The sequence below is a fragment of the Lolium rigidum genome, chromosome 3, assembly GCF_022539505.1.
Source record: "Lolium rigidum isolate FL_2022 chromosome 3, APGP_CSIRO_Lrig_0.1, whole genome shotgun sequence".
Lineage (NCBI taxonomy): Eukaryota > Viridiplantae > Streptophyta > Magnoliopsida > Poales > Poaceae > Lolium > Lolium rigidum.
Genome location: NC_061510.1, coordinates 196164432 through 196236520, shown reverse-complemented (window position 1 = coordinate 196236520; position 72089 = coordinate 196164432). Strand labels below are relative to the sequence as shown.

At 45.3% G+C, this 72089-nt stretch overlaps 1 long non-coding RNA gene and 2 other non-coding genes across 6 annotated transcripts; 2 read left to right on the top strand and 1 right to left on the bottom strand.

The window, feature by feature from the left end:
* Positions 1–32911: 32911 nt before the first annotated feature.
* LOC124702868 lies at positions 32912–37034 on the top strand. 4 transcript variants are annotated; one of them, XR_007002741.1, is made up of 8 exons: positions 32912–33053; positions 33130–33197; positions 33279–33350; positions 33568–33955; positions 34075–34250; positions 34344–34468; positions 34630–35287; positions 36804–37034. It is a non-coding gene; the product is annotated as an uncharacterized LOC124702868 (long non-coding RNA). The 4 variants fall into 4 exon arrangements; XR_007002742.1 differs by having other exon boundaries at positions 35842–37034; XR_007002740.1 differs by having other exon boundaries at positions 34630–35965.
* A 17469-nt stretch (positions 37035–54503) lies between these two features.
* Positions 54504–54598, top strand: LOC124704938. Its single transcript, XR_007003798.1, has one exon. It is a non-coding gene; the product is annotated as a small nucleolar RNA Z221/R21b (small nucleolar RNA).
* An 8017-nt stretch (positions 54599–62615) lies between these two features.
* On the bottom strand, positions 62616–62688 carry TRNAR-ACG. Its single transcript has one exon. It is a non-coding gene; the product is annotated as a tRNA-Arg (tRNA).
* Positions 62689–72089: the final 9401 nt, after the last annotated feature.

Sequence of the window (72089 nt, the reverse complement as noted above, 5' to 3'; positions counted from 1 at the left end):
GTGTAGAGCACAATAAGGATAGCATGCACAACAGCATAGCAAGAACAGCAGCACAACAGCATAGCAAGCAAGGCAGCACGGTAGCACAACAGCAGCATACACAGCAGGGCCGTAGGCACATATTAAGATGGAGTAGAGGGTGTAGAGGTAGAAGAAGAGGAAGAGGAGGAGTACATGGTGAACAACGAGGTGGCAGCAATAGCGGCACGGTGGCACGGCCAACCACGGCGGCGCCAGACCGCGGCCAAGTCGTGCCAGGCCACGCACACCACCAAAGAGGGCGGCAAACACCCAGGGTTGGCGGGGAACCGCAGATCGACGGAGATCGCCATGGATCTGTCGGCGACTACGGGCGTCACGCACGCGCACGCACAGTCGAGGACGAAATCGATAGATCTACGCGGATGAGCAGATGCGTCGTTGCGCGCTGATTCGTCTGAGCACCAAGGCGAGCCCTAGCTCGGTCGGAGTTTTCTGGAGCAAGGCGGCGGCCATGGTGGCGGCGACGTCGCCACCGAATCGCCACGGGAGTTAGGGTTTCGCGAGAGAGAGGTGATCGAGAGAGAGTGAGGTGGGCCGAAGGGGTTCGGTTCCACCGAACCGTTTTGGGCAGGCCTTAGTGGGCTGTCCAAATGGGCCACGTTGGTGGGCTGGCCCAATTGGGCCAGGGGTATTTTTGTTTTTTCATTTTATAAATAACTTATGAAATCTACCAAATAATAATAAATGAAAAATACCTCTAAAAATCCAAGAAAAATAGGTTTAATGAATAAGAAATTATTCTTAACAAGAATAAAATAAGAAATGGAATTTACTACAAAATTTCAAATTTTGAAATTTTTGAATTTGAATATGAAATTTAAATTTTAAATTACAATTTTCCTTGGATTTAAAAAATCAAGGAAAATTCGTAATGGATTCAAATAATTGTTGTTCAAATATTTTCAAAAGGAATTCTATTATTCCAAGTCATTTCTTTTAAAGATTAAGATTTTCCAAAAGGGGAAATATCTTAATAATTCAAAATTCATTAATATTTCCAAAATGAGGAAAACCCTATTTTTCAAATTGTTTGTCTGAAACCAATATTTTCCAAAGGAAAATATCAACTACTTTTCAATTCTTTTCTTGTTGGAAAAGAAACAATGTTAAAGTACTTAATTTTTTTTATAAATTACCGCCAAAGGCACAAATACTTAACTCAACCCTAAAATCTTAATAATCATGTCGGGGTAATTTAAAATCTTATAAATTACCTCGCTGCTCACTGCTTCTCTGATAATCATCTCTATTGTTTTCTCCTGTGTTTGCCCGAAATCCTGCCGAAATTTGCCCTGGGGCGTCATAGTTCGGGTACTCCCGAGGGAATCGTCGCCTCGGTTGGTAATTTCGACCACGGTCCTCCTCTGGCGACCTGTGCCGTTTGTTGTGGACAGCATCTTCTCCATCCGCCCATCTATTTGCTATCTCCATTAATGCGGATACTGTCTTTGGATTGGTCCTTCCCAAGTCCTCGACAAAATCTCCACGCCCGATTCCTGCGACAAACGCATCTATTGCTCTCTCGTCAGATATATTTTCTGCCGAGTTTTTGATGATGTTCCACCTTTGGATGTACTTTCTCATTGACTCATCTGGCTTTTGTCGACATGCTCTCAACTCTTCTAACGACGCAGGTTTTTTGCACGTGGATCCGAAGTTCTTGACGAATACGTCCTCGAAACTTTCCCGACTGTCGATAGATCCCGGAGGAAGCTTCTTGATCAAAGATCGTGCAGCTCCACTTAAGTGCACCTGAATACTTTGCATGGCTGTTGCCCTGGTCCCTCCAGTTAACTTCACCGTCTCGAGGTAATCAACTAGCCAATCCTCTGGATCTTGCAGGCCGTCGAATTTTTTGAAGTGATCAGGCAACTTAAATCCCGAAGGGACTCGAGTTTTTCGTACTCTCCTTGTGAAGCACGGCAAACCGCACATATCCTCGTCGTTTAGTTCGGGGATTTTCGATGTTCCCTTCGCCTTGCCGTGCTCTCGTCTACCCTTGCTTGTGCTGCCGTATCTCTTGCTCCACTTGTTCCTTCAACATTTGCTCGCTGCCGCCGCAGTAGGTCGTGGACTATTTTGCCTTGCAGCTCCTTCTGGGGGTTTTGATACAAACGCCGTTCCCATGACTTCTTGTCCTGCTATCGCCATATTGTACAAAGCCTCCCTTGGATCTCCTGGAGGTGGCTTGGATGCAGGATAAAGGCTTGTGTCGCCATATACCCAGCTTCTGGTGTTTTGGGGATAATATTCCCTCTTGTGTCTATCGACATAAAAGACATGTCGAGATTTTGAACCAAGTACTCTCTTTCTCCTTCAGGTATGTGTTGCAATCTGGACCTTGCTCTGTTCCGAGCTTCTCTATGACTATCTCCCGAGGTTCCAGATTGTCGACTTAGATCTGCCCTTCGTCTGCTTGACGCGGAAGCTGCCTCCTTTCTTTTATTTAAAGCTTCTGTCTGTTTTTCCAGTTCTCTTCCAGCTCTGGCGAGTCTATATTGATAAGCTTGCAGTTCTTGGACTGTAGCAGTTGTCGTCATTGGCTCCGAACCATCTAAAGCTTTTGCAGCTCTATCCCAGGCTGTTTGTGGAAGTTGAACTCTGACGCGTGGTGTGGGCCCGACATATTTAGTGCCCATACCTCTCCGTAAATCTGAGGGATCGACATAGGGATTGCCCAAATCGTCGAAAGCCTCTGATGTTTCCTCTTGATTTTCAATGGCATAAATCTGATGATATTTTGTACTCAGATCTATGTTGGGTTTGGTGACATCATTGTTGAGATTGATGAAGACCTTGCCCACTGTGATAGATTTGTCGATGAAGTCGTAACTGTCGACATCGCTTGAATCATCGCTTATATATGAGTCCGCGGATGACTCGAACGATATGTCGCCGAAGATCTTGGCGAGTTTCTCTCTTGCTCTAGTGCCGACGTAACGTGTTTCCGAAGTTTCTTCTTCTCCGACTCGGTTGACGATGTATAGCTTGAAAAATCGGAATCGACCGCCGACGATCCCGACGAAATCGGAATTTCGACACGATACGATCCTTCCTTCTCGACGCGAAAGTGAAACCTTCCGAACGTCATCTCCATGGGCTCCGCCGGATACGCATATGCATCCAAACGGGAGGGTGGGTGAGGAACAAAATCGACAAGACCAGCAGCGATCTGTTTACCTCGATCCATTGTGTTGCTTGCGGTTGACGATGTCGAAGATCTTGAACGTGCCATCGAGATCAGATCCTTACGCCTCTAATTCCCACAGACGGCGCCAATTGACAAGGTATCAACTTGTCAATGCCTATGGATTATAGGCTAGGGTTTAGTTAGAAGTAGAGGGCAAGTAGATCTCGAAGGTTTCAGCCGAAAATTACTCGACGATTATGAAAACTAGGGTTCGTGAACAATGATTCGATGATCTCTTCGTCCCTCGACTCCCCCTTTATATAGGAGGTGGAGCCGAGGGTTTCGTTTCGTACAAGTTACAAAGTCCGGGACGGTTTCTAACTCATCCCGCCAAATTACAAATAGCACTTCTTATTACAACTCTAACTTTCCTTAATATATCTTGGGCTCCCGAATCTTCTTATTCTTCGGATAATGGGCCTTCAGTAAACCCCGGGTACTATCTTCGGCAGGCCCATTTGGGATGCCTATGTCAAAGGGGTTCAACATGAAATAGTGCAACCATACATGCATCATTTGGATCTTATAACATTGTCTTTACCGGACAATTATGCTTCTTTACAGAACCCGAGGTCCAGGTTCCATCCAACACATCAAACTGCATTACCTCGCAGTTACCAGGCAAGTTCACCCTTGCTCATGTCACCTTGATTATTATATATCAATTTACTCGCAAAAGTACTATACTTATCATTCCTGCATTGAAAAAACAACTATTACTTTTCAAATTATGAATATGACTGTGTGGTGGGCAATGGAACCATGATATGTGTTGATATGGTGGAGGTTCCATTGCAAGGGTTCTATTAATCCAGGACTAATCACCAATGTCGTCTAGTGATTCTAGCGCCATACAATTCACATTAGTCATAAGATCTATAATGGCTCTGGGGAAGTCAGCTGTATCTTTTCCCTCTTGCATATCAACATACTTGATAGGGCCTGGCTGGGTGTTGGGGATAACACTGCAGTAGGTTGGGAAATCCTTTAAAATCCTCATCCGTGTGGATGAGAGGCTCTATCGTCTATGAGGGATTGTCCATAGTACACCGGGGGTAAAGCCGTATGATCGGGAGATATCTACCGGGGGTGTACGGATGGACAAAAGGGTGGGTATTCAAGGTCGCGGAGAAGGCAATGATTGACTTGGATCTTACACCTGGCCCCACACCAAGGAAGTGTGGACGAAAAACGCGTCTCGGTTGGTATCAAGGATAAGTTCTCTTATGGGAAAAGTAATGCACCTCTGCAGAGTGTATAAAATATGTGGCAGTCAATCCCTGTTCCGGGAAGGGAACTACGAACGCGGCAGAAAAGGAACTCCATGAAGTTCTGTTCAACCTGTGAAGACTGGCGGGCATAGTTTTCAGAATAAAATCAATCTTTTGAAGAAATGTTTTTGAAACATGCATTGAACTGAGATTTTCTGATCAATGGTCGTAGCTAGTGCATCAAACACATTTTCTCTTTTGAGCTTGCTGAGTACATCTGTACTCACTTTCTTTCGACACCCTTGCTAGACTGTGACAATGAAGTGGAGGCCACCGACGGAGCACCAGAAGGAGACTACGAGCTGGTCTACGAGGAACCTGATCTGTCCAGAGGAGTGGAAGGCGTGGACTATGGGATAGTCTACGGGACCGACAACAATGAGGCAGAGGAGTAGCGTCTTACCTTAGCTATCATAGAGCCGAGCAGCGTAGTAGCCTACCTAAATAAGTTGTTGAGCTCAGTTTACTATTTATGTTGGTTTGTAATAAAACTTCAGTAGTATCTTAGGGTGTTCTCATCGGACCTGTGAGAATACCAACTTGTTAAGACTGTGATTGTAATATAATCTCGAGCGTTATGACCTGCAATGTTTCTGTTGTACCACTCTGAGGGATGTGATATTTGTGAAGAAGTCCCTTCATGAAGATCATATCACCGACTTGTATACTACAACATGCAGTGGTATGCTGGGTCACCGCACTATGGCAGGGCCCGGGGTGCAGGATCGCCACCGCATGAAAGCTCCGCATAGTCGGATTGCTTCCACGCCGAGTCCTTCGTCCACATCAACGAGGATCCTTTCGGTTCAAAAAGGCTCCTAGAGAAGTTTCGCAATATCTCGCCAGCTGGGAGCCGACCGACGTGCACTTGCGGGAAACTAGCCATGGCTTTTGCCGGTGGCATGTCGAGGTGATGTTCGATGGGGAAGGCCACATGTTCCTCCACACTGGCTAGGACAAGTTCGCCCGCACCCACAACTTGGAGGTCGGCCGCTTGGTGAACTTAAAGTGGGAAGGTGACGATGAGCTCAGGGTTGAGTTGTTTGACGACATATCTTTCCTTAGGCACTACCACAGCGATAGCAACGGCGATGAGAAGAAGCCTATAATTTAGGTTTTCGAATGTTCTTTCGTTGCGGCGAAGATGGTGAGGGCCATTAGAAGCCTCTAGTGTAGGTTTCTGGATGTTCTTCCTTTGCAGCAACGAAGGCGAGGACCATAACCCTCTAATCTGGGTAACTGGGTGTTCTTTCTTCGCAACAAAGAAGGCGAGGGCCAGGAAAAGCCTCTAGTTTAGGTTTCATCGATATTTCACTTTTTGTAACTATGTAATGATGCCTATGTAATATTTCTATCTCAATTAAAATTTGTTTTCTTGTTTACAATATTTTTAGGATTTTTTATCGTGGTCACTGGTGTGTGCAACCTCTCCCCAAATTGAGGAGTAGGTGTCGACGCCCCCCTCCCCAAAGCGCACTGGCGGCGCACCTGTCCCCATATTGAGGAGCAGGTGCCGACGCCCTCCCCCCCCCCGTCCCCCCATGACAACATGTCATAGATCACGTTCAAATTAGGAGACCAATTTTTGTACTACCTGTGGCCCCATTTATTTGTCGTAGACGTAGCCACATTTGCATCTAGCTTGCTTGTGCATTCGCGAAAGTAATTTGGGCCGAAGGTTGTACCAACTTTTACATAGATGCTACTTTAGCAAGGAATCCAATTTTATCGGTTTAGTAAATAAAATGCATCATATTGAACAAAAAAGTGACAAAAGATCCATGATAAAACTAAAAGTTACATAAAAGCTCTTTGAAATCAACATCACAAGTTTCTTCTTTGCGCCTTGATGTTCCACCCTGAATCGAGTAAAAGAATGTATCTCCGCCTCATTCCTAATGGAGAAGGAACCAAACGGAAAGAAGTGTTTCTTTGTTGCCATAATGCTAGCGTAGAAGTATGAGTCACCCGGTTTTCAAATAACCTGGGAGATCGCCTTTGAGCCTACATAATTTTTCCGCAGTAGTTGTTGCCACACACCATCCTCCGTTAATAACCTGGCCAGCCATTTTTCTAGCAAGACCCTGTTTTTTTACTTCTAGATCGTGAACACCAAATCCACCTTGATCTTTTGAACGGCATACAACACTCCATTTTGTTAACCGATATTTTTTTCTTCTCACTATCTCCTTGCCAAAAGAATCTTGATCGGAAATAATCCAATCGATGCAGACTCCTTTGGGTAATTGGAAGCTAGAACGAAATCATATACAACACCATGTTTGTGAGTACTGAATTTATGAGAACTATCTTCCCCCTAGGTATATGAGCTTTCCTTTTCAATTACTAAGACGTTTCTGAAGTCGTTCTTCGACTGTTCTCCATTTAGCCAGAGTTAGTCTCCGGTGATGAATCGGAATACCAAGATAGCTGACTGGAAAACAACCAAGCCCACATCCGAATAACTCGGCATAAAGGTTGGCATCGTCTATGGCTTCGCCAAAACAAAACAACTCGTTTTTATGGAAGTTAATCTTAAGACCTGACAGTTGCTCGAATGCTAAAAGAATTAACTTTAGATTACGTGCCTTTGCCAAATCATGATCCATAAATAGAATTGTATCGTCAGCATACTGAAGAATTGATAAGCCCCCGTCAACTAAGTGGGGAATCACACGTTCAATTTGGCCATCGAACTTAGCGTGCTCAATTATAATTGCAAGCATATTCGCCACAATGCTAAAAAGCATTGGGGGTAATGGATCGCCTTGCCACAATCCTTTTATTGTCTGGAAGTATTTATGTTGACACCGATTTTGTCTTAAAATATAAATCATATAGAAAAAATGTTGCTTGTCATACAATATAGAGAAAGTAAAATTTTCAATGCCTAAACTATTGACGGAGCGTTCCTGAATTCTCAGCGTCATGGGTCATCCCATATTTCAAAAGAAATCGACCGTGGGATAAATTCAACCACGAGACTAATGTAGGATAGGTGTACTAATATTTGCCTGAATTCTCGTCGCGCGTGGCGGCATCGAAATACTCAACTGTGGGATATGTGTCGACATCATCCCCGCAACTCTATATATAAATACGGTCCAAAGATATAACAACAGAATATCGTCGGACATAAAAAAGATGTATAGTGGCTATTAAAGATAAATTATTAGTCCACTAAATTATCTAGCTAACATACAATGGTAAAATAATCAGCCATTATAGTATTATAGGCAGGCTAAGTCTACACTACGCTTGCATGAAAGGCAAGGAGCCTACGGTGTTGACTAGAAGAAACGATGCCAAGCACAAAGAAAGAAAGTCTACATGAAGCTGCTAATCACGTGCAATTAGCCGGCGCAATTACATAACTAATTACATGAAAATAATAATGGTATGGTCCACATGACAGCAGTCCATAGAAGAGAAAAGCCAAATCAGTGTGGCCGAAGCCCTGGCCGGCTCTCATCGTTTCACAAACTTGCCAGTATACCGAGTCCACGCCAATCGCTAGGAAACTTGACGCCCAAATACCCAATCAGCCACGATGCCCACTTCTGGGCCCACGATGTCTCCAGGAGCGCGCCGTCGAGAGACTCTCCGATTGCTGCCTATATAAACAACAACGAGCCAAACGAGCCAGGCGAATCACGAACCGAAAACAGAAATTCATCCGCCGAAAATCCATCGCTTCAGTCCATCGCTGCTGCCCATAATGATCGATCGGTGATCACCGATCAATTGCTAATAGCTGCCCAGATCATCGCCTCGCTAGCTATTAGCCAAGCCAAACGCTGCTAAAAAATCAGCTCGCCCAAGCTCATCCTGCTGCCGATATACGCGTACATACGCGTTGCCGGCCGATCGTCGCTGACGCTGCTGTACGGACACGCCCAGGGGTGGGCGTTCGGTTCCACCGAACCGAACAGATCGGTGCTTCGGTCATCTAGCATTTTCGGTTTCTAGAAAACGTGGACCGATCGGTGTCTACAGTTTAACGGAACCGACGCTTCGGTGCAATAATATTTCGGCTCGGTACTCGGTTCTGGACCGAACATACCGAAGTGAGCCTCTATGGAGTTGTCGCGCTGGGCTGAACTGCTGGTAGAGCTACTGCAGCTTTGAGTTTATATGGGCCAGCAAATACACGTGAGAGAGATGGGCTCCACTCAATAAAAAATTCATGGAGACAAGTCACCTGGGCAAATCTCGGGCCGGGCTTCGGGCCAAGCCCGAAAAAGCCCGAACGTAAAATGCCAAGCCCGAGCCCGGCCCGGCCCGACCGTCGGGCCTATAAATTAAGCCTGAACCTGGCCTGAACAGGCAAAAAGCCCGGCCCGGCCCGAACCTGCCTAAAGTGCGAAAACTGCAAGCCCGAGCCCGGCCCGGCCCGAACCCGGCCCGAACAGGCAAAGGAAGTCATAGTTGGCAACAGAATGCTTGCTTCAGAATTTTCATGAAGTGGAGTTTGCCGGGATGCATGTAAGACATGAGAAACATGACAGAAGTAGATTCTTTGAGAAAGTTCTTATGGTAGAAGTAACCTTATTGGACTGCACAACATGTTTCCCACGATCTGGAGTTATTTTATGGCAAATGGAAAGAAATTTGTTGATTGGATTGTATCTGATTATAAAAGTGTATATTCACTGGTCAGCATTGTATCACGTGCTTACATAATTTGCATCTAGTCCTGACTTGCTTAAAGAGTCATATGGAATAAAAAGTAAGAACTGAAGTTACCAGAAAAAGTAAAATATTGATGTATATTGATGTTCCAGGACTCCTGCTAGAGTAACAGAACTGTTACTCTAGCAGTCAATACAATTCTACTCTATTGTGAGAAATGTAATATTTATGTCACAATTCGAGATATACACCTCACATAAAATATATAATTTGGAGCAAAACAAATTCACTTCAACAACTACGACCTGTGCTAGAAGAGGTCTGCTATAGAGGCGAAGAAAAACATACACATATGCTTTTCTAGTTTGATATAACTTTTATTACATATTCTTATGATTTTGACACAGAAAAACCCCGATGACATCTGTAGTGCAGAATAAAGGAAACCTTAAAGTATGCATCTGGTATAAATGCTTCCAGAAGATCAAAACGATAAAATGCAAACAATGGGAAATTATCAGGCTGAGGAGTAACTTCCTGAATCATTGTGCATTGATCAAATTTGATTATGTATGGATGGATTGTCATTCTACACTTTTTCTGTGCTCCCGCAACAATGAACATATCAAGTGTAGATCAAGCATTCCTTCAATTAGTCTCTGAATTGATCGACGCATTTGGCTGGTACACAGCCCCCTCTACAGTGTTTCACTGAAATGGTCACCTGACTTTAATATTATTTGTACACAAAAACAATTAAGTTTGCTACCAAAACATTGCAGGGAGAAATGTCTATGAGCTTTAATGAGGGAAATTACAACTTTAATCGCATATAGTTTTTTTCCTTGTATAAGTAATTGGAACTGTTATATCAATAACGTGGCATCTTTGCTCTATATAAGTACCTCACATATACTGAGAAGCATAAGCCTTGAACAGTATGCTCTATACATAACTGAAATTCAGATGGGTCTGCATTTCGTATTATCTTGCGGTGACCAAACCATTTTTTTCCTTCTTCCTTTACCAAATTATTATCAAGCCAACTTTTCAGTAGCTTAGAAAGATAGTAAATAAATGTTGACCTATTCATAGCTGAATGAATAATAGGGTTAAGTAATTATAGATAAGTAGCATTATAATGGTTAAAATAACACTGTCATATGTCAAATTTAATTACAACAAATAGAGATAATCAGATAATAATATATTTGTTGGGAGAAGGGGGCAACATATTGGTTCCAACAGTTCAAGTGGTTTATACAGAGGGCGAGTAAACAAAGTGTTTGAAGTTTCGAGAGTATACCTCATGGTTGATGGCAATAAAATCCATCAACTATAAGTGACGCCGTGTGTCCTAATCTCTATATTCCCAGGTGCGCGCAGCACGCACCATTTCCATTTGTAGCGTCGGCATGGTACATCTTCCAGCAAGAAATGCATCCTTACTTTCCCAATATGCCTACAATTATAGGTTATTAGTACAGGTAAAATTAATGCAATTAGACAATGGTAGTTGCATAATACAGTGAATAGAACGGAAAGAAAAAGTGAAGGAAATGATATAGAGGAAGAAAGAAATAAACAAAATGAGCGAGCAAGAATTCACCTTATCGATCCAGTGGTTTTTGAAACTACGGAAGGACTTCTTGCCTGGCAATTGCAAGATTTCCTGCCTCCAAGCTTTGACGTCAGACAAAGCACAAAGTACTACCAGAGAAATAGCCACTAAATTGAGAGAATAACCAAAAATAGCACGATTAGAAGATGGCAACAATTGATTGATCTCAGAGCCGCACCGCACCTTGAAGCATGGCAGTTGTGCCTGGAACGGGAGGAACGGCAAGCGGAATAGGCCGGACACGGCCCCATGGAATACTTGTAGGCCTACCATGCCTTGAGCGCGCGTCCTCGGGCGGGTACGAATGACGACGCAGAGGCGGAGAAGGAGACCCATAAGGGGGCCGACATCGCCGCGTGCGCCGCGCCACACGGTGACCATGGTCGCACGAAGCCTTGAGCGCGCATCCCTGGGTGGGCATGAACGGCGACGCAGAGGCGGAGAGGGCGACGAAGAAGGGGGGCGACCTCGTTGCGTGGGCCGCGATGCCGGTTGACGATGGTCGAACGGAGACAGAGCGGCCGCAGCAGCGCCTGATGGAGCAAAGAGCGGCCTGCCTGCCGTAGGGCCTTCCTCGGCCGCAGCGTGGTTGAATGGAGGCGGAGCGGTGCCGGCTCCCGAATGAGGAAAAGGCCAACGCTGTGGCCATGAAATTAGATGCACATGAGCATATATGCGAGGAAAGAACAAAGGGAGAAATCAAAAACTAAATTGGGGATCTGTCTTGATAATCAAGGAACATACCTCTATCCAAATGTGCAGCTTTCCAGGAGATGAAGAACAGTGGCAGCCGGAGGTGGAGACGCATAAGAGCAGCGCCGTTGGCAAGCCTTCATGGACTCGGGTGACGCTGCTGGCTTTGATGGTGGCTGGCCGCCGAATCGAGCGGCGGCGGGCATCCCGTGCAGCCCAGCTTCATCTCAATCGGCGGCCGGCGTGACTGCTTCGGCCATGGCAGGAAGTGCGGTCCAGCGGCAGCAGCACAACAGCCGAGTCCAGCAATGGAAGGGGGGCGGCTCTATGGCGGGGAATAACGGCGCGACGGGCTCCGATCGTCCGGGAATCGTGTGGGCTCGGGGGAGGCAAACCGGACTGCTGGCGCCGGCGCGCAAAGGGAAGTGGCGTGGCTGGCCGGAGCGAGTCTCCTACCGCGGCGGCACCACAGAGAAGACCGAAAACCATATTAAAATCAGAAAACCAAGACCCCTCCCGCAGCTTCCTTCCAAGCAGGAGAGCTCTAGGCATGGAGAAATCGAGGCAGGACCGCATGAGCGAGCTCGGGAGGAGCTCCGGTAGGGGAGGGATAGGAACTGAGAGATAGAAAGAAGAGAGAAAAAATAGGATGGAAAGAGAGTCCAGAGGGGACAGAAACGAGCGATTTTTTTAAAATAATACAAATTATTTATTTAATTTCAGAAATATTGGGCCCACTTTTAGTGGCCCAAATTAGATTTCAGTTTTTCCTATAAATCTCAAAGCCCACATAGTGGCAGCCTTGTGAGTTTGAGCCCAAGTTGGTGGCAGCTCACTAGGGAGTGGCAAGAGGTGGGAAGTTTAGTCCCACATGGAAAGTTGGGAGGAAGTTAGACCACCTTATAAGGTGGGTTGTTTCACCACTAGTAAGTGAGTGAGAAAAGGAGTGCTACACGCGCGCGCTCCTCCTCCTCCTCGCTCGTCTCGTCTCGTCTCGTCTCGTCTCGTCTCGACACGACACGACACGTCACGACGCGCGCCGCGCTCGTGGTGAGTGGATTGAGCCTCGAGCCGAGACTTTCCTTACTTTTTGCAGCTCAGGAAAACGAACAGAGTCCTAGACGGACGCGTCGCAGTTAGTCGGTTCGGGTCGCTCCCGGATCGTGGGCTATCTGTAACCGACTCGAAACGTTCGTGCGACGTGGGTGTGGCCCACGTTGCCTAGGGTTTCCCGAGCCTATATAATCTCCTGCCCGGCTACCGCAGAAATATATCTAATACACGAGTTAGGGTTTCCACCTCTCTCTGCTTGCGCCGCCATCGTAGCCTACTCCATCCCGCGCGCCGACGTGCATCGGCGAACGGGAGAGCAGGTCTCCGGAACCGCTCGTCCTTGCGATCCTGTACGGGAGAGGGCGAATTAGGTTTTTGGGAAGCGCTCTGCGCGACTGCTCAAGCTCTTCATCACGGGTCGCCTTCCGTCCAAATCGGGCGGTGCTGCCTACCGTCGTCTTCAACGCCGTCTACTTCGACCCGTCGTCCCTGTCGTCAACAACGTTGTCATCAACAACGTTACTGCTACGACATCATCTGCTACACCTCCACCGCCACCTCCACCAGATCGGTACGTGCGACATAACTCGATCTGTTTAGCGATGGATGCTTTACTCGTTTGTGCTGTCGCTACTCATGTTGATTAGTGCATCTAGTATGTTCGAGTTTCACATGTTAGTAGTTGTTGTCATCATGTTTTATATTCTGAAATTAATCATGGAAATTGTGCCTAATTATCCAACAATCCAAAAACCTAATTGTAGGCAATTTCCTGAGTTAACAATGGCTGGTTTTTCCGATGCACTGAGGTCGGATAAGTTTACCGGTGTGCACTTTAAGAGGTGGCGATATAAGGCCATGCTCTGGCTTACTCATCTGAAAGTGTTCGAAGTTACTGATGGTTTACCTGAAGGAACTATATCTGACCAAGATCGGAACAAGTTCAAGGAAAACAATACTCTCTTTGTCGGATGCGTTCTAAGTATTCTTGCTGATCGTCTGTGTGATGTGTACATGCACTTAACGGATGGTAAAGAGCTCGGGATGCACTCGAATGCTAAGTTCGGTGCAACCGATGCGGACGATGAACTGTACATCATGGAGAGCTTCCATGACATCGGGATGGTTAACAACCGTTCTGTAGTCGAACAAGCTCATGAGATACGAGTGCATTGCGAAAGAGCTTGAACTCCTTAAGTGTGCCTTACCTGACAAGTTTGTGGCTGGATGCATCATCGCTAAGTTGCCCCCTTCATGGAGGAACTTTGCCACAACTCTCAAACACAAGAGACAGGAGATATCAGTTGAAAATCTGATAGCATCTCTTGATGTTGAGGAGAAAGCTCGGGCTAAGGATAATACTGAGAAAGGAGAGGGTCGATCTAGCGCCAACATGGTGCGGAAGAAACCCTACAAGCAAGAACAAAGGGAATAACAAGCCCTCCTTCAATAAGCCTATGAAGACTACAACCTTCAAGAAGAAGAAGATGATAAACAAAGCAGATCTGAGCTGCTTTACGTGTGGAGAGACTGGCCACTTTTCTAAGGACTGTCCAGAGAGGGCAGACCGCAAGAAAAAGGCGAGGCAAGTCAACACAGTGACCGCTAGCAATGCTGATGGCTACGGTAATCTCTTTACTGTTCTTTCGGTATTTCAATCTCCATGTTGGTGGATTGATACAGGTGCTAATGTTCATGTGTGTGCTGATATATCCATGTTCACTTCTTACCAGGTCGCCCGGGATTCTTCCGTCTTGATGGGGAATGGGTCACATGCTTCGTTCGTGGTGTTGGCACGGTAGATCCGAAGTTCACTTCGGGAAGATCGTGCAGCTGAGGAACGTGCAGCATGTCCCTACTATGAACAAGAATCTCGTTAGCGGCTCCCTTCTATGCAGAGATGGGTTTAAGGTTGTTTTAGAGTCAAATAAAGTAGTTGTTTCCAAGTTTGGACAATTTATTGGTAAAGGCTATGAGTGCGGAGGCTTGTTCCGCTTTTCGCTTTCTGATTTCAGTAATAAGTCTGTGAACCATATTTGTGGCAATGTTAGTGATGATACCAGTGTTTGGCATTCTCGTTTATGTCACATTAATTTTGGTTTAATGTCTCGGCTATCCAGTTTAAGTTTAATTCTGAATTTCACCATTGCCAAAGGTTCTAAGTGCCATAGTTGTGTGCAATCAAAGCAACCTCGGAAGCCTCACAAGGCGGCCGAGGAGAGAAACTTGGCACCTCTAGAACTCATACATTCCGATCTATGCGAGATGAATGGTGTGTTGACAAAAGGTGGAAAGAGATATTTCATGACATTGATTGATGATGCGACTAGATTTTGCTATGTTTATTTGTTGCGAACTAAAGATGAAGCTTTAGACTACTTTAAAATTTATAAGGCCGAAGTTGAAAATCAACTAGAGAGAAAGATCAAGCGTCTTAGGTTGGATCGTGGTGGCGAATATTTTCCTAAAATCTTTGATGAATTCTGTGAGGAACATGGCATTATTCATGAGAGGACGCCTCCCTATTCACCCCAATCAAACGGGGTTGCCGAGAGGAAAACCGCACGCCGACCGACTTGGTGAATTCCATGTTAGCCACTCGCTGGTTTATCTAAGGCATGGTGGGGGAGGCTTTATTGACTTCATGTCATGTCCTGAATAGAGTTCCTAACAAGAATAAAGATAAAACCCCTTACGAGGAGTGGGCTGGGAGAAAACCATCACTTTCGTATTTGCGCACATGGGGATGTTTGGCGAAAGTCAATATTCCAATTACTAATAAGCGCAAACTTGGACCAAAGACAGTGGATTGTATTTTTCTAGGTTATGCTCCGCGGAGTGTAGGCTATAGATTTTTAGTAGTTCAATCTGAAGTACCTGATATGCATGTTGATACTATTATGGAATCTCGTGATGCAACATTCTTTGAGAATATGTTTCCTATGAAAGATATGCATAGCATTGCTAGAATTTCTACTGAGATAGTTCCTGAATTTAGTACATCTAATGAGTATCTTGAACAATCACATGAGATTGTTATTGAGAAGGATGACAATGAAGCTCCTAAACGGAGCAAGAGACGGAGGATTGAAAAATCCTTTGGTGATGATTTCATTGTGTACCTTGTGGATGATACTCCCACGTCCATTGCAGAGGCATATGCATCTCCAGATGCAGATGACTCGGAAAGAAGCTGTCCATAATGAGATGGACTCGATTCTTTCTAATGGAACTTGGGAGCTATCGAATGACCCCATGGATGCAAGCCTGTGGGCTGCAAATGGGTGTTCAAGAAGAAGCTAAGACCTGATGGTACTATTGAGAAGTACAAGGCGCGGCTTGTAGCTAAAGGCTACACACAGAGAGAAGGCGAAGATTACTTCGACACCTATTCACCTGTCGCTAGACTTACCACCATTCGAGTACTACTGTCCATGGCTGCCTCCTATGGTCTTATCGTTCATCAAATGGACGTAAAGACAGCTTTTCTTAATGGAGAGTTGGAAGAGGAAATCTATATGGATCAGCCTGATGGGTTTGTAGTAAAAGGTGAAGAAAGAAAGGTGTGCAAGTTGCTGAAATCTTTATATGGCCCGAAACAAGCACCTAAGCAATGGCATGAGAAGTTTGACGTAACTTTGACTTCGTAGGCTTTGTTGTCAATGAGGCTGACAAGTGCGTTTACTATCGCCATGGTGGGGGCGAAGGTGTTATACTGTGTTTGTATGTGGATGATATTCTGATATTTGGTACAAACATGAAAGTAATACACGAAGTCAAGTCTTTCTTGTCAAAGTGCTTTGATATGAAAGATCTGGGAGAAGCTGATGTGATTCTGAACATCAAGCTTATTAAGAACGAGAGTGGGATTACTCTAACACAATCCCATTATGTTGAGAAGATCTTGAGCCGGTTCGGCTATATTGATAGCAAGTCTTCTCCAACACCTTATGATCCCAAGGTGACATTACGCAAGAACCGGAGGATTGCCGTAGATCAACCGAGATACTCTCGCATTGTTGGCTCACTCATGTACTTAGCGAGCGCGACTAGACCGGACATCTCTTTTGTCGTTAGCAAGTTGAGTAGGTTCATGTCAAACCCGGGTATCGATCATTGGCATGCACTTGATAGGGTCATGCGCTACCTATGTGGTACAATGAGTTATGGGATTCACTATTCAGGGCATCCAGCTGTGCTTGAAGGATATAGTGATTTGAATTGGATCTCTGATGTAGCTGATCTCTACGCCACTAGCGGGTATGTATTTACCTTTGGAGGTGGCGCAGTGTCATGGAGATCTTGCAAGCAAACCATATTGACGAGGTCAACTATGGAAGCAGAACTTCATCGCTTTGGATACAACCACCGTTGAATCGAATGGTTGCGTGAGCTCTTGATGGACTTGCCCGTGGTTGAAAAACCTGTTCCGGCAATCCTTTTGAATTGTGACAATCAAACTGTAATTGTCAAAGTGAACAATTCTAAGGATAACGCGAAGTCATCAAGACACGTCAAGAGACGTTTGAAGTCCGTCGAGAAATTGCGAAACTCCGGAGTAATAACCGTTACATATATTCAAACGGACAAAAACCTGGCAGATCCCTTTACAAAGGGACTATCACGTAATGTGATAGAGAGTGCATCGAGGGAGATGGGTTTGAGACCCGTTGATGTTACACCATAGTGGTAACCCAACCTTTGTGATCGGAGATCCCGTGAATTAGGACCTCGGGAAGAACAAACTAGTGGTTTAATTGAGGAGAGTATTATGTAACCCTCTCTATGTGAAGATGCACAACTCTCAATTGCTGTAAGGCAGGTTGGCAACAAGCCTTAATGTGTTTATGTTGGCTATATTAGCAAAGATGTCTGTCCTACGAGCATTCTTGAAATAACACACCTATATGAGTCCGATTGTTAAACGTCGCAATCTATGAGATTTGGGTGATCTCTAGTAAACTCATGAAGAGACCACGAAGTATGACGCATATGCTTCACCCGCGGGGTAGGCTACCGGCAGCCATGTACCGGTCATGACTTTGAGTGAAACCCCGTTCACGCAAAACTTGCAATTCAAGGCTTAGTCCATTGTTCAAGTGTGAATGGATGTAGCTTAAGGTTCTAGGCGGAAGTTCAACTTAACAGCCTCCGCTGAAACACCGGTATATAAACAAGCAGCGAGTATTGGTAAATCTCTAAATGGGGATTTGAGATCCGGTAGGGGATTGTTGAAATATTGGGCCCACTTTTAGTGGCCCAAATTAGATTTCAGTTTTTCCTATAAATCTCAAAGCCCACATAGTGGCAGCCTTGTGAGTTTGAGCCCAAGTTGGTGGCAGCTCACTAGGGAGTGGCAAGAGGTGGGAAGTTTAGTCCCACATGGAAAGTTGGGAGGAAGTTAGACCACCTTATAAGGTGGGTTGTTTCACCACTAGTAAGTGAGTGAGAAAAGGAGTGCTACACGCGCGCACTCCTCCTCCTCCTCGCTCGTCTCGTCTCGACTCGACTTGACACGACACGACACATCACGACGCGCGCGCCGCGCTCGTGGTGAGTGGATTGAGCCTCGAGCCGAGACTTTCCTTACTTTTTGCAGCTCAGGAAAACGAACAGAGTCCTAGACGGACGCGTCGCAGTTAGTCGGTTCGGGTCGCTCCCGGATCGTGGGCTATCCGTAACCGACTCGAAACGTTCGTGCGACGTGGGTGTGGCCCACGTTGCCTAGGGTTTCCCGAGCCTATATAATCTCCCTGCCCGGCTACCGCAGAAATATATCTAATACACGAGTTAGGGTTTCCACCTCTCTCTGCTTGCGCCGCCATCGTAGCCTACTCCATCCCGCGCGCCGACGTGCATCGGCGAACGGGAGAGCAGGTCCCGGAACCGCTCGTCCTTGCGATCCTGTACGGGAGAGGGCGAATTAGGTTTTTGGGAAGCGCTCGCACGATCGCTCAAGCTCTTCATCACGGGTCGCCTTCCGTCCAAATCGGGCGGTGCTGCCTACCGTCGTCTTCAACGCCGTCTACTTCGACCCGTCGTCCCCGTCGTCAACAACGTTGTCATCAACAACGTTACCGCTGCGACATCATCCGCTACACCTCCACCGCCACCTCCACCGGATCGGTACGTGCGACATAACTCGATCCGTTTAGCGATGGATGCTTTACTCGTTTGTGCTGCTGCTACTCATGTTGATTAGTGCATCTAGTATGTTCGAGTTTCACATGTTAGTAGTTGTTGTCATCATGTTTTATATTCTGGAATTAATCATGGAAATTGTGCCTAATTATCCAACAGAAATTAGATGCACATGAGCATATATGCGAGGAAAGAACAAAGGGAGAAATCAAAAACTAAATTGGGGATCTGTCTTGATAATCAAGGAACATACCTCTATCCAAATGTGCAGCTTTCCAGGAGATGAAGAACAAGTGGCAGCCGGAGGTGGAGACGCATAAGAGTAGCGCCGTTGGCAAGCCTTCATGGACTCGGGTGACGCTGCTGGCTTTGATGGTGGCTGGCCGCCGAATCGAGCGGCGGCGGGCATCCCGTGCAGCCCAGCTTCATCTCAATCGGCGGCCGGCGTGACTGCTTCGTCCATGGCAGGAAGTGCGGTCCAGCGGCAGCAAGACAACAGCCGAGTCCAAGCAATGGAAGGGGGCGGCTCTATGGCGGGGAATAACGGCGCGACGGGCTCCGATCGTCCGGGAATCCTGTGGGCTCGGGGGAGGCAAACCGGACTGCTGGCGCCGGCGCGCAAAGGGAAGTGGCGTGGCTGGCCGGAGCGAGTCTCCTACCGCGGCGGCACCACAGAGAAGACCGAAAACCATATTAAAATCAGAAAACCAAGACCCCTCCCGCAGCTTCCTTCCAAGCAGGAGAGCTCTAGGCATGGAGAAATCGAGGCAGGACCGCATGAGCGAGCTCGGGAGGAGCTCCGGTAGGGAAGGGATAGGAACTGAGAGATAGAAAGAAGAGAGAAAAAATAGGATGGAAAGAGAGTCCAGAGGGGACAGAAACGAGCGATTTTTTTTAAAATAATACAAATTATTTATTTAATTTCAGAAATAGCGTGCGATTTCAAATTTTTAGTGTGACCCGGTCGGTCATTAGCTGACCGATCACTAGCTGACCGATCGGTCACTAGTAGTCCGTCTGTGAGTCGGCTGTTGAAGAAGTAGTTGGTCGATAGCTGACCAATTGGTCAGCTACCGACCGATAGGGGACCTGTTGGCCGGCAGTACACCGACCACTCCTCACGTTAATTAGCATGTACCTGATGTCTTGATAGCATACATGCATGCTCGCCACTATCTTCAAAGCAAGAAAATCAGCGAACTACGCGGGCCCAAAGCAACAACAGTGTCTCTCTTAGGGCATCTCCAACGGGATGACGCATTTTGGACGGTCAAAATGTTCGCGCGCGTCTGTTTGCGTCGGTCCAAATGGTCGAAATCGACCGCGCGTCCGTTTGCGTCGGGTGGCTCCAGCGGCACGACACATTTTTTCAATTTTGCATTTTTTGAACATAAAAACATATTACATAGTAAAGAAAGGAAAATAAAAATATAAAACCTAATAATGCATGCGCCTACTCGTCGTACGTCGTCGTCGATCACGACGAACTCCGGTACCGGCCATGGCCAGTTGGGAACCGGCGGAACATACGCCGGTGCCGACGGCGGTGGTGGACGTGGAAGGAACCCACGTCGGTGGTGGAGGTTGAGCAGCCCACACCGGTTGTGGAGGTGGAGGACACCACGCCGGTGGTGGAGGTGGAGCCGCCCACGGGTTGTACAGCGGAGGTGGAGGCGAGCCGCCCACGGGTTGTACAGCGGAGGTGGAGGCGGCAGTTGCACCGGTTGCGGGGCCGAGTCCTCGAGCGCCTGTCGTAGGGCCTCTTCCTCCGTGAGGCCCGGCGGCATGATTCCGATGGCGTACCGGGGCACCGGCGGCTGCACCGGTCGGTACACCTCGTCGTCCATCATCGTCGTCGGGTACTCGAATTCCGAGCCCTCCGCCATGGCCAATTGACATTCCTGGAAAATGCAGGCATGTCGTCGTTGTCGTCCTTGGCCTCCCCGTTGTGGTAGGCCAGCACGTCGCTGTAGTCGTCGTCGTCCTGTGGAGGCGTCGGTGGCTGCCGTATTCGATGACGAGGCGGCGGTGGATCCTTCTCGGTCTGTCTGGCTCACGCGGAGGCACGGGCGGGATAGGCAACCGGAGGCGGCTGAGCCGCCGCCGCCGCGTGTGTGCACGCCCGCCAGCCCGCGCACGGCGTCCAGCTCTCGTGCATGAGCCGCGCCACATCGACGGGCAGCGGCACACTGTGTGTCCCCTCCGCGATATTGATGGCGAAGTCTGCGGCGTAGACGCAGAAGCGATGACCGTCGAAGCGATGCGCTCGATACAGCCCTATGGCTCGCTACCAGGCGGGCCCGGTGGAAAAGCGAGCGGTCACTTGGGGCGTCCGTCGCGACACATCCCAGACGTAAATATGCACCACGTTTGCGTCGCCGCGGACTGCCCTGTTAGTATACGTCGGGCCACTGGACCTGATTCTAGACATATTTTTGGCCCGCGTGGATGCAAACGGTCGCTCAACGGCTGTTTGCGTCGCCTCGCGTTTGGGTCGGCTGAAGATACCCTTATGTGAAACTGAGTCAGATGGGATCAATTCAATTATGTTCACCAAAACAAGTCGCATCAGGTTAGAATTTAATTACTTACTCTGCTTACACTAGCACTATAAGCCACTACTTGTGTGTGTGAATGAGGCAGGCTAGCAACTGGTGGCCGATCGGTGCACAGGCGGCCGACCAGCCGTCGTACTGTACGGGTTGTTCAGATACGTGGCTAATCGGCCACCAGTCTACCGATCGGCAGCTAGTCAACCGACAGAGGCATAGATTCGATAAATTTTGAAATCGTGTATTAGTAGTAAAATTATTAGAAAAAAACGTATTATTAAAAAAAATCACCAGAAACGAAGCAGCGCCGCTTTGTCCGACCCAAAATCCCAAGCCAATCCATCGCTAGAAGCACACGGAATGATGGAACCTGAAAGAAAACAAATAAAACTGCCACACAAAGTGTGAACCCTGAGTGACATAGGCATCCCTAATGGGCCTGCCGAAGATAGTACCCGGGGTTTATTGAAGGCCCACTACTCGAAGAATAAGGAGATTCGGAAGCCCAAGATGTTATTAAGAAAAGTTAGAGTTGTAATAGAAAGTCTTATTTGTAATCTTACGGGATGAGTTTGAAACCTTCCCGGACTTTGTAACTTGTACCACACGAATCCCTCGGCTCCGCCTCCTATATAAGGGGGAGTCGAGGGACGCAGAGATCATCGAATCATTGTCTACAAACCCTAATTTTCATAACCGTCGAGTACCTTTCGGCTGAAACCTTCGAGATCTACTTGCCCTCTACTTCCAACTAAACCCTAGCCTACAATCCATAGGCATTGACAAGTTAATACCTTGTCAATTGGCGCCGTCTGTGGGAATTAGAGGCGACAAGGAGCTGATCTCGATGGCACGTTCAAGATCGTCGACTTCATAGTAGCAAGCAACATCATGGACAGAGGTAAACAGATCGAAACTGGTCTTGTTGATTTTGTTCCTCACCCGCCCTCCCGTTTGGATGCATATGCGTATCTGGAGGAGCCAATGAAGATGATGTTTGGAAAATTCGATTTCCGCGTCGAGAAAGAAGGAGTGTATCGTCTCGAAGTTCCGATCTCGTCGGGATTTTCGTCGGGTGGTTCTGATCTCTCAAACTCAGTATCATCTGTCGAGTCCAGCGATAAGGAGATTTCGTCGCCACGCTTCATCGACAGCAGAGCAAGTGAAAAACTCGCCCGAATCTTCAGCGACATGTCCTTCGAATCATCGGCGGACTCTTATATAAGCGATGATTCAAGCGACACTGACAGCTTTGACTTCATCGACAAATCCACCTCTATTGGGAAGGTCTTCACCAAACTCTATGATGGTGTCACCGAACCAAGCAAAGTGAAAACTCCAAAATATCATCAAGTTTTCGCCATAGGAGATGCAAGCCGCGATCAAGAGGAAACATCGGAGGCTTTCGACGATTTGGGCAATCCCTATGTCGATCCCTCAGATCTAAGGAGAGGTATGGGCACTAAATATGTCGGGCCCACACCACGCGTCAGAGTTCAACTTCCACAAACAGCCTGGGATAGAGCTGCAAAAGCTTTAGATGGTTCGGAGCCAATGACGACAACTGCTATAGTCCAAGAATGCAAGCTTATCAATATAGACTCGCAAGAGCTGGAAGAGAACTGGAAAAACAGACAGAAGCTTTAAACAGAAGAAAGGAGGCAGCTTCCGCGTCAAGCAGACGAAGGGCAGAGCTAAGTCGACAATCTGGAACCTCGGGAGATAGCCATAGAGAAGCACGCAACGTAGCAAGGTCCAGATTGCAACACATACCCGAAGGAGAAAGAGAGTACCTGGTTCAAAATCTCGACATGTCTTTTATGTCGATAGACACAAGAGGGAATATTATCCCTAAGACACCGTGAAGCTGGGTATATGGCGACACAAGCCTTTATCCTCGCATCCAGTGCCACCTCCGGGAGATCCAAGGGAGGCTTTGTACAACATGGCAGTGGCAGGAGCCGAAGCCATGGGAACGGCGTTTGTATCAACACCGCCGTAAGGAGCTACAAGGCAAAATAGTCCACGACCTACGGCAGCAGCAGCAGCGAAATGTCGAAGGAACAAGTGGAGCAAGAGATACGGCAAGCACAAGCAAGGGTAGACAGAGCACGGCAAGGCGTAAGGGAACATCGGCATTCCCCAGAATTAAACGACGAGGATATGTGCGGTTTGCCGTGCTTCACAAGGAGAGTACGAAAACTCGAGTCCCTTCGGGATTTAAGTTGCCTCGATCATTTCAAAAATTCGACGGCCTGCAAGATCCAGAGGATTGGCTAGTTGATTACCTCGAGACGGTGAAGTTAACTGGAGGGACTAGGGCAACAGCCATGCAAAGTATTCAGGTGCACTTAAGTGGAGCTGCACGATCTTGGATCAAAAAGCTTCCGCCAGGATCTATCGACAGCTGGGATAGCTTTGAGGACATATTCGTCAAGAATTTCCGATCCACCTGCAAGAAGCCCGCGTCTCTAGAGGAGTTACGGGCGTGTCGACAGAAGCCAGACGAGCCAATGAGAAAGTATATCCAAAGGTGGAACATCATAAAAAACTCGGCAGAAAATATATCTGATGAGAGGGCAATAGATGCATTTGTCGCAGGGATCGAGCGTGGAGATTTTGTCGAAGATTTGGGAAGAACCAATCCAAAGACGAGATTCGCATTAATGGAAATAGCAAATAGATGGGCAGATGGAGAAGATGATGTCCACAACAAACGGCATAGGTCGCCAGAGGAGGACCGCGGTCGAAACTATCAATCAAGGCGACGATTTCCTCGGCAGTACTCGAATTATGATGCTCCAGGTCAAATTTCGGCTGGTTTCCGAGCCAGTGCAGGAGGAAATAATCGAGATGACTACCAGAGAAGTAATGAGCAACGAAGTGACAACAGAGACGAATTTCGACAAAATAGGCAAAACAGCGGGCCAAGGTTCCAGAGGCCTTTTGTGTCTCCCGAAGAAATGATGAACGGGCCGTGTCAAATGCACTTTTTCCTCGACGAAGAACGGAAAAAGACAGTCAGGACATCTGCAGAAGGATTGTCGAAATTTCCAGGCAATGCTGAGATATGCAGGGCATGCTAATGCTCAGGCAGCGCAAAGAAACCCTCGAGAACCCAGAAGTGAGGTTCACCTACCACCCCCTCCCGCGATAACAGATGACAATCGACATCAGCTAAGAATAGCGGCGGCGCCTGCACCACCGCCTTATGTTGACCCCAATTCTAATGGAGCGGTCTCGATGATTCAGAAGGGAAGGTCGTCCAATAGAACTCAAAAAGTAATCTCGCGACAGGTGATCATGGCAGAGAAAATGCCTCCACCAACAGTTGAGTACCTCAATTGGTCAGGGCAAGACATCGGCTTCACCATAGCAGATCATCCACAGCAAGTTCCTCGACCAGGGCAGTCAGCACTCATACTACGAGCGGTCATCGCAAGATTTGACGTGTCTCGCGTGTTTATAGATGGTGGCAGCAGCTTGAACCTCATGTACGCAGATACATTAAGGAAGATGAACATCTCCCTAGCAAACCTGAAACCAACAGACACGAGATTCAACGACATCACACCAGAAAAGCCAAGCTATCCGTTGGGGAAGATAAATCTCGACGTTCAGTTTGGGACCCGAGAAAATTACAGAATCGAGAAATTGGAGTTTGAAGTCGTAGATTTCCCGTCACAATACCACGCTCTGTTGGGACGACCAGCATATGCTAGATTTATGGCAGTACCACACTACACGTACCTACTGTGGAGGATGCCCGGACCTAAGGGACCAATTACAATCAAAGGAAGCTTTGCCCTAGCCGATAAATGTGACAAGGATTTTCATCGACTATCAGAAACTTTCGGGATGCAAGCTGAGTATTTGGCATCAAGGCTCATGACCGACTACGACGTACCGCCGTACGTCGCAAGGCCAAATAAAGAATCAACTTTCAACACCGAGAAAAATTCTAAGGAGGTGCGGATTCACCCGACGGATCCAAAAAAGACGACATCCATTGCAAAGGACATGGACCTCGCATAGGAAAGCGCGCTCGTCAAGTTCCTCCGTGAGAACTGGAAAATCTTCGCATGGTGTCCAGCTGACATGCCAGGAGTACCCAGGGAACTTGCCGAGCACCACCTTAACTTGGATCCACTAGCGAAACCAATCAAACAACCTTTGCGACGTTTTTCGGAACCAAACCGCAAAGCTATGCTATCAGAAATTAATCGACTCAGAGAAGCTGGTTTCATCAAAGAGATATCCACCGAGGCCACTTGGGTAGCTAACCCAGTGATGGTGCCAAAGAAAAACACTAAAGTCCTTCGCATGTGTGTCGACTTTACGTGTCTCAATAAACATTGTCGAAAGGATAACTTTCCCCTCCCAAGGATCGATCAGATTATCGACTCCACGGCAGGATGTGAACGTCTTTCCTTTCTGGATGCATACTCTGGTTATAACCAGATCAGATTAAAGGAAGACGACGAAGCAAAAACAGCGTTCATCACACCGTACGGCGTATTTTGTTATAAAACAATGCCCTTCGGGTTGAAAAACGCGGGAGCAACGTATCAGAGGATGATGCAGAAGTGTTTGGCAACACAGATTGGCAAAAATGTACAAGTATACATTGATGACGTATTCATAACGTCGAGAAAGGGGACAACGTTGATCGAAGATCTCAAGGAAACTTTTGATAACCTCGACAAATTCTGCATTAAGCTAAACCCGACGAAATGCTCTTTTGGCGTCCCAGCAGGAGAACTTCTTGGGTTCTTAGTTTCAGCAAGAGGGATTGAAGCAAACCCCGACAAAATACAAGCCATCGTAACGATGAGGAAGCCAACCAAGTTAAAATAAATACAACAATTAACTGGCGAGTCGCAGCTTTAAGTAGACTCGTCGCCAGGCTGGGAGAAAAAGCACTACCGTTCTACGCTTTGATAAAGCAAGGAGAGAAATTCCAGTGGAACGAAGAAGCAGATAGAGCTTTCGAGGATCTGAAACGCAAAATCTCGACACCACCAGTCTTGGTGGCGCCGAAGGAAAAGGAACCTCTCCTGTTATATATCGCAGCCACACCCCAAGTGGTTAGCACAATGCTAGTTGTCGAAAGAGAAGAAGAAGGAAAACTCCATGGAGTGCAGAGGCCGGTATATTTCATTAGCGAAGTTTTATCGCCGTCCAAACAGCGGTACCCGCAGCACCAGAAACTAGCATATGGAGTAATTACAACAGCAAGAAAGTTGCGCCACTATTTTTCGGCACACCCGATAATAGTAGTCAATGAAGCACCTCTTTCAAATATATTAAACAATCCAGAAGCTACAGGGCGTGTCTCCCTTTGGGGAATAGAACTTTCCCCTCGGGACATCACGTATGAAAAAAGAAAGGCAATCAAGTCGCAAGTTTTGCCAGATTTCATCGCAGAGTGGATGGAGCTGCAAAACACGGGACCCCAGATTTGTCGAGAACTTGGACAATGAACTTCGACGGGTCCAAGAGAGTAGAAGGAGCTGGCGCAGGAGTGATACTCATATCACCTGAAGGCGACAAGTTAAAGTATGTCCTACGGATGACGTTCCCAAACGCATCCAACAATGAAGCAGAATATGAAGCCCTTATACACGGGATGAAGATGGCGAAAGCTTGCGGTGCAACTCGATTAAAAATCTTTGGCGACTCACAATTGGTGGCTCAGCAAGTTATGAACCAATGTGATGCAGTCAATGATAGCATGATAGCATACAAGGAGGTATACAATGAGCTGGAGAAGCTGTTTGATGGATGCGAGGTAAATCATATCGATGGACTGAGCAATGATGAAGCCGACGTCCTCGCAAACATCGGGTCACAGTGCCTCCCAATCCCGCCAGGCGTGTTTTGGGAAGAAATAGCGGAAAGATCAACGAAGCCGAAGAAGGTGCAGAAAAAAGCAAAAGAAGGAAAAACTTCGGCGTCTCCCAACAAAACCATGGAGGACGAAGAAGACCAAGAACTTGTGATGATGATAGAAGTTCCTTGGATGCAAGCGTACGTATCATATATCCTCAGGAAGGAAATACCCGACGATCCAATTGAAACAAGGCAAGTTATTCGACGATCCAAAGCTTTCACAGTGATCAAAGGGGAGTTATATAAGCGAAGTATTTCAGGCGTCTTGCAAAGGTGTGTCACACCAGAAGAAGGAAGAATAATCCTAAAAGATGTGCACGAAGGAATATGTGGTCACCACGCAAGCGGTCGAGCTATTGCAGCCAAAGTCTTTCGAGCGGGATTTTACTCGGTTGACAAGCAATTGAGGACGCAAAAGAGATAGTACGAACTTGCGACGCGTGCCGAGATTCGCCGCAAAACCACACTCTCCGGCGGCAGAACTTATGCCAATACCATTGTCATGGCCCTTTGCTCGGTGGGGACTCGACATGGTAGGCAAGTTGCACAAAGCTTCGCCGAGGAGGATACGAGTACCGTTGGTTGTCGTCGACAAATTCACCAAGTGGGTAGAAGCGAAGCCAATAAATTCACCGGACGCACAATCAGCAATCAAGTTCGTGAAGGGCATCGTTTTTCGATTTGGAGTACCTCACGAAGCATCGTCACGGACAATGGCAGCAACTTCACGTCGAAGGAGTTCAAGGCATACCGTGCGGAAGTGGGCATCAAATTGTACTTCGCGTCGCTTGCACACCCCCAAACTAATGGTCAAGTCGAGAAAGCCAATGGCATCATCTCGCAATGGCATTAAAAAACGTCCGCTAGGACCGCTTGAAAAGGCTCGACACACCCGGCCAGAAGAACTGCCAAGTGTTTTGTGGAGCATCCGAACAACACCAAATACGGCGACACAAGAAACCCCGTTCTTTCTCGTCCACGGAGCTGAAGCCGTACTACCAATTGAAATAGAGCACGATTCTCCAAGAGTAACAGGGTACGACGAAGAAACATCACAAAAAGTTCGGGAAGATGATATGGACGCACTTGATGAAGCTCGAGATGAGGTACTGTCACGGGTTACCAAGTACCAACAAGACTTGAAGAACTACCACAGTCGACGATTGCGGCCAAGATCTTTTCAGGTCGGTGATTTGGTCCTGCGACTTAACCAAGCAAAGTACAGAGAAGCTCGAGTCACCATGGTTGGGACCTTACATCGTCACGGAAGTCATCGACGGAGGAGCATACAGGATCAAGGACAAGAAGACAGGGGTTCCCGAGAAAAACCCCTGGAACGTGGCGCAGCTCAGGCGGTTCTACACCTAGAGCCGAAATATAGTCCTTCTCTGTAAAAATACAATGTACTGAAACGCCCGCGAGTTTTCAGACGCACTCTTTTCCTTTTCGGGGCACCGAGTGGGGCCGGAAAGGTTTTTAATGAGGCGGGCTCGCGGTGCTGCAATATAATAAAGATAGTGGAGATATACTTCTTATTTTTCGACACGCTCGGGGCTCAACGCCTAAGTCTCAAAATACATACAATATAGATTCACTGAAATATTTCGCCTTGGTACACTAATACCTCGCCAAATATAAAAATCGGAAGCCAACAATTATAAATATAGTGTACACGTCAAAAATCTTAAGCGCTTTGGTCCAAAAACCTCGCAATAAAAATATAGAACTTCGATATCAAAGATACTCGAAGATTGGCAATCCATCAATGAAAAAACAAGGATGCCCTATTACAACAGAAAGAAAAATATTCAAGGTGGAAAAAATAGTACAACCTTTACCCAGAAGGCTCGGGGGCTCCAACAATATAGAGAACTTTTGCAATATACAACAAATTTCTTCGGAAATAAAAAAAGAAATCAAAAAAGTTTGAGATACAAGGTTTCCAATATAGTACAAATCAGTTAAATCCCAAGATACTATCTACGGACAAGCCTCTGGTTGTTTTATGTTCAGCATAAGAACCCTTGATAAAGAACTCTGAGTCCATCCGAAGAAGCTCATCTATCATCGACTCGGCCACGGGAGCTACCATATCATCGATTGTGTCAATATCATTTTTCCGCCGCGTTTTCTTGGCCAGGCAATCCGAAACAATCTTCGTCAGGTCTAACTTTGGATGACAAATATTGATCATAATCATGGCGAACCTTGCTCCAGCAGTGAGTTGAGCTCGCACAAAATTATGAATACGGGGAGCATCTCTGAATACCTCCAGTAATTCAGGAAGAGTTTTGGGAACCTCATTTCGAGGAAATAAGGTCCTATAAACAAGGGTTAATGTTGTCGTGCAAAAACTGAGAAATTCGGCAAGCACGATCTTGGAACCTAACAATTTGGTGGGTTCGTTCAGGAGTGGCCCAGAACAAACAGCCATGGTTAAGGGAAAGATTGACAAGAAGATTCGTTCTCTCGTTCACTCTTTGATCTTCGGCAGCAGCATCAAGAACCGAGCCTATTAAGCGACATGGTAAGAAATTTGAAGGAAGGCACAGCAAAATAAAGAGAAGGCATTATGAGATCGCAAAAACGTACCTAACATATCTGTGCTAGCTTCCAGCATCAGCTCGAGCATACTATTTTCTCGGGTCGTGGCTCCCTTCGCTTCCAATACAGCAGCATCCTTGGCAGCCGTAGCTTCTTTGGCTTGTTGGAGAGCAAGTTTTTCTTGCTCGGATGCTTTCCGAGATTGTTCCATCATTGCCAGAGTTTGTTTCTTCATGGATTGAAGTTGTTGTCGAAGTTCTTGCAAATCTTCCGAAAAATGTTTGCTTGAAGAACCTTCGAGGGGATTATCATCGACTAGTACTTTCTTCGAGAAGGAAGATGCAGGTGAAGCAGCGGCAGAACAAGGGTTGGTCGAGTAATTATCAAATATTAACTGGAAAAGAAAGTCCCAGGATCAATGATAAGCACGAAGAGGAATTTCATTAATTTCTAGGAAATTTACACGGACATTACAAAAGAAGTTCTCCAGAGGGACTAACAGGATAATTGTCGCCAAGGCTAAAATGGCGACAACGGCAAAAGGAATAGAGAAAACAAAGAAAAGAAAAAGCGAAGGCATTCAACTAGACCTCCGGCCTTGATGAGCTAGGAGTCGAAGATGGCTTGATCCCGAGATAGGCCAGGATTTTCTTCGTGTTGGGCTTGGCTGCCTTGATCAATGACCTCCATCTTTGTCAACACCCGGATTTTTAAGTCCAGATGCCTGTTATGCCATACATCGCAATCCCAGGAATATTGTTGTTGCGAGACATAACAGTTGAATATCATAAGTCATCATTCATTACATACCATAGACGTCTTACAAATAGATCACATGATCCAATATTACAATAATAGTTGAACTATTGTTTCAACACCCATCACAAATACATAGCGGAAGCGTAGATAGAAGGGGACTCTATAGTCCACAGGCCAACGCTTGACGTCAGGAGTAGTCCTAGTTGTCGTAGACGTTCTGCTGTCCATCATCTTCATACTGTTGTTCCTCTTCATAGTCTGGCCATTTGAATAGCCAGGGACAAAGCCATGAGTACTTTAAAGTACTCGCAAACTAATACTAATGTAAGTACTAACAATTGGAGTAAAGGGGGGTGCTAAGCTCTAGTTTCTTTTGCATAAAGCCAATTTTAGTTCACAAGTATTTGAAATAAAAACTCTTCAAGTGCTAACTAACTCAAGTAGGGACATTAGTGTCATCCCCACAACTCAGTTGTGTTTTCAAGTCAAAGTCACCATTTCAAGTTCAAATCACAAGTCACCCTTCCCATGTCACATTTTTGAAAATGGTCTGATGACGGAACAGTATGGCCTTTCCAACCGTCCATAACCGTGGACGCGGCTATTCGAATAGTTCTACACTCTGCAGAGGTCGTACACTTGTGCCACAACATTTGCAATAATCCGTCAGGGTTAACTGGCCCTGATTTATCACACTCCGTGTGCGGACTACCAACCATAACCTTTCACTTACATAACCTAGTATAGGCATCTCTCCCCATGAGCTTGGCCTCCCAGTGAAGACAAACTGTCAGCCTGGGAACTGCACAGGGCTTGGGCCGGACATTCACCTCATATTCACGTCATATCACATCATTTCATATCTCTTTGGAGGCAGCCCTTGGCATAACCCCGATGACGCTTGTTTAGAGGGAACCCATACTAAGATATATAAACTTCTAGTTAAGCCCTACCCATATCAGGTATTGTGGGGGTACTTGTAAAATTGGAATGGTATCGCATCCGAACCCAACCATCAGATTTTTGTAAAGTTCACCATATCATTCACCATTTCATTCACCAGTCATATTCACCCTCAAAATCTTTCAATAGAATGACTCATCATTCCAAGTTTTTTCAAAGTCATGTTATTTCACATGTTCCCATCTAAAGTAGTCAATTTTATTTATTAACACTAGCAACTAGTCATGAGGGGTGCTAACTAGCTTTCATTGCTCTAGGCTAAATTTGATGATCTTGTTCTACTCTAGACCAAGTGAATCATGAATCAAAAAGTAAACTTTGATAAACCATAAATTACAAAAGCTTGTAAAGTAAAACTTGGGATGGGCTCATTAAGCATAAAGTAAAAATGTGGTGGTGCCTTGCTCTTGTAGAGCTTTGCACTTAGCAAGAATATTAGCTTGCAACAATATAACTTGCAATGGTGTTAGCTTGCAAGAGTATAGCTTGCCTTGGTGGTTGAGGTGGTCAAAGTGGTCCTCTTCTCCTTGAAAGTAGACTTCCTCCTCCTCTTGATACTCCTCGGTACTAGCGTCTAAAATACGAATACAGGGTACAATCACCAAGCAATTCATTGGCTATTCTTAAAATCACATGTATTCACACAAACTATTCTATTCACACAATTAATACAATTTGGTGCATTGGTGGTCTTGCTTGAGGAAAAATAATTTCCTCTTATTTCATATGTAAATGATAGTTTCCATATAGTTCTTGAGGAATAATTTCCTCTCATTGAATCTTCTTTAAGATTTAATTTCTCAAACAATTACTCATGAATTCAGGTTGTCCTAAGTCAACCATTCATCATCATCATTTGAGAAAATGATTTAAATGAGGCAGAGATACCCCATACTATTTAACACTTCTACAAATGATTTAAAATCTCCAAGTATTTCATATGAGAGCATTTGACCAGGGGTCCAAGCTTCATATGAAAGTACATGGGACAAGATTTAAATGAAGTGAAACACCTCATATACTTTACACAAATTAAACTAGCATCACACATTGAGAACAAGCAATTGCGTGACCCTTTGCCCTACCTAGAAGCGCTCCACGATAGTTGCATTGTTGATTAGCTTCTCTTATTTGGTTCGCTTGTTTTGCCGCAGAAATCACTGCTAGAGCCTGATGGTTCGATCGTTCCTGCATCTGCCGAGTAACATCCGTCCTCTGCCCCTAGACACTGCGCGTGGGACTGATTCATGGCATCGCCTACTTGTCATTCTCGTTCTGGGTTTCTTTTTGGTCCCTGTGGTTGGCGTTCGGCGTGCTGCGCGCCGCAGCTAGCGCTGCTAGTGGATGGATGAGCCTGGCACCGTCCTTTTCACGGTTCATTGTGCAAACGCGGCAATTACCTTCTCTTAGCTTCTGCATGTAGGCCTAATTAGTTCTCGGTCCCGCATGTCTGTGTCGTTTTTGTTTGCAAAAAAAGTCGACTGGGCATTTCTTTTCCTGCGCGTCTGCAGGGCCTTAATGCTTTCTCTGCCTCACTTCTGAGCAGGCCCAGCACTCGTCCTCTCCAACTTTCGTCTTCCTCGAGCTGAGACGCCGAGGTACCGCCGCCGCCTTGCAGCACAATATCCTGCCCGCCGCTGCATCGCACCGCCGTCTCCTGGCCGCCGCCGTTTCGTGCACCATGGAAGGATTGGGTTGAGGTGTTCCTGATTTCTTTTAAGGGATTCCCGTGTTCATCTCCTTTCCTTGTGTACTAATTCTGTGGCTCCTTCACAGGCAGCTCCGTCCAAGTTCCAACCGATCTGGATTGCCGCTCACTGCTTCGTTCACCCGTCGTTCCTCAGGTATGAGACTCACCTTTCTTTGCTCGGCTCATCTTGCAAACACTCCCAATGGATAACCTCCCCCCGCCTCCCCCCTTTCAGATTAGTTCCAGCCGTGTATTCCTCTGTCCGGCCGACGTGTGTGCCTTCCACGCTCTCACTCTTTCTGCCGAGGTATGTCAGCTCTTCCCCTAGATCTTTTGCCTGGTTGTCCACATGGGCTGATTGAGGGTGTTTGTTGCAGTTTATGTGTTTGTTAATATGCCTGTGAGGTGACGATCCTGTTATAGACGCTTAGTCTGTATTGTGCATGATTCTTTGTAGGGATTTCTTGCCCAGTTTTTTGTTTCTTGATTTTCTGCCTCACCCTTCTCCATTTCTTCCCCTTCAGATTGGTCCGTAGAAGAAGGGGCGCAAGGCTGCAGATGCCAAGGGCGTGAGAGCCGCTGTTGCCGCCGCCGGTGGCAAGGAGGAGCATGCGATGGGAACGGGCACACCAACGCCGACCGAGCTTCACCCCATCCAGCCCACCCCTTCTTCGTCGTGCATGGCGGAACGAGGCCACTTCATTGATGGTCTCCAACCCCGGCGAGGCGAGATCCAGCGGTTGCGACGTCATCATCCTGCACCCTCCTAATGCTGGTCTACGGCGAAGGGGTGCCATGGCAGCCGACGAGGATGTATTACCGAGGTACTTGGCCCGATGTCCTTATCCCGTCCGCCTTGGAGAACGGCACCATCTCCTTCTCCTCGCTTCTAGCTGCACCTCTCCATATGAGGTAACTCCTAATTCTCTGAATAATTTAATCCCATAGGCCTGTTCGTTTCAAATCTTGGTGATAAATCACTCCTGCAATGCATTCTGATGGTTTCATTGCTTATCTGTTTTCTTTTTCAGTTTCATTGGTCTTTCTTATGGTTATGTATTTCAAAGGCTTCCATGTTGTGCTTCCAGTGAGATCAAAGAATGCTCTTGGGAAGAGAAGCTAATATCCAGTAAAGTTGTTCTACACTTCGACCATACCCACCATTCTCCACTCTGCACTGATTACAAACATGTATTTCATTTCCCAGGTACAAGCGCGATTCCAGAGTTGTAGTAACTATACTAGAGTAAGCACTTACATGTATGTGTAGGTGCTGATACACATTAATTGTTTCTGGCAGCTTCTACACAGGAAGTACAGTGGAAATTTTATGGTTAACCTTCTCGGCATATGGAAATAATAGGACTGTTCTGGTCATTCTGTTACTACTGGTGGTCTTATTTACGATGTGACTGCACCATCCAGGTGAATAATTGATTACTTGCATTGCTAGCTTTCCATTTTGTCGTCTAGGTTTTGGTTACCCTAGAAAATACTGTTATACTTACTATGTTATTTCAGTTTAGCTGATAGTTTGGCGAATCCATTCAATTAATTATTGATTTTATAAACCTAAATTTGTATAGGTTCTTCACCAGTTACAGATTATTGCAGTGAGTATATTCACTAATTGGCAACATATAGAGAAAAGCATCTGCACGTGGCAGGGTGTCGACTTGTTGCAGATAACCACCTGGAGTTCATCACTAAGAATGTATCGCCTCTACCTGGAGTTCAGCATTCAAAACCGGGTTGCCTAAAATTTAGTACAACCTCATGCCCAAGTTTAATATGCACATATGTTTTTATACTTTGCTCTAATATGTTATACCCTTTCAAAGAATTATTATTATTCCTGCTTTGTCTGCTAAACAAGTATGATGGCGGCATGATGCTTTACTTGGCTTGATGATTTATTTTTTGCTGACTGTTTTGTCTGCACTGACTTCTGTATACGGCTCATACATTACATGCTAATCTACACAGCAACTTGCTTTAGAGAGTTTTTAATGAATGATGGAAGAGGTACCAAATGAATTCTAAAGCATTGCTTAAAGGATCCATATAGTTAAGCTTTGGGTTAGTTTTTTTATTAGGATCACTCTAGGAACTTTTCCCTCTGTACCGTGTTGTTGCCGCTACAGGTCAGCAAGACGGTCGGTGTCGATGATGAAGAGCGCTTGTTTTGGCTGATTATGGAATCATTTGGACACATATAGAGTATTACCGCCTTTAGCTTGCAAGGTATGTTACCATCGCATGCCCCATCCGCTTAGCTAACTTTTTGTGTTGAACTAGGAATTTGGGATAGATAGCCAAGAAGGACATGAACCTCTTACAAGACCTCTGATTGGTGGATTCTATTGTTGTCCCTGTCTTGCATCATTCAAAGAAAAGTCCATCCATTTTTACCGTTGTTTGCATGGAAATGTTAATATATAACATGGCAATATGTAAAGTGGAACAATTTATCAGTCCTCGGAATGCCAGATTTGACTCCAACTCCATTAACTATGTAGGCTGCAGAAGCTTTTCAAGCTTCGATTATTAGGAGAACAGTACGTTAGGTGTCAATCATACAAAATACTGGTCTAACCTCATTAACGATACTTTGGAAAATACAATTTCTTGCATTTATCAGTACAAAGCTCAGATAATATTGTCTAATATTCTAATCCCTCTGTTCAGATAACTAGCAATCAAAGTAACACTATTGTTGTATTTACTCCCTTGCTTACACATAAGAGCCATATTCTAACTGTATGCCATGTGATACTTTGATTACCTGCGCCCAAAAGCAAGGCCAGTGCCCAATATGGCTCGATGTGTGGACCAATGAATAGCACAGAAGCAAGGCTAGCGCCCAGCCTTTGTGCGCCACCTGAGCCTCTCAAGATTAACCTTACTCTAAGCACACTTACTGTAAGCACTTCATTTAATATACCAAAATGCACACTTATTGTTAGCCAGATCATTTTAGCATCTATAAATTTAATCAATATTAACTCCCAAAATTTTAGTGTGATGCTTGTATGTTCATAGAGAGCCATCGACATATGGTTTAGTGTCAGTATTAAATACGACATTACTGTTGGTAGATGAAAAAATTATGCGTGGTTTCCAGTTTATAATGATCTTTATTGTTATATTCATTAACTGCTAGCATTTTGGTATATTTGCTATGCTGGCATCTACTTACGGGAAAGACATTGTCTTAATGTTTTGAGGAAGCCATATCTAACTTATAGCATTATGGCTGGCTGGTTGCTTTTTAATACCTATTTTGACCTACTAATTATCGAATTGTTGATAAAGAAATCTTTCATTTATACAGCTATACTTATCTCTTCATGCTACAAAAACGAAAGAAATATGGCTTTTCCTTATCTGAGTATATATGGATTAACTGGGAATCTTGTTTTTCTTTGCATAGACTTATGTGTAGCAGCAATGTGTTATTTCTATACATAATGATTGTTGCCTTTGGACACAATCACACAAGTGACTCTCCTCTTTTTATCTCATTTTTTTGTATTCAGATGTATTAAAAAAATTACTCCCATTTCGATGTTCTTTGTTAAATATTTGATAGAAAAGAGTTCCAGTAGTCAACTGGATGGACATGCATATTTTTTGATTGTTGAAGAACATGCATCTATCTTTACAGAGCTGTATAGATTTCATTACTTGTCAGAAGATCCCTCTGATCATGTTGTTGATTTCTTTTCTTAGGGAATCATGTTGTTGATTTATGTTGCAGGTATCAGTCTCATTTTCATACAACGAGGATAATCTGCAAGCCAGCTTAATTCAGAGTTCAGGCTGATCCTGATTTCTTTTTCATATGTGCATCTTTGGTCTATGTAAACTTGTAAACCATGAGTGGTAGCTTAGTTTAGGTTTGGTCCACCTTTCTATAGGTTTTTTTTTTCATGTAAGTAAACAATTAGGTCGCCATTTGGTATTTCATTGGATGCAAACCTGAATGCAAGTGTGTGCGGAGTTGCAGAGGAGAGCTTGATTAACATGTATATTGATAGCTTTTTTATTGGGCTGTGATTGGCTTGCCACTGACTGGCGAGGAGGCGCCCCAAGGGGCGCCCCAACCACTAGTTACTATTAAGTGGGTAGATGTGTTGTTTTCTTATTTAAGAAAAATAATTTCCTCTCATACTAATTAAGGTGTTACTTTTAATTATTTAGAGAAATAATTTCCTCTCATTATCTTATTAAGATTTAATTTCTCTTATGGATAATATATGACCTAGGTTGACTAAGTCAACCTCTTCATACTCATCATTTAAGAAAAAGATTTAAATGAGGTGAAGCACCTCATACAATTTAATCCTAATATGGTAAAGATTTAATATCATTAAACAATTCATATGAGACCTAAATGACCAGAGTCTCTTCCCCCTTTTGAATTGTTCATGACAAGATTTAAATGAGAGAAACACTCCCATAGAATTTAGTAATAGTTTTGGACAATAGCTTTGACTAGAAATAGCCACATAGTCCTTTAATTAAGCTAGGCCATGATTATTCAAAGTAACCATACCATATTTTTGCGTAAACAAATAGTGTAAGTCAAATGTGAATTATAGCAATTGGATTTACTTCAAAATTCAAAGTGGTTGATTTTTAAGATTTATTTGAATACTGAAAAGTCTCTGACTTGTTATTTTTGTCACATTAATTCTACACAAGATTTTGAAGTGGGACCAGTGGGGTTTTGTAGATCTTTTCAGTAGCTTTCCAACCATATAAAGTTTGCTAAATTTGACCAAGCCAAACAAATTCTATTGAATTTCAAACACAGGCCAGTTTGTATTTTACAGATTTGAAAATAAATCCAATTCAAATGGTTGGGCTTGCGCGGGAAAGGAAATGGGCCAAAACGAGGGAAACTAACTCGGCTGGCCCGGTAACGTTTCAGCGCGCCACGGGCCAACCGACAAAGGGCCCGCACGTCGTTGACTTACTCTTACCGAAATGGTACCGGTGATCGTGAGCGGTTGGATTAGATGTCGATCCGACGGTCGCACGTCGTCGTCTCCTCCGACGAGAGGGCTTATCGGCGCGGCGAGGCACGGGGGTCGACGGCGAGCAGGTGGACTCCGGCGAGCGGTGGCGTGGCGCGCGGCGAGGTTGTCGTCGACGGCGAGGGCGCTGGTACCGGTGGCGTCGCTCGGGGAGGCGTCAATCGACGGCGTCGCTGAGGTACTGGCGCGGCGGTCTCCGGTGGAATTGCGGCGGCGGAGTGGACAATGTGGAGCGGAGAGGGTGCGAGGAGCTCGAGAGAAGGGAGAGGAGCAAGATTGGTGTGGAGATGAAGGCGCAAGGATGGCTCTATTTATAGGGCGCGAGGTGCCGTGAGGGGTGCGGCAAGGTCGACGAGCAGCCGCGGCGATTCCGGCGAGCGATAGGGGTAGGCGAGGACAGTGGTTGCGTAGGCGACGCCACGGCGGTCCCGTGAGCGTCAACGGCGTGGCAAGGCTAGGCGTACGGTGGTCGGGAGCAAGCGTGTATCGGCGCGGCCGTGGCGAGCGGGAGCGTCCTCTCCGGCGATCGTGGGCGCGGGCCGGTGACGCGAGCATGTCCGGCGGGCTCCGTGTGGCGCGACGGGTACCGTGGCGAGCGGAGGTGGTCGGGGTACGGCGGAGTACGGCGAGGCTACGTGTGGCCGGTGGCGGTCCGCGCGTGTACGGGCGCGACGTCATCGGCATGGCCGGGCGATTCCGGGCGCGCGATTTTCGGCGACGGTCGGCGTTGTCCGTGGCGATGGAGATGCTAGGCGTGACCAGGGAGGTGAGGTGGTGCGTTTGGGCACGGTGGTCGTGGTCAGAGAAGAAGAAAGGGAGGGGTGGCTCGACATGGTGTCCATGGCCGGCATGGCCATGCCATGCAAGCTCGGCTTGCTCTCATTAGGGATTCTATGCTATGGAGTGAGAGAGAGAGGGCCAGGGGACAGGTAGGGTCGAGTGGGGCAGTAGGGTTAGGCCAAACACCATGCAAATAGTGTTTTTGGTTTGTTCCATATTTGCCCAATTCAATTTCTTGCAAAATTTGGTTGATCTCAAATGGATTCAAAAATTGAAAGTGGTGCATTTGGTTAAGTTGTAAATGACCAGAGACAACTATATGTGGTGGTGAAATTTTAAAACTCAAAGAATTGCAAAATTTGACAAAGTGAGATTGTTGCACATATTAAAAAGTCCTATCTTTACATGAGCATAGATTTTGATCCAAAGTGAATTTGGCATGGTTGTCTTTACAAAAGTTGTTCATCTTGATGTCCTCTTGGATGACATGCAAGGAATTGAGAAAGTTTAGTTTGAAGATCTTGAGATAGAGGGGCTCAAAGTAGTGACCAGAATATAAATGGCAGATTTGACTATTATTGTATGTGAGCCAAATTTGAGTTTGAATTTGATTTGATTTGTGAAACTTTGATTCCAAAAGTTGTAATAGGTGTGTAGTATCATATTACAACTAATGATGAAGACCAAAATGGTCTAAGTCAAAGATTTAGAAAAATGGCATAAACCATATGTGAGGGTTTTGAGATTTTCTAGCTTTTATTCTTTTATTTCTCTTTGCTTTATTTTGACAAGAGTAGGGTTTATTTGGTGTTAGAATGAGTTGGGTGAAAGGTTCAAACCATTTTAGGACAATGGAGGTGGCTAGGTCAAGATTTGATAATTTGGCTAAGTGCCACATATGCCTCTATGCATATGTTGGATTTTATTTTGATTCTCACTTAAATTGGTTGGTAAGTACCTGGTTGAGTGTGTTGAGGTATTTCCAATCATCTACACAAGGTAAGCAAACAAAGTTTTAGTTTTTACACAAAGTAGCCATGGGCTTGCATATGCCCCTTTTTCTTATTTAAGATCACCTCTTCTTATTTTGGTTTTTCAAAGATTTGTGACCGGAGAGATGAGGTCTAGGGTTTAGTGGGGTTCACAATGGTTCACCACCATTTAGCAAGAATAATAAAGGTAGGGTTCAAGATTTACCTATTAGGGCTACATGCCCACATATGTCTTTTTCTTTTATTTTGGTTTCTCAAAATAGACCCAAATGATTTTTGAGAAGGTTAGGGTTTAGGGTTTTTCTTATTTGATTTCTTTCTCTTTTATTTTATTTGGTTTGTGATCTTCACTTGATCACTTTAGGGTTTTAGGGTTTATCACATAAGCATACTAACACTCATCATGGCAAAACACAAGGATTAGGTATGAACACTATGCATAACACTCTAAGTAAGAAAAGTTTTTGTTGGTTCTTATTTTTGAAAAAAGGAAATTCATTTTCTCTTTGTTTTAAAATTTGGGGTGTTACAAACCCTTCCCCCTTAAACAAATCTCGTCCCGAGATTTTAAGAAAATTTAGGTTCCTAAGAGAGATTGGGCGATATGATTTAACAGGAAGACATACTTGGCATGGCCTGAGGTGCTTCCCGAGCTTCGAAGCGAGTCATGTTGTAGTAGCGGCCGTTGTTGTTCTGGTTCTTTCTTGCGGCAAAGCGGCGTTGGTTCTGAGCAGGTGCAACGGTGTTGGCGGAAATCTTGGCAAGCTTCTTGGGACACTCATTGGAGTAGTGACCCACAATTCCACATTCATAGCAGTTTACAGTTGACTTGTCCTTCGGGGTGACGGGGATGGCATTGCTTCCGACCCTCGAGCCGGTGTTGGTGTTGTTGTTGGTCCCATTTTTGTCGTTGGGGTTGTTGTTGTTGTGGTGGCTGTTGTTGTTGTTACCTCCGGGCTTCGGGGTCCTCCGTTGTTGCTGGTGTAGTTGGGGCGATAACTCGAGCGGGGGCTTGCCGTGTCTTGGGGTGAATCCTCCGGAGGAGTTGTTGCGGTACTTCCGGGTATGGTGGGATCCACTCGGTTCATCATCCCGCGCTTGCGGTTCTCATTGGCCTCGATGCAGCTTTCCTTCCATCCGTATGGCCGAGTCCACTAGGGCTTCTAAGTCGCCGAACGGAATGTTCACTAACACAGTTTGCATCTCGTCGTGCAGTCCGTTCAGAAATCTCTCCTTTCTTTTCTCGTTGGTGTCGGTCTCATCCGGGGCGTACCTTGACAGAGTGAGAAACCTGTCGCGGTATTCCACCACAGACATTCTGCCTTGCTTGAGTTCGCGGAACTCGTCTCTCATCTTTTTGATCAGTCCTTGGGGCACATGGTATTTGCTGAATTTCAGCTTGAAGTCTTCCCATGTCATCATCTGTCCAACATTCATTGCGTGGGCGCTGGTCCACCAGGCTCGTGCGGGTCCCTGACGGTAGTGGGTGGCGAACAGTACTTTCTCGGTGGCTTCAACTTGCGCAACCTCGAGGTTGTTCTCCATTGTCTGGAGCCAGTCATCTGCATCGAGGGGCTCTTCGGTCTTGCTAAAAATAGGTGGGTTGGTGTTCTGAAAGTTCTTCAGTTTTGACCCAGGGTGGTCGTGGTTTCCATGGCCGTTGTTGTTTTGAGCAATCAGCTGCAGTGCAGCAATGTTGGCTTGGCGTTCAGCTCTCTCGGCTTCTCGGTCGGCCATCATCATCTCTAGCATCTGCATCATGGCGTCTGGGTTGGCGCTGCGGGTTGGTGGGGCCATCTGAGTATCGGAGTAGATGATAAGATAAGAGGGAAATTTCTACGGTTTGTTTGAATTAAAGTTCACAAGTTCAAAACTTGAAAATTGAGTAGTGTTGAGGGGGTAAAAACCAACAACACTTTTTCATTCATCCCAAACATCACACATTACAAATCTAACACACCGTTGGTTTGAAGAACCATTCATTCGCTCTACGATACAAGGGGATCCTGATACAACTCACACCTACTTAAGTGCTGGAGTGATACTACTCTTCCGGGTGGATTCTTCGTCTTCACGGGTGATGTGCTTGGCGAGAGGCGAGGGCGTTGTCCAAATCCCTGCGGGTTTTGTACAGCACCGAAGTCCTGGTGTGCTACATAGGGGTTCCTCTCCGTGTGTGGGGGCATGGTCATCGGTCTTCCCATGGAGTCATGTCTTGGGTAGTAGATGAAGCGAGTGTTCTTGATCTTGTTCTCATTTTGTCCACACAGACGGAAAATTGCTTCTTGCATAGCTCTGACTAGTCCTTCCTCCCAAGTGTTTCCCGTTACAGAAAACCAGATGGTTTCCCATACCGGGGCTCCATGCTTTCTTCGTAGATCAGTAGAAACTTCCCACCGAGGTGGTTCTCCGGAGTGGTTGTTGAGGGGTATTCCGAAGAACTCGGGATACGGGTGCCCTAGATATTCCACTAGTTGCTTCAAATCCTTTTCGAACCTTAGGTCTCCTCCGGGACCAAGCTGATAGAACTCCCATTGGTACTCCATCTGTGAGCAATTAGGATAAGTAAGTTAAAGAAGTAGTCAAGTGTGCAAAATTTTAGGTAGGCTCGCAAAGAAAGTAGAGTATAGATTTCTCATTTTTGAAAAAGATCTCAAGGATAAGAGTAAGAACAAGTGTTCACAAATATTCACTTCATTGGTTTTTGAAACTAAGTTTTTCAGACGTCCATTCTAACTAGGGTCTCCTAAGGTCAAACAATGGCTCGATACCAACTTGTCAACACCCGGATTTTTAAGTCCAGATGCCTGTTATGCCATACATCGCAATCCCAGGAATATTGTTGTTGCGAGACATAACAGTTGAATATCATAAGTCATCATTCATTACATACCATAGACGTCTTACAAATAGATCACATGATCCAATATTACAATAATAGTTGAACTTTTGTTTCAACACCCATCACAAATACATAGCGGAAGCGTAGATAGAAGGGGACTCTATAGTCCACAGGCCAACGCTTGACGTCAGGAGTAGTCCTAGTTGTCATAGACGTTCTGCTGTCCATCATCTTCATACTGCTGTTCCTCTTCATAGTCTGGCCATTTGAATAGCCAGGGACAAAGCCATGAGTACTTTAAAGTACTCGCAAACTAATACTAATGTAAGTACTAACAATTGGAGTAAAGGGGGGTGCTAAGCTCTAGTTTCTTTTGCATAAAGCCAATTTTAGTTCACAAGTATTTGAAATAAAAACTCTTCAAGTGCTAACTAACTCAAGTAGGGACATTAGTGTCATCCCCACAACTCAGCTTGTGTTTTCAAGTCAAAGTCACCATTTCAAGTTCAGATCACAAGTCACCCTTCCCATGTCACATTTTTGAAAATGGTCTGATGACGGAACAGTATGGCCTTTCCAACCGTCCATAACCGTGGACGCGGCTATTCGAATAGTTCTACACTCTGCAGAGGTCGTACACTTGTGCCACAACATTTGCAATAATCCGCCAGGGTTAACTAGCCCTGATTTATCACACTCCGTGTGCGGACTACCAACCATAACCTTTCACTTACATAACCTAGTATAGGCATCTCTCCCCATGAGCTTGGCCTCCCAGTGAAGACAAACTGTCAGCCTGGGAACTGCACAGGGCTTGGGCCGGACATTCACCTCATATTCACGTCATATCACATCATTTCATATCTCTTTGGAGGCAGCCCTTGGCATAACCCCGATGACGCTTGTTTAGAGGGAACCCATACTAAGATATATAAACTTCTAGTTAAGCCCTACCCATATCAGGTATTGTGGGGGTACTTGTAAAATTGGAATGGTATTGCATCCGAACCCAACCATCAGATTTTTGTAAAGTTCACCATATCATTCACCATTTCATTCACCAGTCATATTCACCCTCAAAATCTTTCAATAGAATGACTCATCATTCCAAGTTTTTTCAAAGTCATGTTATTTCACATGTTCCCATCTAAAGTAGTCAATTTTATTTATTAGCACTAGCAACTAGTCATGAGGGGTGCTAACTAGCTTTCATTGCTCTAGGCTAAATTTGATGATCTTGTTCTACTCTAGACCAAGTGAATCATGAATCAAAAAGTAAACTTTGATAAACCATAAATTACAAAAGCTTGTAAAGTAAAACTTGGGATGGGCTCATTAAGCATAAAGTAAAAATGTGGTGGTGCCTTGCTCTTGTAGAGCTTTGCACTTAGCAAGAATATTAGCTTGCAACAATATAACTTGCAATGGTGTTAGCTTGCAAGAGTATAGCTTGCATTGGTGGTTGAGGTGGTCAAAGTGGTCCTCTTCTCCTTGAAATTAGACTTCCTCCTCCTCTTGATACTCCTCGGTACTAGCGTCTAAAATACGAATACGGGGTACAATCACCAAGCAATTCATTGGCTATTCTAAAAATCACATGTATTCACACAAACTATTCTATTCACACAATTAATACAATTTGGTGCATTGGTGGTCTTGCTTGAGGAAAAATAATTTCCTCTCGTTTCATATGTAAATGATAGTTTCCATATAGTTCTTGAGGAATAATTTCCTCTCATTGAATCTTCTTTAAGATTTAATTTCTCAAACAATTACTCATGAATTCAGGTTGTCCTAAGTCAACCATTCATCATCATCATTTGAGAAAATGATTTAAATGAGGCAGAGATACCCCATACTATTTAACACTTCTACAAATGATTTAAAATCTCCAAGTATTTCATATGAGAGCATTTGACCAGGGGTCCAAGCTTCATATGAAAGTACATGGGACAAGATTTAAATGAAGTGAAACACCTCATATACTTTACACAAATTAAACTAGCATCACACATTACTATTAAGTGGGTAGATGTGTTGTTTTCTTATTTAAGAAAAATAATTTCCTCTCATACTAATTAAGGTGTTACTTTTAATTATTTAGAGAAATAATTTCCTCTCATTATCTTATTAAGATTTAATTTCTCTTATGGATAATATATGACCTAGGTTGACTAAGTCAACCTCTTCATACTCATCATTTAAGAAAAAGATTTAAATGAGGTCAAGCACCTCATACAATTTAATCCTAATATGGTAAAGATTTAATATCATTAAACAATTCATATGAGACCTAAATGACCAGAGTCTCTTCCCCCTTTTGAATTGTTCATGACAAGATTTAAATGAGAGAAACACTCCCATAGAATTTAGTAATAGTTTTGGACAATAGCTTTGACTAGAAATAGCCACATAGTCCTTTAATTAAGCTAGGCCATGATTATTCAAAGTAACCATACCATATTTTTGCAGAAACAAATAGTGTAAGTCAAATGTGAATTATAGCAATTGGATTTACTTCAAAATTCAAAGTGGTTGATTTTTAAGATTTATTTGAATACTGAAAAGTCTCTGACTTGTTATTTTTGTCACATTAATTCTACACAAGATTTTGAAGTGGGACCAGTGGGGTTTTGTAGATCTTTTCAGTAGCTTTCCAACCATATAAAGTTTGCTAAATTTGGCCAAGCCAAACAAATTCTATTGAATTTCAAACACAGGGCCAGTTTGTATTTTACAGATTTGAAAATAAATCCAATTCAAATGGTTGGGCTTGCGCGGGAAAGGAAATGGGCCAAAACGAGGGAAACTAACTGGGCTGGCCCAGGTAACGTTTCAACGCGCCACGGGCCAACTGACAAAGGGGCCCGCACGTCAGTGACTTACTCTTACCGAAACGGTACCGGTGATCGTGAGCGGTTGGATTAGATGTCGATCCGACGGTCGCACGTCGTCGTCTCCTCCGACGAGAGGGCTTACTGGCGCGGCGAGGCACGGGGGTCGACGGCGAGCAGGGACTCCGGCGAGCGGTGGCGTGGCGCGCGGCGAGGTTGTCGTCGACGGCGAGTGCGCTGGTACCGGTGGCGTCGCTCGGGGAGGCATCAATCGACGGCGTCGCTGAGGTACTGGCGCGGCGGTCTCCGGTGAAATTGCGGCGGCGGAGTGGACAATGTGGAGCGGAGAGGGTGCGAGGAGCTCGAGAGAAGGGAGAGGAGCAAGATTGGTGTGGAGATGAAGGCGCAAGGATGGCTCTATTTATAGGGCGCGAGGTGCCGTGAGGGGTGCGGCAAGGTCGACAGCAGCGCGGCGATTCCGGCGAGCGATAGGGGTAGGCGAGGACAGGGTTGCGTAGGCGACGTCACGGCGGTCCTGTGAGCGTCAACGGCGTGGCAATGCTAGGCGTACGGTGGTCGGGCGCAAGCGTGTACTGGCGCGGCCGTGGCGAGCGGGAGCGTCCTCTCCGGCGACTGTGGGTGCGGGCTGGTGACGCGAGCATGTCCGGCGGGCTCCGCGTGGCGCGACGGGTACCAGGGCGAGCGGAGGTGGTCGGGGTACGGCGGAGTACGGAGAGGCTACGCGTGGCCAGTGGCGTCCGCGCGTGTACGGGCGCGACGTCATCGGCATGGCTGGGCGATTCTGGGCGCGCGATTTTCGGCGACGGTCGGCGTTGTCCGTGGCGATGGAGATGCTAGGCGTGACCAGGGAGGTGAGGTGGTGCGTTTGGGCACGGTGGCCGTGGTCAGAGAAGAAGAAAGGGAGGGGTGGCTCGACATGGTGTCCATGGCCGGCATGGCCATGCCATGCAAGCTCGGCTTGCTCTCCTTAGGGTTTCTATGCTATGGAGTGAGAGAGAGAGGGCCAGGGGACAGGTAGGGTCGAGTGGGGCAGTAGGGTTAGGCCAAACACCATGCAAATAGTGTTTTTGGTTTGTTCCATATTTGCCCAATTTAATTTCTTGCAAAATTTGGTTGATCTCAAATGGATTCAAAAATTGAAAGTGGTGAAAATTGAAAGTGGTGCATTTGGTTAAGTTGTAAATGACCAGAGACAACTATATGTGGTGGTGAAATTTTAAAACTCAAAGAATTGCAAAATTTGACAAAGTGAGATTGTTGCACATATTAAAAAGTCCTATCTTTACATGAGCATAGATTTTGATCCAAAGTGAATTTGGCATGGTTGTCTTTACAAAAGTTGTTCATCTTGATGTCCTCTTGGATGACATGCAAGGAATTGAGAAAGTTTAGTTTGAAGATCTTGAGATAGAGGGGCTCAAAGTAGTGACCGGAATATAAATGGCAGATTTGACTATTATTGTATGTGAGCCAAATTTGAGTTTGAATTTGATTTGATTTGTGAAACTTTGATTCCAAAAGTTGTAATAGGTGTGTAGTATCATATTACAACTAATGATGAAGACCAAAATGGTCTAAGTCAAAGATTTAGAAAAATGGCATAAACCATATGTGAGGGTTTTGAGATTTTCTAGCTTTTATCCTTTTATTTCTCTTTGCTTTATTTTGACAAGAGTAGGGTTTATTTGGTGTTAGAATGAGTTGGGTGAAAGGTTCAAACCATTTTAGGACAATGGAGGTGGCTAGGTCAAGATTTGATAATTTGGCTAAGTGCCACATATGCCTCTATGCATATGTTGGATTTTATTTTGATTCTCACTTAAATTGGTTGGTAAGTACCTGGTTGAGTGTGTTGAGGTATTTCCAATCATCTACACAAGGTAAGCAAACAAAGTTTTAGTTTTTACACAAAGTAGCCATGGGCTTGCATATGCCCCTTTTTCTTATTTAAGATCACCTCTTCTTATTTTGGTTTTTCAAAGATTTGTGACCAGAGAGATGAGGTCTAGGGTTTAGTGGGGTTCACAATGGTTCACCACCATTTAGCAAGAATAATAAAGGTAGGGTTCAAGATTTACCTATTAGGGCTACATGCCCACATATGTCTTTTTCTTTTATTTTGGTTTCTCAAAATAGACCCAAATGATTTTTGAGAAGGTTAGGGTTTAGGGTTTTTCTTATTTGATTTCTTTCTCTTTTATTTTATTTGGTTTGTGATCTTCACTTGATCACTTTAGGGTTTTAGGGTTTATCACATAAGCATACTAACACTCATCATGGCAAAACACAAGGATTAGGTATGAACACTATGCATAACACTCTAAGTAAGAAAAGTTTTTGTTGGTTCTTATTTTTGAAAAAAGGAAATTCATTTTCTCTTTGTTTTAAAATTTGGGGTGTTACAATCTTGATGGTTCTATCTGCTCGGAGTCGCCTACTTTCAACCAGATCAATAGTTTGTTGACTCGTCGCCGACCAGGGCAATAGTGCTCTCGACAGCAACCTTCATGTTTTCCCGGCGCATCTTCGATCCAAGATCCTCCCGGCGGATTGAAGTCCGTGGCAAGAGCAAGGAAAGTCTTAGGCTCCTCTTTCTTCGGGAAAAATTAGGGGAACAACTTCGACATTCCTGCGTCAGCATTCACCACGCCTTCGCGAATTTCTTGGCCATGAAACTCCAGATAAGACAACGCATCAAGCAGAGGATCATTGGTGGGATTCTCAAGATCAAAATCTTGGCTCGTTTGACCTGCCAAAGAAATAACATATTAGTCGACAACAAGTAAAAATAAAGGAAAGCAAGTCTTACAAAAATAGAAGGGAACAACAAAAATACCGAGGAAGCGACGATTTTGTGTGTTCACGCGCTTGAGGATTCCCTTTTCACGAGCAGCTTGTGTGGCCTTGTGCTCATTTAGAGCAGCTTCAGCATCTTCAAGTTTCTTTTGCAGCTTCTTCGACACTAGCAGCTTTTGCTTTGGCTTCATCAGCCTCCACTTTTGCTTGGTCAGGCGTCAAGTTCAGCTTTCCGCGAGCCTTTTCACTTTGCTCCAATTTATGAGCAAGAGTGTCGGCAAGCCTGTTGGCCTCTCGCAAGTTTCTCCGCCAAAGTAGAAAAGAACAATCAAAATTGCGACAAAAATAGAAGCAAGAAGATTGGAAGCAATGACAAGCACAAAGTTGTTACCTTCGGTTTTGTCGGCATATTCACGGTACCCAATAAATTGGGACCCAATGCGAACAAGCTCTTTGATCATGGGCTGTCAAAGAAGAATAGAGAAAGAAAACTTCGGTAACAGAAAAAAAACGAAGGCACAAAAAGAAGTAAACAGAGGAAATATAGATATTAGCATGCAAGTCAAAAACTTACATCATCTAAGAGCGCCTGAGAAAAGCTACCCAATTGAGGGGCAGGCTCGACGATCGTCTCAACCCTCGCCCTTTTTGGTGAAGGAGCAAGGGGGCTTGAAGGAGGAGTGGTGGTGACGACGTTTTGTTGAGGAGGCGAAGATTCTTCTCCTTCAACTACCGTCTCCGACACAAGCAAAGTATGTGACGCGCTCGTCCGAGGAGCCACGTCACGAGTTGGTACTTCTTCCTCGTCATCACCGCGACCGAGGATCAATAGCATAAAAAGCAAGATAAGATAAAAAACTTCGACTACGTAAATAAGGGGAAATCAAGGTGACTTACGAGCCGACGAGGGATGCGAGATATGGATCATAAGTTGCCTTCTGATGTGAAGGATCAACTTCTTCGGCTTTGGAAGTGCCGAAATCTTCGGCGTTACTCCTCTTCCTTTTCCCTTTTGGAGAAACAGCGGGAGGAGGAGATTGGGCCGACGTAGTGTCCTCGGAAGATCCCGCAGATTTTCGAGAATCCACGGAGTCATTCACAAAAGACGGAGCTTCTTGATTGTCATCAGTGACAATGGCCCTTTCTTCGACTTCTCCACCTTCAGGAAGAGGAGGAAGCGAGACAAGTTTTGGATGATCCTATGCAAAATAAAGCAGGGAGAGATATCAGGAAAGAAGTAACAAAAAGATAGCAAAGCAACAACAAGACAAATAGACAAAGATTACCTTGGGAAGTGGATTGGCGGCGCTGAACAGCGTCACACGGCAAGAAGAAGGGACAGCATCTCTTTTGCTGAGAGATGAAATTTTTCGGACAAGTTTTTCTAAATCCTTGACCTCCAAATTCACCGACAACCGATCTACGTCCTCGTCGCCAGCATATTTCCAGAGAGGATATTTGCGAGCTTGAAGTGGCTATACTCTAGTACTAAGAAAGTATGCAGTGATTTGGATACCCGATAATTCTTGGCCGCGAGTATTTTGTAACTCACGGATTCGAGTCATCAAAGTTTCTGTCGACGCCCTTTCTTCTTCGGTGGCCTCCGCGTCCCGAGAACGGCGGCGAAAGATTTTCTCGGCGCCATCAAAAGGAGGAATGTTGTCCTCCGCACAGCCATGGTTTTCCTCTCGAATGTACGACCACTTCTTGCGCCATCCTTGAACCGAGTCGAGAAGCTTGACGTCGAAGTAGTCAACGGCGGGACGAACAGAAATTACAACGCCGCCTATATTATAGGCGACATTGGGCGAGCCATTACGGCGTCAGAAGAAAATGCGCTTCCATAGCGCCCAGTTAGGGCTGGACGCCAAGGAAGGCCTCGCAAAGTGTGACGAAAATGGAGATGTGAAGAATGGAGTTTGGCGTGAGGTGGTGGAGTTGCAAACCGTAGACAAAAAGCAATCCACGAAGAAAAGGATGAATGGGGGCGGACAGACCGCGGATGAGGTGATCGACAAAACATACCCGGTACCCCATTGGAGGGGTTGGGTAGCTCTCTTCACTGGGGAAGCACAGCGCCTTGGATTTCTTGCTGATCCCCAGCTTCTTCAACATGTTGATGTCTTGGGAAGAAATCTTCGACCTTTCCCACTCCGCCGCCCCAAGATCTGCAGCGGCCATGGAGGATTCCGGTGTGCTGTGCCTCGTCAAACGGCGCGGCGGCATCAACAATGGCGCAGGATTTGCAGTATGGAGGAGGAGCTTAAGAGCTTGTGGATCGCAGGAGGGAATTCACAGATGAGAGAAGGAGGACGGCGTGAGCGGAAGTGTCCAAGGAGGAAGAAGATGATCTTATATAGGGGTGCGGTGAAACGACGGACCGTTGGATAAGGAAAATGTGTGACAGATGATAGCCACGTGGCAACAGGGGTAAAAAAGTAACTTAATAATGGAGAAGTTACGGTACGTACGCCAGAAAAAGCGGAGGACGTGTGTCCCCCCCCCCCACTTGCACGACGTGTCAAGATAGTGGATCAATTGGGCCCGCATGGCAGCGAGAAAAGACTTGTCGCAAATTTTTGACTAGCAATCGTGGCTATCGTCAGCAATAACGTCACCTTGACAGGAGAAAATTCGGCTTAACAGCTGCATTAAAAGGCGACATGAAAAAGTATTCGAGAGCTTTTGATCAAATACAAGTTTTTGAACAAATGCTCGGGGGCTACTTTGGAAAAATGAAGAGTTCAATAAAGACAAGATAGAAATGGTGTGAGCCTATGATCAAATACAAATATTTGTTCATAGCCTCGGGGGCTACTCCCATCGGGAGCGCTGTTCGCGCACCTGAGACATTATAAAATTTCGAGAGAGAAAGAAAATATAGCGGCATATAGTGTGGAGCCTACAACCAAACACAAGTCCTTGGCTGTAGCCTCGGGGGCTACTCCCATCGGGAACGCTGTTCGCGTGCCCGATGAAATTATAAAAAAGAAAGGAAGTCGAATAAAAAGAAGAAACATAGAACATCAAGAGAGTATATTTCGAGTTATAAATAACTCGCATATACTCCCATCGGGAGCGCAATATAAGTCATCCGTGACTCGATAAAATGTGCCATTCCATCAGCCCGAATAAGCACTCGACAATATATTCTCGAACGCCGAAGTTGCGATCAATTTCTGAATGCCGCAAAACTTTGCGAATGTAAGACCCCGGATCTATTCCGTGAGGCGTGGCGCCGTCTCGACGTCGGTTTGCTACTTTTATCCGTATCAACGGATACGAAGAAAAATCCTAACGGACGCGTTAGGTACCCGATAAATATGACCGGGACTCGGCAGCAATGGTAAGACCTTAAGCGACACCTGTCGAAGTTTACACCAGTATCCCGAAATCATGTCCAGGGACGTGATTTTGAAGTAGGTTTTTGCGGATTGCCACTAGAGCAGTTAACTAGTACCTGATCCGTCAGATGAACTAGCCCCAACTACCATTATCCCCTGTACAATATAGAAATTTATATGAAGAAATATAGAAAAGTTTAAGTTGTCGAGTAAAAATAAACAGTGGAGATTTTCCCTGACTCTACGATTCAAGCAAAATCTCGGGGCTACCGACATAGGCATCCCTAATGGGCCTGCCGAAGATAGTACCCGGGGTTTATTGAAGGCCCACTACTCGAAGAATAAGGAGATTCGGAAGCCCAAGATGTTATTAAGGAAAGTTAGAGTTGTAATAGAAAGTCTTATTTGTAATCTTACGGGATGAGTTTGAAACCTTCCCGGACTTTGTAACTTGTACAACACGAATCCCTCGGCTCCGCCTCCTATATAAGGGGGAGTCGAGGGACGCAGAGATCATCGAATCATTGTCTACAAACCCTAGTTTTCATAACCGTCGAGTACCTTTCGGCTGAAACCTTCGAGATCTACTTGCCCTCTACTTCCAACTAAACCCTAGCCTACAATCCATAGGCATTGACAAGTTAATACCTTGTCACTGAGCCACCCCAAATTCTAAGAGGGCACCAAAACTGCATACGAGACAAAACCTAGCAAAAACTAACAATCCAAAACACATACGTGTCAGCCCCGCATTAATTCTCAAAAGATCTCAAAATTCGAGAAAAAAGATGTTTGTTCCCAAATAGTATAGTAGTTATTTCCCAAGCATCCAAGTACTAGGATTTTAGTTGCCAACCATCTTTTGCCCAAATGAAATGTTTTTTTCTCTATCTCGCTCTATTTATCATTGTCTTCTACAACTTAATAACATAAAATGTACGCAGCGTGCAGATAGGACATAGTCAACATATATCAATCTGCCAGCATAAGTTAAGAACCTAGAGCAAGCATTGAGTCTCCTTTCAATATTATCCGCAATCGTTGATAAATCTTTACTAGTTGGTTTGGTAAGGGGAAGATCCAAGTATGTAAAACACATTACACCAACTTGGTATTCAAAGATCTAAGCTTGAGAGGTAGAGAGCCCGACAATGCAATTTATTGGGATTAAGCAAGATTTCTAACAATTCACTTGAAGTCTAGTGGCTTTAGAAAAATTATCAATTATTGATTTCAAAACCAAGACATTAGTATGACAAGCTTCCATTAATACCAGTGTCACCAGCATATTGGATAGCTAAAAAAATCATGATTTGGAATTGGTATGGAAACATAAACTTTTCCAAGTCCGAGCTCATTGTTAATCATGGACTACAAAAGGTCACCAATAGTAGCAACAAAAGAGGAGACATGTGTCCCCTTGCTCGACCCCTCTCTTGCAAATGAACTTATCGCGAGTCGCTCGGTTTTAGTACATCGAAGTTTCGAGTTTAAGATGCAACCATTAAATTTTACGAGTTGTCACCAAAGCCATTTGACTTCATCATTTTCAGAATTGTTGCAAGGTCCATCATATCAAAGGCCTTGGAAAAATCAGTTTTTAGGGTTATGACCCTTTTACCGAAATACTTGCATTCATGCAGATACTCGAAAGACCATGCTAAACAATCCCGAATGGTCCTGATTCTAATAAAGCCATATTGGTTTTTATGCACTACTTGCAACATTTTATCCTGGAGTCTGTTGCAAGCAGCTTAGTCAAGAACTTTAGGTAATAATTTAGTAGAGCAATGGTCCTAATATCATGTGGAGTCTCGGGGGAATTAATCTTAGGAATCAGAGTTATAATAGTCATTTAAGCTGATGCTATATTTTTTCTTCCTAAATATCCTTGTGGCCGACGAGTTTTCAAGAAACGGCCATTAAATTCATCCGGTCCATGTGCTTATTATTGGCAAGTCATTAATCACACCATAAATTTCATGGTGAGTGAATGCCACGTAAAGATCTTGCAGATTCTAAACATACTGAACCAAGTTTGGCAAATCTTCAGAAGCTTGGTCCCAATATTTCTTTGTATGCCAAGAATAAGATATCTGTTTTTTCATTATGATCTATCACCTATCTGGCTATCTCCTATCTTGGAGAGTGAACTTTGCAATATTATTTTGCATGTATCGTATTGTAGCCATCGAGTGAAAAAGCATTGTTTTCATCACCCCCAAATTTTCCCATCTTGTAGTGCATCTATTAATATATTTTCTTTGTCCAAAAGGAAATGAAGAGGAAATAATTTTTTACAGGAGCCCCATGTTGCGATAAGAAGATTTGCGAGTGGAATTTCGGGAAGTCAGCCTTTCCTGAAAATCGTTTCTGGGCCGTCATATTCGCATTGAGAAGCCTGTGAGATAATAATCATGGGTAGGTCTGTCCGTGTACTACTTTGGATGGTTAAAAGTTAAAACCTGCATTGGCCCGTAGAATTTAGCCAGGCCGGCAAAATTTCCTGGGTATCTCACATCCGTGCAGGCCAGGCCCATACACAAGAGTAGAGGAAACCCTAGAGAAGAAGAGGACGCCAACGCTTCCTCTTAAATAGCTCCCCACCCTCTTCCCCTGGTCACATCCCGCCCCGCCGCAATGCATCATCGGCTCCACAGCAACCTTTCCCATCTCTTTTCCGGATGCTGCAACAATCTGCACTCCTTTTGATTCGTATTTGCCTCTTCCAGTGTGTAAACTCGGTCTTCGCTTGTCTGTTTGATTTTGGGACATTCTTTCGCTGCAGTTTTTTTACGCGGAAGCTAGCTGGAGGCGATGATGAGAAAAGTCATGCACCACTCTGAAGAGATTTATCTCTTTGTGCTGATAAACAAACTTACAACCCATTTTATGTCTGAGCCGCCTGATGTATACCCGCTTTTGTTTTTAGTCCATCTTTCTGATTTAGTTCTTGATTATTCTCGTAGTGGGTGTTTTTAGTTGCTGAGAAACTGTTCTCTGGATTTGCCAATGGAAAAATTATTTTCCTTTTTTTTTGGAAAAATTCAGCATTCTTTTGACTTGAGGGGGGTATATAGAACCAGATGATGAGGGTTGCCTAAGAGCGATCCTACCATGATGCGGACTGAAATTACTTTGAGGTCAAATACATTTGCCGCTGATGGTTCTTTTTCCAGTCCTCCATATATTGAAGCACAGTTCTGTTTGTTTTATTTAACTTTGAGTACCTTCTTCATCAAGCATGCTAACCGCAGTAAAAACTCTACACAAGAAAAAAAGTCTTCTTGAGCTGAACTAGACATCAGAACTGCTAGCTGAGCTGATTGCTTGCATTCATCGACAAGTCCAACCTTACGTCCGGTTGGAGCGCTGGCCGATGGGGCTCCAATGCTCTAATTTCAATGGGGCTCAAATGCTCTATTTTCAAAGACGAGCGATTACTGTACCTCAGAAGTACAGGGGGAAAACTTTTTCACAGACCAACAACACACCTTGACGAGTCGTGGTTCCGATTTATTCTAAAGACAAATGAATGATTGCTAGAAGTTCTTGATTGAACAGAGTACACTTGGAAGTTGGAAGCTCATGTATTGGAGATTGCCTGATTAGGTTAGAAACGTAGGTTTGTCTGGTGCTTTCAAGGAATCTGCCTTCCTCCTCAATGTTATTAAGTACGAACAAATCATTTTTAGAATTATCAATGCACACAAATATAATTTGCAAGTACCCTTCATTTAGTTTGGCAGCATTGTTACTTTTAAGTATTTGTTTATTCCAGCCAGAACCTAGAAATTTTCAAACCCAAAGATTTTATTAGTAGGTATGTATTAGTCTAAATCTCAACAATACATGGATCTTGACTGACTATGGAAAAAAAAATCTTATGTAGAGAGACATGTTTTATGTAAGATGCTGAACAAGGAGGCTATCTTACTTGTTGCTCTTAGTAAAGGACTGACCTTTGATTGGTAGTTCAGTAAGATGCTGAGACCGGATGAAGTCATAACATATTTTTTTGTATTCCCTGTAGGTTTGTTTCTATTACTAGGAGATCTAATAAAATTAAAACCTCCAAGTATAAGCCAATCTTCTTCAGGATGGAAAGATCAAAAAACCATTGCATGAAAATATTTCTTTGGTCTCCATTACATGGCCCATATATATTCATCAAAGTCCACGACTGAGCTAAGTGCGTTGAGGTGTAGTGAATAGATAATGCAAAGGTCGTAAAAAATAGCATTGTTCCAAATAACTATTAGACCAGAATACACGCCACCTCTTACCCCCGTGGAATCTACCCCTGTGAAATCTCTTCTTCCTTAAGCCCATCTCCAGATCCCATCACCGGCCCCCTCTCCCTCCCGTCGCTGGCGGCCATGGTGGCCGGTGGTGAGTGGGAGGGGGGTTTGGTTCCTTGTAGCTTCTTTAGTTAGGTTTTTCTTTAGGTCTATTCTTCCAAATTAAAAAGATCTGCGGCTGCTACTCCTCTATCCCCTTTTGTTTCCGTGGTGGTTGGGTGGAGGTGATGGAAGGAGTGGAGCTTGGATCTAAGGTTTGGTGGGGGGATCCCGTTTCTCCCTTGTCGATTGCTCTTTGGGATGATGATTTTGGACCAGATCTGATCCGCCATGGCCGCCCTTTCTCTGCGTTGTGGCTGCGGGTTCCATCCAAGCGTGAGATGTGATGGTTGTCACACATGCCCACCCAGCTGCTCTGGTCATCCTACATACTCTGTTGCTGGTTTAGCAGCCAAGGGTATGGTTTTGGGCGTGGTGCCGAAGTACTTTGTGTTGAGTGTGTTGCTGGAGGTGATCCTGCACATAAGGGATTCCTTTTCCCTCATTTTTCTACTCCTCATATTGGTGCTTGGGCTTGGTGTGCGCTGTTCCAGCGCTTTTGATGTTGGTGATTCCCAAGGAGATGTGGTTCTGATGCTGGAACTGATCCAATATCAAAGATGGTGGCATCCCTGTACTGTCTGCACAATGAGCAATAGTTCTACTTATGATCTTCAACGCTGTATGTCTAGTTGCGGCACTTCATATTCAAGGCAAGCTGCTGCACATGAGGCTTATGCGATCTTCGTGTTGTTTGAGTTGATTCGTCGGAGGCGGGTGAGAGCGCCTTCGATGCCGCTCCTCAGATTTAACGACGAAGAGCCTCCTGGATTGAGCTCGGTGATGGCCCTTTTAGATCTCCAGCTCATTCCCCTACCTCACAGGCATCTACCAGCGCGATTGCTGGTTGAGCCACTGGCTCTACGGTTGGTTAGATTGCAAGAGGCCACTGAAGAGTACGACCGCAAGTTTTATGTGTCCAAGTTCTTGTCGGACCCCCTGGCAGGCTCCGGCTGTCCTCTTCATCATATGCTTCATGTTTCTTCAGTAGCTTATCTCCTTTGTGTGCAGTTAGGCACTAGTGGTTTTTTCTCTGTGATGTGGAGTTAGAGTTGTAATGGGTGTTTTGTAATCTCGCGTTATATATAATGAAAGCCTTTAATGTTAAAAAAAAATATCAAGAAACTAGAAGCACCAACATAGGTACATGAACAAATGACACTGCATCCACTTAATAAAATAGGCTTATGACATCCAAACAACAAATATTCCAACAAAGTACAAACCATTTCTTCAAAATATTTATAATAAAATAAAGATATTAAGGAGATTTGTCTTCCTCCTCTTGAAGAGAAGCCATGTCTTGGGGGTGAGATGGGATGGATGCCGCAGAGATTCACGCCTATGTTATCAGAGGGAGTGATGTAGGAGGAGAAAGAGTCACTTGTTCACATGTTTTTGAGACTTGCGTGTCTTCTATATTAAGATAGAAAGATAGTTTGTTTTTACAAGAACCGGAAGTGGAACTCCAAGCATAGGCGAATGAATTCCACACATCTCCACTCCACATTGGACACTACTCTCTCCTAACATTCCACTTAATTGTGCCCTCTTCTGTTGTTCAAACTCCACCATGACCTTACCTCCATTGACATAGTAGAATCTGTCAAAGACTCTATTGGTTCTCTCGAGCCAAATGCACCTTGCCACTAGGGTGAAACTCCATTGACATAGTAGAATCTGTCAAAGACCCCACTAGGGTTAATCTCCTTCCTTTTTCTTCGTGGAACTGCATCCGACAAAGCCGTCAACCACAACACCATCTTCGTATGGCGTCTGATGGGTCCATATTTGAAGCATATTTATCTTTTGTTTTTTCCTTAAGTAGACATAGGATTTTGGTATTTTACTGCGCTCGTGATCCCAAATTATTAAGTATTTTATGGATATATCAATTGGGACTGTCATGTTATGTAATAATATGAAATTTCTAAGTGATAAACGTCATTTAAATGATTTTCCACGGACCTGGGTGAAGAGAGGACGCAAGGGGAGGCTCTAGAGAGTTTAACGAGCATCGGTACGCGCAGAGCCCGCCTGTACCGTCTGCAAGTACTACCCGTCAGATGGTCTGCCTCGTGAAATACTTTCACCTCGCGAAGACGGATCTGAGATCCAACATACACACACACCTCTAGCCACGAAACACCATGCCAGGAAGGGATCTGAAGGAGGAACTTAGGGTCTGTTCGGTTTCAGAATCGGATGGAATGGAATGGAATCAAGTCGTTCCTCAGGGCGATTCCTGCGTTCGGTTCTGGGATGGAACGGAACCAACGCGTTCCTCAAAAGCGAATATTCGCTGTAGATCCGAAACGAGGCCGTCCGGCCGAATCGGTCGAACGAAGTGGAACGGGCTCCGTCATCGGGCTAATCGCGTCTTCCCGCGTATCGCTCTCCCCTCGACCTCCCCTCTCTCTCTCGACCGGAACGAGACGGACGGAGCACGAGCATGGCGCGGAGGCGAACGGAGCAGGGCGGCCGCGGACGAGCATGGCGTGGAGGCGGCCTCCCCTCTCTCCCCTCGGCCGGCCCGAGGCGGACGGAGCAGCGCGGCCGCGCCAGGCGAGCAACGCCGGTGGACGGAGCAGCGCCGGCGGCAGACGGAGCAACGCCGACGGCGGACGGAGCAACGCCGACGGATGGAGCAGCGCGGCCGCGGACGGAGCAGCGCAGGCGAGCAACGCCGACAGACCAGGGCAGGCGCGGACGGGGAGGAGAAGGGCGGCCCTCCGTGCTCGTGGCCAGGACGGCGGGAGCCAGCGGCGCGGCGGCCGGCGAGGTCCCCCTCATCCAGGCCATGGTGGAGGCGAAGCCTAAATTAGGCCAATTATTGCTAATCCCTCTAAATTAGGCTAATTATTTGCATGTTTAGATTAATTACATTTGATTCCATTCTATGCTTTCTCAGATCAACCGAACAGGAGGATGGATGAAATGGGATGGGATGGGATGGGATGGAATGGAACCATTCCATTCCATTCCACCTTGTCCCAAAAACGAACACATCCGAGAAGGGAAAATCCTTAATGCTTCAGAGATCATCGATGTTATTGAGTGTCTCCATGTGTGAGTAGTTCACCTTGTTCTCGGGGAGATGGAGAAACCCTAGCATTATTATGAAATGAAATAAAGATGATCTATAACTTCAGTGTTTGATCTTTACTTCATCTATGATATTGTGTTAGATTTCTCTCTCTCTTTAGATGTTATGTGAATTTGACCACATAGCATTTGCCTTTGGGACTAAAGAGATGGCCGGAACTACTCGTTGGACGTGTATGGGAGTATGTTCGGTGCTACTTGTGAATGCTAGCATTGGCTTATAACCTTGACGGTCAAAGGGGGATAAGGAGAGATTCACTAAGCTCATAACGATATCCATGGGGAATCCTTAATTGTGATGGTCTGTAGAAGTGACTTGCTCACAGTGATTATTTAGAGGTGTCCTCATCAGATGACTCTAGAAGCGTCTGCTCGTGATACTTGTTGGTGATCACCTTATTATGGAGCTCTCCCCACACATACCATGACGAAAGATATATGTTATCCTAATCATAATTAATTTTCACATGCTAGTGGTGTATCCTACATCCCGAGAACATTTAAGCCTTATTGAGTTCCCAACACCATTCCCATACTCTACTTGCTTCCACTTACTTTCTTCCATGCAAACACAAATTACTTTAAACACTCTTACTTGAGATTAAAGGAAAATTACAAGTATCCTTTGGTAGATAGTAACGAGGGGCATAAAGACCTCTTTCAATAGCTCAGTGTGGTTCGATACTATTATTTAGAAACTAGCTACAATTGATATGTACACTTGCAGTCATCAGCGCGTCTGGCGTGAAGCGATGTAGCATGTACTAGAGAAGGACATTGTACCAAACTTGGCGAGCATATATAGGAGCACTAAAGCGTAATGTGGTTAGCGGTTTCTGCTTCTTAGCAGCACAATGTGCATTCAATCGGGTGCTACAAACCTCTCCTTTCCAACCTATCTGCAGCCCACTGATGATTTCTCAGCAAAACCACATGTGCATCTTGTACTTCAGCGACACAACTGCAGACCAAAGTTCCGTCGCTACCAACTCTCTTGTTCTGCCATAGAAGAAGTCATGGTAAGCGAACTTTGAGGTGTTCATTTCAGCGCTGTTTAGTTTCCATGTTATTCTTCCTTGTGTTTCCTATAGTCTGACGCCGCTCACAAGATCCCAATCATCCAAAAAATCAACAATCGTAGGGTTAGAAGGAGCTCTCGGATCTCCGCCACCCATCAGCTAGCTTTCATGGCATCAGCCATCATCAATGCTTTCGCTTGTGACGCACGAACTGCCACATGTTCAGCGCTAGCTGTTGAATTCTCTTGCCATCCAACCATCTATTTGTCTAGAAGTATATCATCTCTCTAGAAGTATATCATCTCTCTGTTTACAATTTCAAACTTGGTGCAAGTTCGAAACATTTCACCAGCCTCCTCCGCTATCTCAAACTCCAGGCCATGCCACGGTTTATCCTCATCAGTCTAAGCCATCCCCACACCTCTAGCTCATGTGCATGGTTTAAAAGCTTCAAAATCTTGACCCCCAGGCCTCCCAAGGCGTGCAGACTATTTCACACGCCACCACACAATGCCCATTCCTTGCCTCTGTCATTGCCAGCCAGAAGAACCCTCGAACAAGCTTGTTAACCGTGTTGAAGAACCAAGGTGGAAGGTCCAATGATAGCATATGATATATTTGTGATGTTGCTAGCTTTGAATTCATGCACACAAGCCTATGGTAACAGGGCATCCTTGACTCTTTTCAGAATTGAAGATATCCACGTTGGTACATTTTCTGCTACCTTATCCACCAATGGTTGTAGCTATGTCTTAGAAAGTTTGATAGAAACAAAGGGATGCCTAAGTACAGTATCGCGAAGCTCTTCATAGGGCATCCCAAGTCCTTCGGCGTGCATACTGTTTTAGAGGCCACCACACAATGCCCTTTCTTTGCCTCTGTTGTTTGTCTGCCAGAAGAACCCTCGAATGAGCTTGTTAACCGTGTGGAAGAAACAAGGTGGAACGTACAATGATAGCACATGATTTATTGGCAATGTTGCTAGCTTTGAATTCATGCACACAAGCCTGCCACCCTTTTTCAGATGTGAAGATATCCACGTTGGTACATTTGCTGCTACCTTATCCACCAAAGATTGTAGCTCTGTCTTAGAAAGTCTGGTAACAACAAAGGGAGGCCCTGTACCGGGAAGGCTCTTCACAGGGCATCCAAGCACCTTCAAAACAGGTTGCAGATCAATCACAGAGCATCGAATTGGAGACATGGAGCTTTTTGCTAGGTTGCATCTCAACCCCAACGCATCTCCAAAGACGCGCAATAGTTCAACCACCCATGAAAAGCCTCATCCATTGTTGGCTTGATCATTAATACGGCGTCATCCGTGAATGAGAGTTTGTGTCCGATCCAATAGTTTTCCACAGAAGAGAATACCCCGTCCTCCTCCGATCATCATCATTATCATCAGCTGGTATTTTTCTTGGCTTGACCTTGGACTTAGGAAGTTTGGTGTGTGCAATCAACGCAACCTTAAATTATGCGTATCCGTTACTTCTAGGGCTCTTGGTGACGAAATCTTCAAACACACCAATCTTGTACACGTTTTGAAAAGTTTTTCTCCCTTCAAACAGACCAATCTTCAAACAGAACAAATATGAATTTTTATTGAAATTTTAATAAAATTAACTTAACATATTTTTTATATTTTGTTTACACATGCGTATGATTTAGGTTTCATGCATATTTCATTGATTTTTTGCGACACCACATTTCGTCAAGATTTTTCTTCTTATTTTTCACAAGAATAGCATCAACTTCCATTTTTATTGAAATAGACAAAATATGAATTTTTATTGAAATTTTAATAAAATTAATTTAACGTATTTTTTCTCTTTCATTTCCACATGCCGTATGATTTAGGTTTCATGCATATTTCATTAACTTTTTGTGACACCACATTTCATCAAGATTTTTCTTTTTATTTTTCACAAGAATAGCATCAACTTCCATTTTTCACAAGAATGGTGTCAACGTGGCAACAAAATAAATTTCTCTTTCATTTCCACATGCCGTATGATTTAGGTTTCATGCATATTTCATTAATTTTTTGTGACACCACATTTCATCAAGATTTTTATTTTTTATTTTTCACAAGAATAGCATCAACTTCCATTTTTCACAAGAATGGTGTCAACGTGGCAACAAAATAAATTGTCCCAAAAGCAAAAAAAAAGACGACCGCTACAAAAATGGTGTTAACGTGGCAACAAAATAAATTGCTCTTTCATTTCCACATGCCGTATGATTTAGGTTTCATGCATATTTCATTAATTTTTTGTGACACCACATTTCATCAATATTTTTCTTTTTATTTTTCACAAGAATAGCACCAACTTCCATTTTTCACAAGAATGGTGTCAACGTCGCAACAAAATAAATTGTCCCAAAAGCAAAAAAAAACGACTCCGCTGGGGATCGAACCCAGAATCTCTGGTTTCGTAGACCAGCGCCTTATCCATTGGGCCACGGAGTCTGCGATGTTCATATTTCACATTTCTCTGTTGTAACGTAGATTATAAGGTGGCCTCGTTCTAGCCTTAGAGTCACATTCTTTATATATCCAACACGACCTCCAACTGGAGGGATATTGTGCGCTTCGTACTATACGAAGAAGAGATACGGCCGATATTGTGAGTCTATGTTCCTTACTCGAGAAGCTCAAATCTCATTTTACACTAATATGAAGAAGCATCTACCTGTCCAAATCAGCTTACAGATTGGGTCAAGCAATCTATTATATCATCAGAGAGACCACCTCGGCGAAAGCCGCCCATGGCTGTAGCCTGTGCTGGTGACGGCGGCACCTGCGGGTGTCGCTCCCTTGTTGAATGCGTCTGGATGATGTCTCACCTGTTTAAAGTGATGGGCTCCGTCCCTCCGCCTCAATCTGCTCTATTTTGGGGGCCTCGTTTTGGGCATGCCTCTCTGGTAGTGTCTTGTGGATCACCCTTTGATCTCTCGCTGGTGTCGTAATCCTCTCGCAGCGTTGGCCTGGCTACTTTTACACGGTTTGCTGCGGTAGCTGATGTCCTCCCTAGCGCCTTGGAGAACTTTGATAGGTCGGCGTCTGGTTGTAGCCTTTACCGGTGTGCTTATCCCAATGCCAGGGGATGATGCTGTGTTCTTGGTCTGAACCTAGCCGGGGTGGTGGCTCTCGGGTCTGGGTGAAAACTTTGCAGGACCTTTTGTCTCTGCCGGCGACGATGGCGCATTCTAGCGCCATTCACCATCTTGGAGGCATCGCCGCAAGACCACCCTCCCTCTTTTGGTTCCTCAAGCTCTGTTAGGTGGTCGGCCCGTTGTTGAGTTCCCCGTGAATTGCAGTCTTGGTGCGGTGGAGGTTTGTTGGTGCGGACATGGCCGTGATTGCTCTGGTGTTGCAGAAGGCAAAGCTCCCTCTTCATGGACCAAGTTGGCGCTCCGGCAGGCTTAACGTTACTTGTGTTGTCTTCTGTTTGAGTTTCGTTTTGCGTTTGGCACGTGTGTGTTGTAACACATATTATAACTTCTAGCCGGTTGATGTCTTCGTTAATTCAAAACCGGAACTCATTACGAGCATTCCGTCCAAAAAAATCATGCCAATCATAGAAACCGGGCAACAGAGACAAATTGGCCCCTATGTGGGACATTTCGATTAGGCATCTTATTATCAAATCATTGCAGAGTCATGGTATTGTACCAGAATGCTCCCTTGACTACCAATGATACATAAGAGCATCTCCAGCCGTCTCCCTGGAAAGGCCTCCAGAACGCCTTTTTTTCATTCAGATGAACGAAAACAACTCAATCGCACCCCCGGATCCTCGTTTTCGTCCGGATTTGGGATTTCATCCATCCGTGGAGCCCAGGTCATCCTCGGCCCTCGGGGAGCGCACGGGGAGTCCGGACGAAACGAAAGCGCGGGAAACACCGAGAAAACTTCCCGCGCGGCTGCGACTTGTCGGCGAGAAAGGACGATCGTCGTCCTCATCGCATCGTCTTCCGCGTGCTGTAAAAGCCTGCCGCCGGTCAGTCTTCGCCGGACCCGTAGCTTCCACGCGGAGAGTTAATGTCGTCGCATCAGTTTCACGTGCGTCGCCCTCTATTTATCGCGCAACTGCCGCATCTGGCCGCATTCACCACGCCGTCTCCCTGTTCACCTCTGAAAGTATAGAGATGGTAAACCTAGAGGGGGGGTGAATAGGTTTCTACAGATTTTAATTCTTTCTTTGCAATATTAGGCTTTGCGGAATATAAAGGTGAGCCTAATGCAAACTAGGTGAAGCAACCTATATGAGGATACAACTAACTCGAGCACGAAGGCTCTCACAGGCGATTAAATCACAAGTAAGGAGTTCGGTTAGAGATAACCGATAGCACGCGGAGACGAGGATGTATTCCCGTGTTCCCTTCCTTTGCAAGAAGGTACGTCACGTTTGGAGGGGTGGAGGTCCCACGAAGGATTCCCCACGCCACGAAGGCTCACCCTATTCTCCGGAGCCTATCCCACGAAGGAATAGCTCACTCACTTGTGGTAGACTTTGAGGTAGCCTCCAAACCTTCACAATCTTGCCCGGAGCAAATCCACAGCCCGGATGCTTCCGGACTCCTCTTGCCCACCTAGGGTTTCCAAAGGAACCCTAGGAAGCAAGCTTCTCGATGAATACAAAGGGGAATGAGATTTGGCTTGGTAGAACGGTAGATCGGGTCCTCCTCTAATGATTCCCCGGAGGGATTTGAGTTTGGGTGGAGGAGGAGGGAGATCTGAGGCTTTTGGTGTTTCTAGCAATGGAGTAAGAGAGAGAGAGAGCTCAAGAACAGCTTGTAGTGTAGTGCCTAACTGTTCAGAGGTAGGAGAAGGCCTATTTATAGTGTTCTTCGAAATATGGCCTTTGGTCACTTGCCACCTCAGCTTTTCCCTCGACAAACCCGGTTGAAGTGGGGGGTCTCCTTTAGCCTTCTTGTTCCTTTGATACACCATTTATGCCTCTTTGCCTAATACCTGAGATTATCCTTATAAACATATTAGGCCAAATACTCTTAACACGGTGTCATTGTTACCAAAATAATGGATAAGGGTAAAATACCCTTACAATCTCCCCCTTTTTGGTATACGATGACAAACCGAGCTAGAGTCACATATAGATATTATGATAAGCTCTAAACCTTGATACCATATAAGATATTACGACAGCTCCCCCATAATGTGTGCACTTGGAGAATTTGCGTTTGAATGCAAAGTGCACCATTTGTGGAACATGAGAAGCCCCCCAATATCTTTAGGAAACAAGCATGGTATGGAGATGTGCATATCAAGATATATAAGAATAGCACACATAATCATCCTAACATAGAGTAGCACACATAATAGTCGTCCATACACATCCATACACGAATTATTTGAAGTAGCAAATGGTTCTTGAGAAATCAAAGCAAATAAGCACAAGCCATATAAGATCCAAATAAAGCAACACCCATGGCTTGTGACGATAAAAGAACCCCGTGGTTCCTAGACTCTACTCTCTTCTCCCCCTTTGGCATCGGAACACCAAAAAAGGCGAAGAAAAAAGGAGAGATGCTATCGCACCCATCAGTAGAACTGATGCCCGGAGGAGTAGGAGCTCTCGCCATCATCGCGTGCAGCCGCATCACCTTCATCCTCATCACCATCATCATCAACAGGAGTAGGAGCACGAGCGGTCCGAGGAGGAAGGCCACCATGAGCATACATGGAGAAGTCGAAGTTCGGATCATCTCATCGGTAAGGAGAGGCATCTCCCACCGAGGTGCTACCACAGGCTCCATCTCGGGTTCGGAAGGAGGAACGAGGGCATGCCGTGAAGCCATGAACTCATTCGTCGCCTCCTTGTCTCCTGGTTCAAAGCAAGACTCTGATGTGCAACATCATTGGTGTTCTTGCACATTTGCCACATGCTGGAGAAGAAGCGAGCGGCACCGTGCTTGGAGCGCCGAGAGTAGCTGGAGCTAGCATCATGATCATAGCGTTCCTTGGAACGGCGCTCCGTGGAGGGCATCATGGAGGGAACATCCGGACGAGTGGCCTCCTGAGTGGGGATCCTGAAGCGTTCCATGATGACCCTTTCATCTAGTGTGTTGAGAGGAGCAGGTACAATGTAGTTGATGAGCCGCTGAACATACTGAGCATAGTTCAGAGTCATACGACCCATAACAGACCGCTTCAGCTCATAGTGAATGAGATCACAGCCATCAATCTTCCTTACCCTGTCAGGATGGCAATAGTACATCAGATTTACGTGATAGTTCCTGACTTCACTGGTGTCACCAGACTTGCTGATGAGACTCTCACGGAACATCTTGGCAAGGACAAGATATGAGTAGTACATCCCAGAGATAGTGGGAGGCCCAGGTGTAGGGTTCGGAGGGTAGCAAAAGGAGATGTCACCCTTAGCAAGCTTAGACCGAGAATGAATCTTGTACCCTGGAGCACTGTCACCACCACAACCCATGGCTGCACGGAACTGAGTGTAGGTGCATGAGTACTTCTCCTTGCCAGTCATCCAAGTGATAGTGCGATCTTCATCATCATGGAAGAATACGGTGCAATGGAATTGACGGTGTAAGGGTATTTTACCCTTATCCATTATTTTGGTAACAATGACACCGTGCTAGTGTATTTGGACTAATACATGACTACTAGATGATTCCCAGGTATTAGCCAAAGAGGTATAAAGGTGTATCAATGGAACAAGAAGGCTAAAGGTGACCCCCCATTTCAACAACAATCAAAAAGGGGTTACAGGAGAAATCCGGTCACCTGCCCGGTCAAACCGGGCCAGCAACCGGCCAGTCCGGTGTACAGGCCGGTCGACCGGTCGGAAACCGGGCTCCACAGGAGGACCAGCAGGTCCGGTCTGTGGCCCGGTCGACCGGGCTCCTGACCGGCGGGTCCGGCACCATGTCCGGTCGACCGCTCGGAAACCGGGCAGCAACCGGGCACCAACCGGACAAGCTCCAGGACGACGCAAATGTGCTCCGGTCACCAGTCCGGTCTGACCGGCCTCTGGACCGGGCTGTCCGGTCTGTGGTCCGGTCTGACCGGGTTTGTCGGGAAAAAATGCTGAGGTGGCAAGTGGCAACGGCCAGATTTTGAAGAACACTATAAATAGCCCTTCTCCTACCTCTAGACAGTTAGGCAACATACTATAAACTGTTCTTGAGCTCTCTCTCTCTTACTCCATTGCTAGAAACACCAAAAGCCTCAGATCTCCCTCCTCCTCCACCCAAACTCAAATCCCTCAGGGAATCACTAGAGGAGGACCCGATCTACCGTTCTACCAAGCCAAATCGCATTCCCCCTTGTATTCATCAAGAAGCTTTCTTCCTAGGGTTCCTTGGAAACCCTAGGTGGGCAAGAGGAGTCCGGAAGCATCCGGCTGTGGATTTGATCCGGGCAAGATTGTGAAGGTTTGGAGGCTACCTCAAAGTCTACCACAAGTGAGTGAGCTATTCCTTCGTGGGATAGGCTCCGGAGAATAGGGTGAGCCTTCGTGGCGCGGGGAATCCTTCGTGGGACCTCCACTCCTCCAAACGTGACGTACCTTGTTGCAAAGCAAGGGAACACGGGAATACATCCTCGTCTCCGCGTGCTATCGGTTATCTCTAACCGAACTCCTTACTTGTGATTTAACTCGCTTGTGAGAGCCTTCGTGCTTGAGTTAGTTGTATCCTCATATAGGTTGCTTCACCTAGTTTGCATTAGGCTCATCTTTATATTCCGCAAAGCCTAATATTGCAAAGAAAGAATTAAAATTTGTAGAAACCTATTCACCCCCCCTCTAGGTTTACCATCTCTATACTTTCAATTGGTATCAGAGCCTGGACTCTTATTAAGGGCTTCACCGCCTTAAGAGTGAGATGGATAAACTCTTCGAGGGTCTAGATGAAGACTCTAACCTTTCGGTTAAAGAGATGAAATCTAGATTCTTGGCATATGATGCCGAGAAGAAGAAAAAGGAGGATGAGCTACAAAACCAAATGACAGAGATGACTGCCATGCTTAAGAACCTAACCGCGGGTGGAACTCTTAGTGGGGCTTCGGCTTCTAAAGAGTCCTTCCATGAGGTTGACCATAGCTATCCCAAAAACACTTCACCCATGCCTCATATAAACCATAGTGGGACCGTTCCCCATTACGATGGAACTCACTTTCCTCATTGGAAATCTGCTATGGAATCTCATATTCGCAGCTGCAGTGTGGAGCTATGGGAGCTCATTGTTCATGGATATCGGGAGCCACAAGATCCTACTCGGTTGTCCTCCACCGAGTTCTACAACCGTCAACTCAATGCATCCGCACGTGACAAGATTAGAAGTGGCATCAACCGCAAGCTTCTAGATCAAGTTGATGACATTGTCTCCGCTAAAGAGTTGTGGGATCGGATCGTAGTACTCCAAGAGGGAACCGATTTGATCCAATCATCTCTCTATGAGACCGCAAAGCAAGAGGCCTACCAGTTCATGATTCGAGATGGAGAATCCGTATTCGATGCCTATGCTAGGCTTGGTGCTCGAAAGTAAGGATCAAGGGTCTTGGTGCTTGAGAAGTACAATGACGGATTCGAGATGAACGAAGCCTTCATAAAATCCAAGGTCATTGCTATGATTGCCGTCAAACAAGAAGACACCAACCTTGGGCTCAACTTGCAAATCATGACCAAGAGTGCCGATCTCAACTCCGATGATCTAGTCTCCTATGTGGCCGCCAATGAAAACATGGCCAAAGCCGGAAAGAGGCTCAAGGCAATGAACCGTGTTGATGAAGCTTCACACAACCATGAAGCGTCACACAACCTTGCTCTCAAAGCTAGAGCCGACCATGAAAGCAAAGAAGACCTTGAAATTGAAGAAGAAGAAGAGATGACTTCAACTAGTGATATGGCTACCGACTTTGCTTTCTTTGCCAAGAAATACAAGGCAAAGTTTCCAATGCTCCTCAATGACAAGAAGAAGAAGAGAACTTGCTACAATTGTGATGAAGATAGCCACTTTGCAAATGAGTGCCCTTATGAGAAAAGGGTAGACAAGCCAAGATTCATCAAAGGGGTCAAGCCAAGATTGAAGCCAAACCCAATCAACGATCGATTCAAGAAGAACAAGGGAAGAGCCTTTGTTGGAGCCGAGTACTTGTCCGATGATGAAGATGAAGATGAGGAGAAGGAGGCCGGGGTGGCCGGTTTGGCTTTCTCCAAGCCCGGGTCACTCTTCACATATGACTACTCCAAGGACTACTCCACGGAGAATGATGTTGGTTCCTCCCTCATGGCAAGAATCACTCAAGATGATGACTCCGATGACTCTTCTTCCTCTACAATCGTTGGTTCTTGTCTTATGGCAAGGGAAACCAAGGTAATGGAATCTCCACCTTCCCTATCTAGTGTTCTTGATGATGAAAATGAAAATCAAGATGAACTAAGTGTGCTTAAGGAACTTTACAATGTTAGATGCACCCTTCGTGGTGATGCTCTTGTCAAGTTTGATTTCTTGATGGACTCTCTCAAAGAAAAGGATGAGTCCATTGAGGAATTAGAATATCAATTGAATGAAAAGGAACGGAGATTCAATCTCCTAAGACAAGAGCTAAAAACCGAAAGGTGCATATCTCAAGGCCTTAAGCAACAAATTGAAACCTATGAACTTGATAAAGTTAAGGACCTAGAAACTATTGATAGGGCTCAATCTTTGACTCAAGTGCTCCACACCTCAAAAGAGGAACTTGAAGTTGCTCATGCCTCTCTCACTAGGGATCTTGACCACCTTGAAAGAGCTAACAAGCTTGTAAAGGATGAGCTCAAGAAACTTGGAGAGAACCATGACCTACTTCAAGAAACCTACATGAAAGCACTTGAATCAATGAAGGATCCCATTGTTGTTGAAAAGCATGCTAGTTCCCCTACATCTTTTACTAGTGAGCATGCTAAGCTTGTTGAGGAACATGTTCGTTTACAAGAGGAACTCTCTTTGCATGTTGAGACCAATGCATATCTTGAATCCTTGGTGACTAAATATGGTCTCGACTACCATCCTAATGAATCCTCTTGTGAGCATGCATCTATTCTTGAGGAAAATGTTAGGTTAACAAAGGAACTTGCAAAGTTCACCACCGCCAAGAACAAGATGGGATTGGATGACCTCTTGAGTAAGCAAAGGTCAAACAATCAAAAGTATGGACTTGGATATGTTCCCAAGTCTCACAAGAAGAACAACTACAAGAAGGAGAAACCCGCTCAAGATAAGAACAAGAAGGTCACTAATAATGGCAAAGCCTCAAGGGGCAAAGCCACTAGTGGTGACCGCACGGGGCCAAACGATCACTATGCATTATTTGTTGACTATTATGGTGATGTTTATGCTAACTATGTTGGCCCTCCTAATGGCTATGCTTATAGAGGGTACTCAATTTGGGTACCAAAAGATATTGTTGCCATTGCAAAGGAACCCATTAATCGATGGGTTCCTAAATCCTCTACTTGATTTTGTAGGGGTATTCCTCCGGTGGTCCAAAATGGGTGTTTGATAGTGGATGCACCAATCATATGACCGGAGGAAAAGGTGTGCTTGATCAATTCATTGAAGATATCAACAAGAAGTCAAGCATTACCTTTGGTGACAACTCAAAGGGAAAGGTACTTGGGTATGGCAAGGTAGCAATCTCTAAGGACTTGTGCCTTGAGACGGTTATGCTTGTTGAACACCTTGGCTATAACTTACTTTCTATATATCATCTTGCCGATGCCGGTTACAATTCATATTTCACTAAATATTATGTGCAAGTCTTTAGGAGTGACAATCTCAAATTGGTCCTTGTTGGATATGTGGAGAACAACCTTTACGTGGTTGACCTCTCGAAAGAGAGCCCCTCCTTCTCCACATGTCTAATGGCGGCCAAGCATGACGAAGGTTGGTTGTGGCATCGCCGCCTTGGTCATGTTAACATGAGAAATCTTAAACAACTCCTAAAGGGTGAGCATATTGTGGGACTAACCGGCGTTTCTTTTGAGAAAGATCGTGTTTGTAGTACATGTGTAGCCGGAAAGCAACTCAAGAAGAAGCATCCCATCAAGAGTATTGTTTCCACATCTAGGCCTTTGGAGCTCCTTCATTTGGATCTCTTTGGGCCATCACATTATGATACTCTTGGTGGGAGCAAGTATGGACTTGTCATTGTTGATGATTACTCAAGATACTCTTGGGTCTTTCTCCTCAAGACTAAGGACGAGACTCATAGAGAGTTCATCACCTTTGCCAAGAAAGCTCAACGTATGTATGAATCCGAGATCAAGGCAATTAGGACCGACAATGGCACCGAGTTCAAGAACTACACTATGCAAGAGTTTGTTGATGATGAGGGCATCAAGCATGAGTTTTCGGCGCCATACACCCCTCAACAAAACGGTGTTGTTGAAAGGAAGAACCGGACTATCATTGAGATGGCAAGAACCATGTTGAGTGAATTCAACTCACCCCACAACTTTTGGGGAGAAGCCATCTCTACGGCCGTCCACTACTCCAACCGGCTCTTCCTCCGTCCCCTCCACAACAAAACCCCATACGAGCTCCTTACCGGTAACAAGCCTAATGTCACATATATTCGTGTCTTTGGATGCACATGCCTTGTTAAGAACAACAAAGGGAAGCTCGGTAAATTTGAAACTAGAACCATAGAGGGTATATTTGTTGGATATGCGGAGAACTCTCACGCCTATAGATACTACAACCGATCCTCCGGGACCATTGAAGTATCTTGTGATGTGGTGTTCTTGGAGGATAATGGCTCCCGAGTGGAGCAAGTGGTTCCATGTGTTGCAGGTAATGATGATGATCCATCCAGTGCTATCAAGAATATGGGCATTGGAC